The sequence below is a fragment of the Phyllostomus discolor genome, chromosome 2, assembly GCF_004126475.2.
Source record: "Phyllostomus discolor isolate MPI-MPIP mPhyDis1 chromosome 2, mPhyDis1.pri.v3, whole genome shotgun sequence".
Lineage (NCBI taxonomy): Eukaryota > Metazoa > Chordata > Mammalia > Chiroptera > Phyllostomidae > Phyllostomus > Phyllostomus discolor.
This window is the reverse complement of record NC_040904.2, coordinates 126,427,306-126,495,482: the sequence shown is the minus strand read 5'-3', so window position 1 is coordinate 126,495,482 and position 68,177 is coordinate 126,427,306. Positions and strand designations below refer to the sequence as shown.

At 47.7% G+C, this 68,177-nt stretch overlaps 1 protein-coding gene across 1 annotated transcript; it reads right to left on the bottom strand.

Annotated features, from left to right (window-relative positions):
• Positions 1 to 9,068: 9,068 nt before the first annotated feature.
• On the bottom strand, positions 9,069 to 37,905 carry CCND2 (cyclin D2). The gene is made up of 5 exons (XM_028533359.2): positions 37,427 to 37,905; positions 35,419 to 35,634; positions 32,709 to 32,868; positions 23,816 to 23,964; positions 9,069 to 14,463 (listed from the first exon to the last, which is right to left on the bottom strand). The coding sequence occupies exons 1-5, from the start codon at positions 37,619 to 37,621 to the stop codon at positions 14,314 to 14,316; spliced, it is 870 nt and encodes a 289-aa protein (XP_028389160.1). The 5' UTR covers positions 37,622 to 37,905; the 3' UTR covers positions 9,069 to 14,313.
• Positions 37,906 to 68,177: the final 30,272 nt, after the last annotated feature.

Sequence of the window (68,177 nt, the reverse complement as noted above, 5' to 3'; positions counted from 1 at the left end):
AATAGAAGTCCATGGCTTAGGCAGTCCTCTGGTTCTTCTCAGTTAGTACTCCCTCTCGACTGGGAGACCTCCCTGGGTTCCCAGCACCCTCAGCTGAGTCACCGGGATCTCTGCTAAAACCAGGTGGTGGTTCCCCCTTCTAAAGCTGCGGGGGTCCCCACTCCATCAAGGCCGCGTGGTTTCTCCTTCTCAATGCAGCATAGTTCTCCCCCTCAGGGCTGTGCGTGGCTCTCCTCCTCAGGGCTGCGCATAGTTCTCCTTCTCAATGGCCGCCAAATCTGGGTTTTTAAATCCCCGCAGCCAATCTTCCTCTGCAGCCTCATTTTCGACTCCTCCCACACTCGGCTTCACATGCCAGAACTCGTATCCTTCCAGCTTTACTGGGATGCCATCATGAGTCTGGGCAGGTGTGGCCCCATGTCCTGGAGCCAATCCTCTCTAAGCTCCCACGCAGGCGCTGTAATGCAGGGGACCTGCCCTCCCCCCCCCCCCCCAGTTACATCTAGGTGGGGAAGTTACTTCTGGGTGGGAAAGTTACTTCTGTTCCCCTGTCTTAGAGCTGATCACAGCTACTTAACCTATCTATGCAACCAGCCAAAGGCTATATATATGTTAAATGACCAACCCAGAGGTTAGCTGCAAGGCTGTTGCTATGCAAAACAGCTCTCAATGGCCCTGCTCCATTTGTCCCTTCCCCCAACCCACACCCTGGGGTGGGGGATGGAGACATCTTAAAATCTCCTGGACACCTTAAGTTCTGGACCCCATTTCAAATGCCTGTTTGGGGCCCCCCTCTTGGCTGCACCCTGTAACAAAAGCACATATTGTCCCGTGTATGTGGCCACTCATACCTACTAAGTAAGCCAATTTGTTATTACTACTTAATAGGGTACAAATCTGAATATTCAAAAAATCTTAGTTGATGGGTATGTGTGTATTTGGTATTTGTTCAGTTTACTTCTGATTGTGTTACCTTATGGTTCTGAGTTAAAGTTCTTTAATACTCACAAGCATAGAGACAAAAACATTTAAGTTTAAGACAAAAAATATACAGACAAAACTGACATCATACATTAGTACAGTCTTTGGGACCCACTCAGAATTGTGGTTTTGCAATTACCCAAGTTATTTCTAACACCACTACTTTGCTTTTTCCTTCTATTGCTTTTAAGTTGGAAATTGTAGTGGTTTATGCAAATTTAATAAAAGAGAGAGTCTTGGACTTTTCCTGGAAGGGATTTTCCTGCACCACCCACTGTCATAATTGATTACATGCTGTACCCTGATGGAAGCACAGAATTTCTCAGCCAACAGAAAATCACAAATACGTGGTAAACCATCTGCTTTATCCAGCAACTGAAAAATAATAATGTGACCAATGATCCAAGAGAAGAGGCTGCCAGGCCAACTGTGCCCAGTCTTCCATCAGCTTGATGTCTGAAGGTGGAGGGAGATTTGTTTTGGCAGCTGCCCTGCCAACATCTGACATCTGTCATCCATAGTTCCCCATTATTGCTGGTTCCAAAAAATCATATCTGCCAGTCAAATAGCTTTTCGGCTGATGGGCAGTCGAAGGATGCCTTCTAGGCCCGCGATGTGCTTCTGGGGATCTCCCCTTTACTTGAATGCATGCATCCACTAATCCCTTTTCATGCCTTGCCTTTTAGCCTGTCACTTAGCGGGAAAAAGATTTCTCCCCAAGCCCAAGTTCATTGATCTTTGGAAGAATGGCCGAAGCACTAAGGGGATAGTAGGAAAGTTGTAAATGCATATGGTTTAACCCTATTTGATCAACAATAGTCTCCTCCTTCAGGAGTCACAGGAAAACAATATCCCCCTCCAACTGAATATATAACATTTGCATATATAACTCCTTTAAAAATAATTAACATAGTACTTGATGTGTTTGCATGTATTATTGTTGAAGCCCCTTATGTATTAGGCACTTTACATAGACTACCTCATTTAATGAATGCTCTTAATAATCTAGTGAGATTTCATATTTTATAAAAGAACAAGCAGAGGCTCAGAGCTCTTATAGCCAGTAAGTAGTGGCTCTGGGATTCAAATCCAGACCTTCTTGCATAAATAAAATTCCCTTTCCACCACAGCATCCTGACCCTCCCTGTCACAATATTTATGACCATTTGTATGTCCTTTATAAATACATGACAAGGTCAACAATACTCCAGGTAGACAGTAAGCACCACGGGGTATTACTTGGGAAGGTCAAGGCTCTCTTGCTTTTGCCACAGGTTTGACTGAATGCTAAGAAAAAGAGAAAACCTGTATCATCCTGAAATCCTCATCCCTGGGCCCTAGTTCCTGAAAAGATTTAGGGTATACAGGAAGTAAGGTGATAGGAAGTGTCCTATCAAAGCAAATCTTCCATAGTCCCTTCACTTTGATTTTTTACAGAGACATAATGTAAAATATAAGTGATTGCTATTAAAACATCTAAGGCATGCAGACTCTCCAGGTAAGTATTAACCAAGATGTCCAGAGGCTCATTGAAGTGAGCCATGAATGGAAACCTGCAGAAGCTAAGAGTTCTCTCGCCACTTCAATGCCAGAAGGGCTGGGTGAGCCTCAACCAAGAAGGGCACAGGGCACAGCCCTTACAGGGACTCAGGGTATTGTATCTGCCATAGAATAATTTTTTTGAAATAGTAATCAGCGTTTTTCCCCTGCCCTTTTTTTTTGGGGGGGGGGCCTTTATCCTGTGTCCCCTTTCTTGGGAAGGGAAGGTGACAAAAGAGCCAGTGAAAAGAATCTCTCTTCCTGGAAGATAATGAAAAGAATCTTGACGTAAGCAAAGGCCTGAGGGAATGTGGTGAGAAGAGAGAGGCTTCCCTGCGCCCTGGACTAGAAAGATGCTTTGGCCTGAGTGGGGGAGGGGGTATTAAGAATAGATGCCAGCACAGATGTTGGTGGGCTCCTTGAGCAATAGGACCAAACTAGAAATTTAATTTTTTTAAATGACATACATTGGAGTTTGAGAGGAAATCAGGGCCCCTGCCCCTCTCCCACGTGGAGTTCCCCTGGAGGTGGCGAGATCCCAGAGAAAAAGTGGGCACACAGCCTACAAGACAGGACCTTAGACAACCCCTTGGCTCCAAGTCCCAGTGTGGTGTAGGAGCAGCACAATAGGTCTCTTATTGTAAAAAGTAAAAAACATCAAAACGCCACAGTTACAACGTTTGTGATTTTCTTTAAAATATTTTGGATCATGCAGCCTCTGTGGGTGATTTAGGTAAACTATATCCTGGATGCAACAAGCATTGCCTTATTCAGCTGGGGCTGCTAAAACAAAATACCATGGCCTGGGCTGCTTAAACAACAGACATCTCTCAGAGTTCTGGAGGCCGGAAGTCAGGGTCAGGCTGCCAACGTGGTCACATTCTGGGGAGAGCCCATTTCCAGGCTGCAGAAAGAGCAAGCTAGCTCTCTGGCTTCTTATAAGGGCACTAATCCCACTCATAATGGCCTTATCCTCATGACCTAATCACCCCGCAAGGCCCCATCTTCAAATGCCGTCTCATCCAGATTAGGTTTCAACATAGGAATTTGGGGGCACACAAACAGTTCATGACAAAGTCTAATCAAGACAGTACAATCTCAGGATGGTCCATCTGTGCCCTAAATCAGGAAAACCATAGTCCATAAGAACTTCTGTATCTCGCTTGACAATGCACATTTGACTAATTAATTAGTGTCCTGAATTTCAGAAATGAGATTTTATTGGTGAAAACAGCAGCCTGCTTACTATCACAATGTAAATTAGAAATGGGCCTCACTGAAATCAAGGCAGGTGTACTGGCTTGCTTAGACTTTGTGGAGACTCTCCTCACCCTGAATAAACAGGGCTAAGCAGCTGGGGAGACTGGCCTGCTGCCTTGGGGCCTTGCTGAGCCTGTCTTTTTAACAGCCTTTCCTGCAGTCACCCTATCAGGAGGCCTTCTGCTTGCTTGTTGCTTACTCCAAAGGAAAGAGAATCCTACCTTTAAAATGTTTGCCTGGAGAAGTGATGCTTTCTTGCAAGGTGATGGTCGAGTCAGGCCTGGGGGTGTCACAGCCCTAGGGGTCAGAAGGTGTGAGCTGTTTAGGACCTGCCTGTTGGTCTTCTAAAACTGGGATGTCCCTCAAAATTCAGTCTCAGCTTTGCTCTCATCATACAGGGTGGGGCAAAAGTAGGTTTATAGTTTGTATGGGAAATAATACTATAATTATTAAATAATAATAAAAGAGTGAACTCTGTGTTTCCATACTCACAGCTGTAAACCTACTTTTGCCCTACCCTGTAACTTGATAGCAAAGTTGTAAGGGAGTGGCCAACGCTCACCCACTTCAAATTTTTTAGTGACTGCATGCATTAATCAAAAGAATTAAGAATGCAAAATTTGTTGATCCTGAAGAGGCCCTGCAGCTTGAACTGGAGGCTCTCCCAGCTCCCCCACCCCACCCTGAGCGCTGTGAACAGGTGACCCCACCTAGAATGCAAACCTGGGGTGGAGGGAAAATCGATGGGGATGGCCTAAGAGTCAGAATTTCCCCGTCAGCAGGGGCTCTAGGGGAAGACAGTTACAGTCCTGTAGATGTGAGTTCTGGGCTGAGAAGTATAATGGTTACACATTTATAAGCCAAATGTCCTGGGAGAAACCTGAACAGAATTATTGTGAATAACCAAGAAGCAAGGCAAAAGTGTTAGGAAAGAAAACACTACTGCCAGGCTCTAAATTCCCCAACAAACTTCTCCTTCAATCGTAAGGCCCTTTTCTTTCTTCTTGTGCTTTGTCTACATTGACCAGTTCACCCACCTCAGCATCTCATTCCTCTAGCTCAGTTCTCAGTAGGCAAGGTAGAAATGAATCAAGCAGCCCTGTGTGGTGGCAGACATGTAATATCTGAAGCCAGCCACCTCTGGGTTCCAGTCCCAGCCCGACTCTGTACTGGAAACTGCGACCCTCCATGGACTCAGCTACAAAATGAGGCATCCGATTCGCTAGCGGGTTGTATACAGCTCTGTAACACTACAAAATGAAACTAGCTGCTAATTATCTAAAGTTTCCCTCACCTCGGCGCCTAAGTTTTGACTGTACTGCGTAGTTAAAGGATTGGGACCTATCTGTAAAATTAATTTTTAAAAAGACTGGATTAGGTGTCTCTCTGGCAGTCTGCTTTAGCCTTGAGGACAGAAAACACTTAGCAAGTGCTGACTATGTGCCCAGTACCAGGGAAGGGATGAAATGAACAAACCCAGGAGATACTGTTGTTATGTCACCCATTTCACAGATGAAGAAAATGAGTCACTGAGCGCCTAGGTAATGTGCATAGGGTTCCAGAGCATTCAGTCCACTGGAGCCCTTGTGTCCTTTACCGCCACGCTAAGTAGCAGTTGTCCGTGACTGACTTCTCGTCTGTTGTTTGCCATCAGTCACTGAGATTGCCCGAGTGCCTGGAAACGCAGGTGCCGAGGAGCCATTTGTTAAAAGAAGAGTTTGGTGCAGAGTGCCCAGCTTACTACCAGCCCTCTGCTGAAGGAAAAGCAGAGCCCAGCACCCCATGTGGGAAATCAGATGAGGGGAGCTGCTGTTCCTGATGGGTGGGATACCTGAAGCGCAGCATGGCACTTGTGCTCTTTCACCAGGTTCAAGAATCTCACAGCTTTGTGTCCTCTGTGGGCTCACTATGGTGCCATGAGAACTAAAAACAAACAAGTGACTGCAAAAGCAAACATTTAGTAGAAGGGAAAAACTGATCTTTAACCCAGTCTACCTGGAGACCTAAGTGTGGGCTGACTACTCACCCAGGTCTCAAAGGAATTTCAAAAATCTGGCCCAGCCCCAAGTAAAAACCCATAAAGAGATAAAGGAGATTACAAAGCCTAACAGGGAGTGCAGGTCTTTTTTGTTTGGGGTAGTAAAGGGGAGAGAGGGTCTCAGGCCTTTTTGTTCCACCTGAGGCTTGCAGGAGTCCTACTTCATAGCCAGAGAGGCTGCAGAGCAGCAAACTCATCAGAGCAGGGGTCCCCAACCTCCAGGCCGTGTGGTCCGTGCCCTGTAGGAACCTGGCAGCACAGCCAGAGGTGAGCTTCAATGTAATACACTTGCATCATCCCAAAGCCATCCCCCTGCCTCCAGTCTGTGGAAAAGTTGTCTTCCATGAAACCGTTCCCAGGGGCCAAAAAGGCTGGGGACCATGGCATTAGGGGACAGGCAGGTAACATCAGTGAGTGAAGCAGGTTTGGTGGGTGCTGGGGGCTGGCAGGGAGCAGAGTCCTCTGCTGCAGCCTCACTGCCTCTCAGGCCTGTTGTTGCCAGAAGTTAGATTTCCCGAGTAGTTAAAATCCCGACTTGTATACGAAAGCTCTCATCTTATATTAGCAAGAAAGTCCAAGGCAATTTAAATCACAGTGGGAGTCAAACTAAATACATCTGAAGGCTAGAGCTGATTTGTGGGCTGCCAGTACATCATCTCTGAATTAGACACTGAAAAAATAGGAAGCAGGCATGGGTCGCACCTAGTCAGACAGTGGTAACTGAGCTAGTCAAACGGTGGTAATGCTGACAGAGGCAGGTGACAGAACTGCTGGTCCTGCTGGTCTGCTGGAGAGAGGTGTTGGGTCCTGGGCACCCTACATCTGGCTGCACTGATTCATGTTGTTCCCTTCTGTGGCACTGGTGCCACCTAGTGGACTTTCCAGGAAGCACCCTACGTTTACACATCCACGTTGAGTCCTACATGAGCCAGAGGGTGATGGGGGAGGCTGGGACCAGGGTGACTAGTGAAAGCCAAAGCCAAAGCAAATCACAAATGAAATGCAAGTGTGTTTCGGATAAGCATCAACTCAAAGCTGCAGAAGAATACCCAGGCAGGGTCAGAGGGGAATCAGCAGGGCTCTGTAGTGTTTTCTTAGGCTGACCCGTCCTACTTGACTAGGCCTGTGGTCAGTAGTGATTCTGCTCCTCCACTAGGGGGAGGCTCCCAGAGAGACCCCTGAGCCCAGCGGCCAGACCCAAAGTGGGGAATACGGAAGTCATGATTGAAGTCGTCATCTCGAAGTGTCAGCCTTATTCTGTAAGCCTGGGGAGAAATTAGGCAGGTGAGAATCTCAAATCACATTAATGGCCGAGTTGACCGTTTCATGAGGGTAACATCTGTGTTTCTAGTGTTAAAATCCATTAATTACATTTTGTGTGCTCGTCAAGTTATTTGAATATTTGTCCTTCAATTTTAAGATCACTTCTCATCCCTTTATTTTTGGAAAAGGTCAAACTTTGTTTCTACTGTTTACAAACTATGCTGCATATTACCAGAAGTGTTTTCCTAAAACTCATTTGCATGAGGAAACCTGTTCCCACTCCTCAGAAAGCACCCCTCCCACTCAGGCGTCACTTCACTCCTCAGGCCCCAGCACTTGCTGTTACACCTCTACGCGGTCTCGTGGGCCAGTGGGTCTTGTCCCCCTGCAGCAAGTTTTGGAAGTCACGGCGCGTGGGTTTTGTGTTCTGTTTTCTTTCGAAGGCCCGACCCGGGCCCCGCACACACGCTCGGACTACGGTGGACGCTCCGCTTCCCTCTTCCTGACACCTGGTCCCGCGACGCCCAGTCACGCTATCGCTATCCTTGTTATTGTGTAAGAGCAGGGCAGCGACAATCTGGTGCGACATTCAGCTTTGAGGACTTGCTTCCTGAGAGTATGTTCGGACTATTACTAAGCCAAGTGAAACACTTTATTTTGGTGTCACCTCTGTGTACTGGACGCAAGTTCCAGATCTCCAGAAAATCATTAGAAATACAAACATACTCACTAGAGCAGGAACAATAGACCTTGGGTGTCTAGGTCTTCACTCCATCACTGACTTCTGCTTTCAGAAGGGGCACTTTTGACTCAAATTTCAGGTTTTCCAATTGTAACATGGCAGAGCGCAAAAAGGGGCCATCCGATGTGTCACTAGCTGGCTGTGGGGAGTGGGGCGCCTGCTCTGCCTGCTCTTCCTGCCCTCAAACACCCACAGCCCTGGGTGGGAGGCACCCCTGGTGTTGTGGGATGACACTGGGAAGGAGTGGAGTCGTGGTGGTATTTACAAACACAGACCCAATATCTTGCATACGGAATTGTGACAGAACTGTGACACGGGGGAGAATGACACCCTGGGAAGCTCCCTGGAGGCCCAGCAGACTCCACTAGGCAGAAACCCAAGAAAAAAGTTACCCCTGCTTGTTTGTCCACCAGAACAGATGATGGAGACAGAGGGGGATTTTTAGTCCTTGCAGGATTAAAAATCCTGTTAGGTAGTTGTTACTTGAGACAAACAGGGACTGTCTTAACCTTGGTGTTCCCAATGAGCAGAATTAATCTTACTGCCAACTACTCGTCGTAATTAAATTGGAAAACAGGACTACAGAGAAAAGTTGTTACAGTAACATCAAAATGGCTATTAAGCCACTGCCTTTTACACTCCTCATTGCTCCTGAAAAGGAAGCTGGTCTGAGATGAGGTCCGGGAGCTGCTGGGACCCCAGCCTGGCAATCCTCTCCCATGTTGACCCTCCCACCCCTTTTCCAGGCTCTGCCTCATCACCTTTCCACCAGTGCATTTTCGGCCCAGCCCTCATGGCAAGGACACACAGAAGGCCGAGAGTCAGATGGAGCCAGGAATGCTGCAGGGGCAGAGCTCTCAGAGACCCCCCAGAATGTGGAGATGGCACCGAGGCCCATGGGCGCCTCCCAAGCCAGGAGATGCTCACTCACAGCCAAGAGGGAATAGCTGGCAATAATTGGGGCCAGCATCTGAGTCCTTGTCACGATAGCAATGACTTACCCACCTTGTGAAAGTGGGCTGAGGCTTCTAGTTTGTAAGATGGTAGCATGGGTGACCCAAAAGGGGGAAAAATGCCATCAGTTACTTGCACTGCGATAAGATGATGCACATGTAGGTCACCTCCCAGGTTAGAATTTGTATTTTATACCATTTATCAATTGTTGACAACAGAGTTCTGACATGAGAAAGATGAGTTCCATTCTGGGGACTTCTGGTCTATAAATAAGTCAAAACGGCCAGAGAATTTAAGTCAAGGTGAGTTTATTGTCCAAATAGCATTACCTAATTGCATCCAAAACCACTTTCAAATCCATCTTTTAAGCTAGTCAGAATAACACGTTATCATTTCTTAAAATCACTTAACACTGAACAGATAGGTCTTCTTAAAAGGCAGCTGACTATATCATGTCGCCATCATAGCCAATAAAACATTTTTCCAAACTTCCTAAACACCTTTTGTTTATACTGCTCACACTACTTTAGCACTTGCTAGCATCCCGACCAAACAAACACCCACACCTCTTATAGAGTACATTGTGAGAGAATTACATTGACTCGATATGGCATCACACTCGTTTAAAGCAAAAAAAATTATAATAATAATAAAAGAAGTCCAAGACAAGAAACTGTAACTGAGAGAGAGAGAGAGAGAGAGAGAGAGAGAGAGAGAGAGATCTGAGGTACATGGCACAAGGGTAATGAATATAATGGAAAAAAATCCCATGGCCTGGAGATTTGCTGGGGACTTAAGAGCTGGCCAGCAATAATAACTGAAACCCATTAAAAAACAAACAAGCTTTTTTTTTAAGGACAGGCACCTGTCAAAATACATTGGATACTGTAATGGCTACTACAGTCAGTAAGGCACTTTTTTCCCCCAAAGTAGGCTGCAGGCAAAGGAATAAATGATGCAGCCACAGCATGCATGGGTACATTTGCCAATGGCTTCTTGAAACCTGAGCCAAGAATTGGGTCTGATAGCCCAGCCAAGTCTAAGGCAGAGACACACAAATGTAGGAGAAGAGTTCTGAGAAATGTAGCTGAATGGTGTTCGGCTTTAGAATCTAGAATCATGAAAAGCCACACGGCATGAGGAAGTCACAAACATCCTCTTGAGTCTTCCTGCCCTATTTTGAACAAATGGACAAGGGCATGAGCAGCTCTTGAAAACTGCTCCAAGCCCACACAGGTAGAAGCCCGCATTCATTCTATAGCTAGTTTGTCGGCTTAAGAGGACTTTACTGTCTCAGCATTAATTTCCCTTTTAAAGCTATTCTCAGGGTTGGACTGTCTCAAAGATAAACAAGGAGGAATCCTTTTGGCTTACTCAGACTTCCTCCCCATCCCTACCTCCCATTCCCACACTACCAATATCATCTTCTTGAACTAGAAAATCATTATTTACATGATATAAGGTGCAAGTCTATTTCTTCTCCCAGCCCTGCTCCCTTTGGCCCATGGAGAGAAAATTCCCCTGCCCTCTTTGAGAAAAGCCATCCCATCCTACCTAATGTTCTTAACCTGTCAGTCTGAGCTCCCAGGGCAGTGTGGAGGGGCCGTAAAGGGATCAGACTGCAGGGAAGCTACAGCTCCCTCTGGGGGAAGCCCATGCCACTAACGAGGGTGTACAGCATGATGCAGTCACAGTTGCTTCCTCTCCCAGCCTTGTCACTTAAGTCCCTGTGGCCTCTGAGCTATGTGAGCCCCGACCAGGATGGTAAGAGGCAGAACAGAACCTCTTGAACAAAGCATGCGGACTGAGGCAGACCTGGCTGTGAGACTCGGTAAGCTCTTCAGCAGGGTCCTGCAGCAGTTCCAGCACGAAGACTCCTCCAAGAGCAGCCCGTCTCTGAGGAGCCGTCCTCTCGGCACATGGGACACATTCTGCTGTGGGATCTGTCCCGTTTCTACCTACAGGCTTCTTGGCTGTTATGAACCCGCATGGAATTAAATTATGCTTAGCATATATTTTTGGCATACTAGGATTTCCCCCTAGGATTTGGCCAAAATAGGGGAAGGAACAAAATTTGGCAGGCTAGGGGAACAACTTAGCCCCCACTGATGGAAAAAAAACAAAAACACAGCAAAGAGGAAGTAGAGATTTTTTTTTTAAGATAGAAAAAGACCTGAACAGGTCTGGAACCCCTTTAGTGGGAGGTGAAAGAGAAAAATAAAAATCACGAGAACTGAGCTCCTCTGGGACAAAATCTCCTACCAAGGAAACCGAGATCCAAGGAGAGGGTGCCAACCACTTACACACCAGAGTTCGTTCTTTTGTTTAAAGCGGGGAACAGGCAGGAAAAGCCAGACAACCTAGCACCTTCTCCCCCTCCCCCAACCACCCCACGCCTTCTATCACACTAGGCTGAGGACAGGAAGTAGAAATGGCTAGAAGGCCCCAGTGACATCAGGGGCTTCAGGAAAAGTGGAAAGTTGCAGACTGCAGGACAGTCTGTTGGCCTGTTTCCTTCCTTGTCAGATTCTCTCATTTGCTACTTCTTCTGTTTGAGCTTAAGGACTGGTCACTATGGAGTAGGCTTGTACCTCAGTTTGTCTTCAGGCTCCAAGACACCCAAGAACTCTAGAGACCACGTCTTGGACCATTCTGTGGAACTCCTCAGGGACCAGAAGAGTGTCCTGTGCAAACCAGGCTCTTGATAAAAGACTGCCCCCACCACACTCACCTTTCCTCTCCAAAACTTCAGAATTCACCACTCACTACCCCACCAGCAACTCCCTAGAATTTAGGGTTATGCTAACCCACCAAGCCCTGAACCCTTCTAAACATCCCACAAGAGTCTCATTCACCTCTATAAAGAAGCAGCCTTACCACCTCTCTTCAACTACCATCCAGTAATCATTTGGCCTGTTTTGCCAATCATGCCAATTCAATGTGATTTCAACCTAGAAAACATTCAGTGCCACTTAGTACAGGACCTGGCCTTGCACAGCACTGACTGTCCCTGGTGGAGACAGATGGGAGAAGGAATTCCCCACAACATCGCATGCTACAGATTCAGACCTGGAAAAGCCTGTGATTACCATAACCTGGGGATGCCCGCATCATGGAAAGGGGAAGAGAGGGAATGGTCCTTGCAAGCTGAGAGGGCCCTGGCGAGGAAAGCCCTGCTTCAGAAAGAGCTGTAAGATGAGGGTCTCCAAGTGGCCTGTCTCCTGACACCTAAGTGCAAATTATGAATGACTTCCTCGTCCACTGCATGAACATCTGTGCTCAATGTCTGCGGTGGTGGGAGGGGAAATCCCTTAGTTCAGCTGCATTTTTTCCATCGTGATGAGGATACCAGAGTCGAAATGGAAGCCTGGTGACTTTCACTACTGAAAAGGTTCCAGGGTGTGAGACCCTGGGCCAGACCCACCTGCCTCTTGCCTGAGAGGGCGTGCAGCCTCCTCCTGCCTCCTTCTTCCCCCACACTCATGGGCTCCCGAGCAGAAACTGTATGTTTGTGAGGTATTATGAAAACAAAAATGTGAATCATTTTCTTTTGTAGCTATTGATTTTGTCCAGTAAACCTGAGGTAAAGAACACTCTGTCTTTGAAGAATGTGATCAGAGAAGAAAAAAACAAAACCAAAAACCCAAAAGGTAAAAAAAAAAAAAAAAAAAACCAACTGTGAATACGCTACCAGAAGATATACGTATGGAAGGGCTTTTCCAGTACGAAGAACTCATATCTCAACCATCTACTTCAGGACTTTGAATTTAAGCAGTAAAATAATATATTATAAAAATGTTTATAAAATAGCAGCACACTTTGTGAAAAACATTACAGCTAGGTACTGTTAATGTGAATAAGGATGAATGATTTTAGCTTCTTAGCAGCGCAAAAAAAAAGTAATAAAAAAACCGAACACAATAAAATGAAAAATAAGAGACCCTTAGATTTTTCGCCATCTTCAACCCTCATGCTATGAAACAAGGCAGAATCTGTGTATAAAATAATTGTTCAAATAGCCCTGTTCTGATTTTCCTTGTTTAGTTAAAAAAGGCAAATATTTTAACAAATAGCTTCATCACCTGTCAATTATAATTGTGCAAAAAAAAAAAAAGTTGTTGCTCCAACCTCTTTGATAACTGAATGCGTTTAAGAAGTGGAGAGGAAAAAAATTCAAGTACACTGAATACACCTTTGCAATGAAATTAACAAAAAACGGAAAAGGGAACAAAATGCCACACTGATGTTCAGCTTTCTGTCTTTGCACCAGCAACAACTTTTCTTTCCATGTCCAAAGGAGAAGTATCTAGGTGGGAATTAATATCCTTACATGCCATCAGAATAAGAGATCTTTGTTTTTAGGCTTTTCTGAGGAATGTTGTGATGGGAATGTCAGCAGAAAAGGTTGTCTCTTCAGTCCTAGCAGGGAGACCAGAAACATGTACCAGAGAATGTCAGATACCAGACGTGAATAGTACCAGGACTGGGGGTGAGGGAGCGGGGCACCAGAGAAGGGAGGAGTCTATTCAGCATGATTTGCATAAACCATCCCATCTATCTATCCCTCCGGAACAATTTTTCAAAGTGCTTTTCGAATGGAATGGTTTATAACAATGCTAAACTGTGGACCAGACATGCCAATTAGCACCAAAAATTAGTTTTCTCCTAATAAGGGATGCCAAGGTCACATTCTTCAATTCGTTAAGAGTCCATTCCAGATCCCACCCTTCGCCTCCATCTGCCTTGGTTTCATAGGAGTTTTGGGAATGGCCCAGAGCTACATTGACCCCTTTAGACAAAAAATGGTGGTGTGTGCAATGAACCATGTTTGGAAGAAGAAGCAGGATGTCAAAAAACATAAAACCCAGGATCCAATCACCTGTGTCCAACTGGAAAATACACATCTTTTTTAGGTAGCAGCTACTGTAGACAGCAAGAGTTCCTAACTAGAGATCCAGCAATGCTCCTGACTTAGCAATAGGTGGCCGAGACCACAGATGCTTCTCCATCCAAAATGGTTCAGTCACGCTGAGAGACTGCTTTGTCCTCCCTCCCCACCGTATCCCTCCTCATTTCTAATTCCTTCTCGAGTTCATGGCTTTGCAATCTAATCGTGCCATCAATGGCATACGCAGTTCCTTGAAGTTATCCTAAAAGGGGTGTATATGTGCTAGTTTACAACATGAAGAAAAAGTCTCCTCTAATTAGTTCCCATATTGCAGGCATACATTTTCTCTAGCTACTCTGCAGTTTTCTTGTAAGCATTTTACTATTACTTTTAACATAATCAAACAATAACTGTTCGCATACACAAGGGATTCCTTTCTGTTGTACTTCAAATAGGTACCAAATGCTTTTAATTATTCCATTTGTATAGGACCTTTTTCTCTCACTTCTAAAAAACCTTTCAACATGATCTAGGTGGGGGCAGAATTTTTTTTTTAAGTTTCATCCTAAAACATAAAGAACAAAACAACCAGAGAGAAGGAGAGAACAGATTGGAACACATCTCTCCCATGAGGCCCGACTGACATCCTCACAGGTCAATATCCCGCACGTCTGTAGGGGTGCTGGCTTGGTCCAGTTCATCCTCCGACTTGGATCCGTCCCCCTGCTCCTGACGAAACTGCTGCAGGTTGCTGAGCAGCACCACCTCAATCTGCTCCTGGCAGGCTTTGAGGCAATCCTGCAAGGAGAATGGTCCAGACCAAAGAGCTTGTTAGCAACACCAACAGGGCACAGAGCATTTGATGAACATACACACACACACACTCAAGCTTCCCATAATTCTATGCTAGTTTCCCAGTAGAAATGAATGTGAAGTAAAGGAGATGTGCTCTTGAGGTGCCAATAGAACCTCACTACTCCAAGCTCACGCTCCGGCGTCACCTGGGAGTTTGTGAGAAACGCAGAATTTTAGGTGATTCGTATGCACGGGACAACCTGAGAAGCACTGGCTTGGATGATGAGCCACGGATGGGCATGCAGTGCTCAGTGATCTAAGGGCCACAAGATGCTTTCTGCTTGGGGAAATGGGGAGAGGACAGAGGGAAGGGGCCGGCCAGCAGTAGTGCTCTAGTAGTAGACAAACAGCACCTGAGGGTAAGAAGAGAACGAACGGGCTGAGCTGTGCTGACCCTCACATACACTGTGCAACGGCTTAAAAACAAAAATTCTGTTTTTCTGCTTATTTACCATTCCCTTAACTCTCACGAAAATACAATGCAGAATGTTTACAAAATTCTGGACACTTGTACTGTCCAGTTTGGGTATAAGCAAGATATTGCTCTGATATTAGTCTATATTTGGTAGGGAAAATTCCGAGTGTGTCTGCCCCAGGCAGAGGCTTCTGTTAGCTGCCTGATGTGGAATGCAATGGCCAGTCATGGGTGTCATGAGGCAGAGACCAGGGCTCCAACCAGCAAGCACTGGGTCAGCTGAAGGACTTGCCAGTGGTTATGTCCGACCTCTGTCCCCTGCAGGGCTGCTTTTCTGCCCTCTTGCCAGCAGCATATACATATGGAAAGTATATTCAACGGACTCTGCCCAGCCCTTTCCCCAGGCTCATCTAGGCTTCCCATCTGTCCAAGTCCCAGGACAGGTTTCACTGACAGAGGTGACCCTTTGCCAAGCACAAAAGGATTATCTTTATATTCCAAAGATGTAAAATAAAGTTGGAGTTAATTCCTCAGGAACAAAGGTTTCATTTGCCCAAATTTTCCTTTCCTATCTCTTGCCCATTTTCCATTTCAAATTACAGGTTTTTGTGAAAGTTAAGATCAGGAACAACAGCAAACAAGTGCTAAGGGCAAAGATGAAATATCACCCAGAAAGTAAGAAGAATGAAAAGACAGAGGCTGGTGATTCGCTGTCCTCCCACCACACCTGTGGGCAGCGGCTAAGTCACCTAACTTCTCCAAGTTTCCACACTTGTAGAGCAAGGGGAATGAAATGCTCACATCGTAAAGGCTGACTGAAACATTATGTACGAAGTGCTACCTGGCAATTCAATAAATGATCATCTTGATAATGAGTAACAATGCATAATCAGTCCAGAAAGAATTCTTTAGATTTGAAAGAACTCTTCAGATTTCTTTAAAATGAGGTATGCATTAGCATTTGCTCAAGATTGGTGAAGGGGGGGCACTGGGACTGGCACTGCAGACTGAATGTCAAAGCAGACAGACATGACCCAGCCACAGAGGCCCCTGTGCCACCCTGCACAGGCTGAGGAACTGGCAACCGAGAGACCTACTGACCTCTGCCAACTTTCCTGTGGCTTCTGGTCACATCCCCCACCTTGCATAACCCTCTCACAAGTGATGAGGAAGCTGGTGGGCCTCTCGCCAGTGGCTCGGGCCTTTCCCCTGCTCCCCTCCAAGGCCACACAGCAGCGCTGGGCCTGCTAAGCCACTCACCCCCGCTGAGAGGTCTAGGTGGTGAAGGCTAAAGATGTCATGTTTCTAATGGCACTGGCATTTGAGTAGGAGACATTTGAAAACCTTAAAGCCTTCCAATTTTTTAAAAACAGTAATCTAAAAGTGAAAGTTAATGTAGGCGTTAACATATAAGGCAAAACAGGACATGATGAGTCAAAACTAGTCTCCACTGTCCCTTCGGAAGGACCTGCAGAGACGGAAGTGGGTCCGGCTGTTGGTTTTCCTTCTTAAGCTGGGATGGACAGCTTGTGCTCCATTTGAACGCCCTCTGAAGGAGCCGACGTGTTCTTAGGGGCCATGTGGTGGGCATGACATCCGTCTTCAAATGCCAGAATCCTCTCGGTGTGGGGAGACGCTCCCCCAGGAGAAGCGAGAGGCGCAGACTCGACAGCGGTGCCCTCCCTCACTCCCCTGCGTGCCTCGCTGAGCAACACCGGGCCGCAGAACTGAAGCTAACAGCACTGCTCTGCCCCACCCCTCTTTTTTTTTTCTTGCAGAGAAGAATGAATTGAATCCAGGCAGTTACTACATGATGCCCCTTCTACTGTAGAGGTACCTCAGGAGCCACTGAGATTTTGTTTAAGATTTTGTTTTCAGGAGGCAGAGGGAATGAATCAGAACCCTCCCAAACCAGAGACAGTAACTGTGGCTTCCATGGAAGACAAATCCCATCCGAAGCATCCAGCGTGAAACAGTTTTTGTTATCTAAAAGGATGGCAGGATTCTAGCTGACTGAGGGACCGTGTGCGTATGCACGCACATGTATGAATGCCATGTGTACGGACAGACAACAGCTCTGAACCATTAAATTAAAAAAGGAACGTCCGTTAGGTGTCAGCAATGAAATCTCTCTGGAGGGCTTCGCTCGGCATAGCCACTTGGTGAAGACTTCCTGCTGTGCAGTTGCTGTGGAAGACCTGCCTCCCCACAGGACACCTTGTGCCTCCCAGCCAATCCTGTCTGGTTTTCCTGCCTCAAAGGCTCCATCCTGGCCCTGTGGAGAAGTAATCTGGTCCACATACCCCTTACACCAATAACACGACCACGGTGTTGGCCAAACCAGTATCCCTAAGGTCAACGGTCTTCCAAATGGGGAAGACAGGGCTCCAGAGAGCTAAAAAACTTGACTTGGGGCCTTGTAGAGTCTTCCCTTTTGAGTCACCAGCGTTCCTACTTTTCCTGGTATCAGCCTTCTCTTCCAGCAGACTGAGACCTTAAAGGAAAATGCTGGAGAGAACCCTCTAGGGAGGGCTGGGATATTTAGCAGTCAGTCACTTCCACGGGACTTTCAGAGCCACGGGAGCTCAGTACAACACTTGCATCCAGTGTCACATCTATATAAGCTCCTGCCACGAACACGGGCACAGAAGTTTCTGAATACAATGAAAAAAGATTTCATACAAAACATACACTCTCTGCTTTCTTCGCTCCCTTTTTATTCTCAATCTAAATCCTTACTGACTTTGGCCAGCTCTTGATCCTTGACCCTCTTACTTGCAGGGAAAAATAATGACTAGCGTAGTTACCCCTGAAATGGGGGACCCTGAATGCCATTCCCTGGTCTCTCCTAGACTCATCCATGACTGAGCAGGGAGCTCAGCTCTCTGGGGTCTCTGCCTCTGTAGGTTCCAACTCTTCACAATGGCTTGGCCATTATCAGCTCAAGTTTCAGCTGTACAAATCTCTTGCTCTTGGGCAAAAGCCTGTCTTGTGTGAATGGTGTCCCACGTCCTGCTCTCAGATGGTGGAGAGAGATACCAGCATCAGCAGCCTCCCCTCCCTGCAGACAGTGCTCACTCCCTCCCTGAACTTGCAAGGAGCAGGCGGAAGGAGAAATGGTGGTGCTGTTCCAGTCTGCCAACTGCACTCAGCATCCCCTTCCTGCCTGAGGAGCTCCCCATTTCCCAACCGCAGCGCCTGGGACTGCGGTGGGGCAGGCAGTGACCTGGAGGACAGAGGAGCCCCGCCTCCCATCTGTCAGAGCTGCTTATGCTAGGAAGTCAAGGTGAGAGGAGGCAATAGGAGAGGGGCCCAGGTGAAGACCCTGAAGGGGAAAGGAGGCAAAGCTGACAAGAGTGGGATAAAGTATTTCCAAAAGACAGAATTATAAGACAACATACACAGATGATTACAGAATCTGAGACTTTGGGAGTCCAAGGGGCTTTTGGAGATGTGACAGCAAAATGCCCTTATTAAGCTACAAACTGAAGCCTGGCTTGCCCCCCAGTTACTAGTTAAAAGCTAAGGCTGGCCTTAGAGAGGCAAGTCTCCCAGTTTCAGCACTCTTTTCCCTATGTACCTCTTTTTCTTCTCAGCTCCAAGACATGTGGGCCTGAGAATCTCCAAGAAAGGAGGAGACCTAGTCCAAGTGACTGGAAAAAACTTACAGCATTCCCAATGAAGAGATGCTACATGCATGTAAAGTGTAGCGGCTCTGAGACCTCTGCTTTCCATCAGCCTCCGAAAGCACCAGCCATTGTGTTACGATGCCCCAAATTAAGCTGATTAAAAGGAGAGCCATAATGCTCGTCTGTCAGCCTGGACAGGTGGCACTCCACAGCGCTGGAGGTCGGGCAAGCCTCCAACCTCGATGATGATAGGCCCCTCCTTGCCCGAACCCCCGGCCCCGGAGCCCTGACAGCCGTGTTTGTGATCTCCAGCTCGTTACACGGGCCCCTGACTTCCTCTGCTTGCTGGCTCCAGCTCCGCGCCCTGCACCCTCCTCTGCCTCCATGAATGGGCCGACGGAACTCCTACCATTAGCCCTCAGTGTAACTGCATCACTCCATTGTCACCACACACGCACTGCACTCAACAGGGGGACAAAGAGCTGAATGAGCCCCAGACCCGCAGCCAACTCAGGCAGAGACAACTTAGGAAACTATCTCATTCTTCCTTTCTTCACAGGCTGTTTGGCTTATTTCCTTGCATACCAAATGAGGCCCACAGAAAAAATAAGGCAAGCGAGGAAAGTATCAGCCTCCAGTTCTACCCACTCCCCCCACAACCCCCACAGCTTCCCTTCCAGTAACTCTTCACAGGGTTCTTGACCATAGGCCCTGTACGGCCCACAGGCCTTGGACGGCCCACAGGCCCTGCACGGTCCACAGGGGACAGTCTCAGTAAGGCTGGCCTTTAGGATAAGCTGTGCTGTGAGCTGTTGGGGCTTCTAGGTAAGGGGGGCCAACACACAATGCTAGGGGCCCCAGGAACAATGCAGCCAAGAGACACTTCTTCCACTTCACTGCGAGCTGTTGCAACAGCTCGCTGACAACCAGGGTCGTAACTTGCCAGGTGACCCCGAGGAAGGGATCGCTCAGGACCTTCTCTGGGCAACATTCAGAATGGGACACAGAGAGCTCTGATGTAACCTAGGTGGAAGAGGACAGATATAATGCCCAGGTGACGAAAGTCTGTGTCTCTGTTAAATGTCTTCCAATGATTTCACGACGTCATCACAGCCTGTCAGTCTCAGTTCTGCTTTTTCATTAGTGAGTCAGTAAAATCACGTCATGTGAAAATTAAATGACCTGCTTTAAGATAAAGTCAGATAAATGTTTCCAAGGACCCTGACCTATAATTAACGTTAAGAAATAACATAGCTTTCGAAAATACCTGGAGAGACCAAAGGATGAGAAACACACTTGCACCCCCGTGCCCACCCTCTGTTCTGCTCCCTCCTTCCTCCCCTCCTTCCCTCCCGGTCTTCAACCATGCTCCCCAACGTCTCTGCCAGGGGCGCTGGAGAAAGAGCCGAGTGATCGCTGGGTCTCGTTCAAGACGTTCCACAGGCAAGTGGAGAGCGAGATAAACGCTGGCACAGGGCGTGAGTGGAGTGCCCGGGGGACGGAAGAGGAACCCTGACTCTGCCTGGGGAAGCACGGAAAGGTTCAAGGGGACCGGGAGAGCTGATCCCTCCTCCCACACTTACCCTTGGCAACGGAAGTCCAGTAGAGGTTCCCCCAAAAGCCAGACCGTGTCTCTGGCTGGTGCCTGTTTTTAGCAACACTTATGAGTGGAAGGAAAAAGTACTTAAAATATACCACCCTCTGAGACTTTTATTCCCTGTAAAACTGTCAGGCTTCTCACTCAGCTTTCTGTTTGGAATGAAGCGTTCCGGTTTATTTTGGCAACCAGAGGGAGCAACAAAGACCAACTTTCTCAGAGCTGCATGGGTCCCTCCTATCAAAGCTTTCTGCGGCGGGCCGGGGAGCCATAGAAGCTCATCTGGCTGTCTCAAACCAATCAAGGGGACCCCCTTTTCAACAGTTTGATCCCTGGCAATCCCTGCATAGTGAAGACTTTGAGCTTGAAGAGAGCACAAATGACAAGGTGCCTGAGGCAGGCAGAGAGCTGCGGGATTCCAGGGTACGATGCTGGCTCCCCCCGACTCCTATTCAGTGCCCAGAACCAGGGGGCAAAGTGCAGTCCCGAGTGCCCGACTTCCCAGTGGGAGAGCTCCGTGCAGACCTGTGGGCCTTTCACAGCGGGGCCCAAGGACACTGTGTGCATGTGTACTTGTACATCTGTGTTTTGTGTGACAAAATATGGGTAATGTAAGAATTTACCGCCTTAATCACTTTTCAGTGTGCACTGGCACCAAGGCCATTCAGTCTGCCGAGCCAGCACGGCCCCCCCCCCCACCCCGCGGTGCACTCTGTGGTCAGCCCAAACCGAACCCCCACACCCGTCACCAGCACCTCCCCGCACCACGGCCTGGTCACCTATAGTCTGCCTTCTGTCTGTATGAATATGACTACTCTGGAAAGCTCATATTAAGCGGAATTATAAAATAGTTGTCTGTGTCTGCCTTATTTCACTCAGCATGTTTTCAAGATTCATCCACGCTGTAGCTTGTGTCAGAACTCCGCTTCTTTTTAAGGCTGAGTGATGCTGTTGCACTTTCCTGCCACAGGCTGTCTCTCCACTCCAAGGGCATTTTCTGTCCGGCTTAGGCAGCTGGGAAGCCTGCGTTTCACATTCGGCCCGGTGAGCACCTTCCTGAGTTGATTTCCTACTGTATGCGTGGTTCCTAACACATTATTTGCCATCTACTCATTTGTGATGTGCATTTGGGAGGGTTTTACATACTTCACTCCTGATTCTCCATCCATACTGTTGTTGCTAAGTTCCTTGAAGGCAGGAACCTCATCTTTTACTTTCCATGCACCAGCCACCCTACATGCCCCAACTTCCACCGTGGGACCTCAGGCCCGTGCCCTGCTCACCACACAGCAGCCTGCAGCAAGCGGGCCTTGACAAACCCTTCCAGAAGTGAGTGGGGAGTAAGTGCGTGAATGAAACCCACCACTTCTTAACTCACAAAATGGTAACAGAGCTCAGGGAGGAAAACTCACCTCCCACCAAAAGCTAAGGCATTCTAACTTCTGGCCCCTACACACTCCTTCACTCTGAGCCGCCGCGCTTCAGCTTCAGAGAACACAGGCTGACGGGTGGGAGGGGACTCGGCCCCGGAAGTGAGACACACACTGACTGCCTGGCCCAAGGCTGCTCACGCCTTTCCACTAAGAACTTTCCCAGCAAGAGAGTGAGCAGAGGTAAGCTTGGAGCTTCCTGAGGGCTTGAATTGTTCTCTGGAAAAAATGGCATAAATTTTAGATTCTACTAGGTGCATGCTTGTTTTTTAATATTAAAGTGTTCGACCCCAGGCCCACCCTGAGAAGGAGGCATGCCCACGCACCCCTGGTTAACAGCTGGGATTTATGGAACTCTGAGGGGTGGTGTGCATTTCACCCAGTCTGCAGCCAACTTGAGTGGACTGGCTACCTCGTGCCGGAAAGGACATGAGAGCCTGGTCTGCAGTCCTGAAATGCGAGCGTAGCCTGAGAGCCTCGGTGGCACCCCGACAGTGACCTCTGTCCATTTGAAACCAGTAAGGGGTGGCAAAGAGAGGGATGGGAGAAGGCTGGACACCCACCAGGTGGGGCGGCAGGTGAGGTGTGGAAGTATCTGGACAAGGTGACAGTGCCTGGGGGTCAAACTCTTGTCCCTGACATTTTTGTCTCTGGGGGATCGAGGGAGGGCTTGTCCTAAGCGGGTTGGGAGTCCTCGTTGCAAGGCAGCTGTAATGGGACATGTTCAGAAGAGCGAGGAAGAGCACCATTTCTACGACCATTAAGTTCTGTCCAAGGTTTGTCTCCAGAGGATTCAAAAAGCCTTCTTCACCTGAAGCTGCACAGGAGGAGTCATTTCCATCTGTATTTGGGAAACCACGGTCTGAAGCCTGCGTTTTGGAGCCTGCATTTTAAAAGCCTATCAGAGAACCACCTCAGAGGAGGGCCCAGGTTTGCTCTAGCACACCCTCAACACCTCCCCGCGTCGCCTCCTGGAGGCGTCCAGAAATGCCAAAGTGGGTGGGTGAGAAAGCAGCAGCCTTAGGGTCTCTGAGGTTTAACCCTCTGCTCAGTGTCCCTGGTGGAGGCACGGGCCACGGGCCTGTCAACCACATTATCCCTAACTCGATATATTCCCACGGCATGACATTCAGAATCCCTCTGGAACACCCAGAGGGGCCATCACAAAGCTCCCCTGCATTCCTGAGCCTCGCCATGGTGACTCACAAGGGCCTCGGAGCTGATACTTCACTCTCAAGGTGCCTTTAAACCAAAGGGCTTTTTCAAACAAAAAGATCCCAGAGCTGCAGCAAGAGTGAGTGCAAAGTTCCCAGACCCCCATCAGAGCTTCCAGGTTCTAGTCCCAGCTCTGCCACTGCCCCCAGCACCCCGGCCCTGCCTCCTCCCAGGCTGGCTACCTCCGTGCTCTCACCTCCCGACCTCTCAGAACCACCCTGGCTTGGGCCTTCTGAGGACTGCAGTCTTCTGAGGCTGAAGAAGAGTTTCACTTGACCCTGATCTGTCTCAGAACCTTTCTTCTGGTAAGGAGTTTCCAACTCTGACAACCCGAGTACAGCTTCTGGGACTTCCACAGGGCACTCAGCATGGAAAAAGCTACATCTAATAATAGTTCCTTCCATTTGCACGGCACTGTATTCTTTTCGCAGTGCTTTCCAATCCATTACCACGTTGAAAAAAAGGGAAGTGAGAGGCAGGCGGGGTTGAGGGGTCAGTCAAGACTGACACCATGCTCATGTGGGGGGAGGGGGGACTCTTGCATGTCCACCCCCTCCAGGACAGCAGATCTCTGCCCCTTCTGCTCCCTGTGTCTTCCGGCCCTTGTGCGAGCAGACACAAGAGCTCCACACTGTGGAGCACAGGCAGCCCCACGCACGCGCGCGCGCGCGCACACACACACACACACACACACACACGGAAAGGAAGCGACAATGCAGATCTACTAGGAAGCCCATGCTTTGGGCGTTATGAAAGAGAGTGAGTAACCGGCCTGCCCTCCCCCTTGCATCGGTCTGCTAAGTTCTTTGCTCCATGAATGGCACACAGGTTATCAAAACCTTCAGAGGAGACCTCACCTGCTGGAGTTTGTACTTCCTTGGACGTGAATCTTAGATAACAGAAACCAGCAACAACAAAAATACCTCTGACACATCATCAAACAAACCGTCTCCTTCCCTGAGCCGAGAAAGGAGACATGGCCACCACCGAGAAGGTGGCCACCACCTACCACGTCGGTGTTGGTGATCTTGGCCAGCAGCTCCACCAGGGCATCGCCGGTGAGCGAGCTCACTTCCTCATCCTGCTGCAGCCCACAGATGGCAGCCCCCACGCTTCCAGTCGCAATCATCGACGGTGGGTACATGGCAAACTTGAAATCTGCGAAAACAAGAGGCGGAAGGTCAGGGCATGCACAGGAAGGGCTGGGATCCAGGAGCTCCCCAGCCTGAAGGTGCTCAGCAACAGAATGGGGTGGGTCAGCTGCACAAGTGACCCCAACACTACAGACCCTACCTCCCCTGAGACTTCCCTGCACAGGTCGCCCTTCCTTCATTCTCCAACCCTCGGCACCCGAGGAGAGTACACAGGAATATCACTCGGGATCAACCGCTGCACCCTCATCAGATGCCTAAGTTGGTTTAGATTTTATGGCGCGAGGATCCCATTTTCTTGCTGGGGGAAAAAAGTAATCTGCTAAAGAAGTGCAAAATAAGGGTAAATCTGTGGAGCCCCAACCCCCTCTACTCCCATTCTACAAAAGCGAACACAGAGGGTGCTCTTGTGCAGAAGGCTCAGCTGGGGAGCCTACACAGCTCTGTTTCCTCTGAGTACTCCTCAAAAGGAGCTGGTGACCAAGGTCGCCCCTGCTCTGTCCATTGAGGGGACACAGTCCACACAGCAGCCACAGAGGTGCACACAATTATCACACTAATGTTGTGGAGGAGAAACCCGACACTTCTGACCATCCAAAACGACCCGTCCGCCTGCCTCGTGTTGATGTGTTAAAGAGATTAGTCTGCTCACTCCTTCTAGTAACAGTCCCGGAGTGGAGTGAATCTTGCCCAATGGGCTACCTCTAGTGTGAGCTCCACTCCAGTGAATTTGCTCCAGGTGGAAGTGGGGTGGGGGTGTGTAGAGGGAAGACATGGGTTGCACTTCAACTTATAGCATAAACATTAGGTTGAACCTTCTCAAACAGTTCAAACTAGCATTTCCTCTTCTTCCCATACAATGCCAGATTGCAACACCGTCCACAGAAGCACTTTTTCCAGTGACCACACTGTCCAGCACAAGTCAGTGGTGTTCTTAGGGGCATGACAATTGCTGACGCGCACACACCTCCTTCCTGACCCTGCCGAGTCCCATGAACGTAGCAGGCTTGGCCGCCTGACAGTCTGTCTTTCTCCTTGGCCTTCTTTCCTTAGCCCACTCACCATTTCCACCTCTTGAGGGACATACACTATGGTGTTCTGCCCAAAGCCCTGCTGCCCACCAGCTCCTCCAGTGCGTCTCCATCCCCACGGATGCTGACAAAGCCAAGCCCCCCGCCTCCCGCTCTGCTGTAGGTCTCTTCCACATGGGGTCACAGGAGTGTTTCTCTGCCCAGTAACCTCATTAGCTTCCCCCTGTGACATTCATAATACAGAGGAGGAAGCCAGCCCATGGCCCTGGGCCCACAGAGGCCTGGGTGGGAGCATCTGGCTGGGAAGGGAAGGAGGGTATCCCTGGCCTTTCTTCCCCTCCCTCCCCTCCTTCACTCAGGCCTCAGACTGAGATGTACACCTCACGTGTACCTATCGTTCTCGTTCCTCTGCACGCAAAACTAACTCCTATTTATGGCAAATTAATTAACATCTGGAAGCCAGGAGGTATATATAGGTGGTCCTGGGGTGCAGCAGGCATTGGAGTTGCTCAGGACTACAGTGGCTTCTTGTTTTGCTAGGAAAACACGGAGGTAGCATCCTAGTGGTACTGTCCTCTATCCCCAGAATCGGGGAGCACTATGAACGTGAAGATGGCTGCCTGCTGACAGCTCAGGTTAGCACAGACTGGGCAGAGTCCTCCCTGGGCGTGAGGAGCTGCTAGATGCCAGGCCAGCCACTGCTCCACTGCCACTCTTTATGGCTGCAGACCAGTGTCCTCTGGAGCCTGGAGCAGCTGCCCAGCTGGCCTGCTTCATCAGACAGGAGGCGATGTGGGCACTAAGAAGCCAGGTGCAGACCGTGGGACCTTGAACCAGTCACTTGCTCACTCAGCCCCTGGAATCCCACCTGTCTAATTCAGGGTGAGGTTAAAATCAGCCTTTCTTCTAACCTCCAGTTTCAACTCATGAGCAGGTCTTGAAATTCATTAGTGAGGCATGCCAGCATTTTTGGTTGTTGTTTAATGGATCAGAATAGGATAGAAAGTATCAGGAAGTAGTGCATGTAGTAAGAGTAAATACCATTTTGAGACACTTTGTAACAGTCTGATATATTTGTGTCTCCTGAGTTGTGTTATAAAATGTCTTCGTCCCTTTATTGTTTAGGTCAAAAAGTTTAAAGACCTTAGGCTAGTTAACCTCCCAGGCACCTTCCAGCTCTCATTTGCTTTTTTAATTCAAGTATCTGGAATAAGAACAGCTCCCAAGGAGAAAAGCAGGGAAGGGGCAATGGACCACAGTATGGGTTCTACCAGCCAGCAGTCACCAGGCATCTTGTTTGGCATGGCCTCAGAGGCTGCCCCCAGGACCACCTCATAGACACGCCCCTCTGCTAGTAGGGGTACAGCAGAGAAAAACACAGGATTGTAACATCTGAAGGGTCGTGTCATTGCAATAGCTCTAGATAGCCAACCCCCACGCTCAACCATTCAAGGTTCTACCTAATCCGTTCAGCCATTCCTGGAAACCTTAAAACTTTGGCTATGTAACTGGACTGAGAAACTCATGATATCCACTTAAGGGGGGGGGGGGTGCAAAAAAACATGCATGGGTGCTAATACCACAAACTTTTTATAAATATATAAATGCATATATACACATGCATAGAGCTGAGCTAGGAGTAATCACAGAAAACGTATATGAAGTTGCTACCATTAGGTTGGGGAAATAAAATGTCAATTTTCTTTTAGTGTTGTTTTACTTTTTAACAAGTAAAAAATCTGTAAGTCTCTTGGTCAAAAATTCTAAGAAGCTGTATCTTAGCACAGAAAACATGCTCAGAGTGAGGCTCTGTCTTCACCCTCAGCTGCCTACCTGGAAAGGTAAGGTGTCTGTGACTCCCGAGATCCCTCCTCCTCCTGAAGTAGAGTAAGAAGCAATGGACTGGCCAGTGACCCATTCTGATTGAGTTATTACAACATGTTCCTCCCTGTTGCAGGCAACGTGGATGGTTCCCCCAGCATATTAAAACACAGTAATATGTCACGGCATGGTGCATTCCAAATGACTAGGTGTACACACGCGTAACTTCTCAAAGAAAGGAGGCGCTGCAGTGGATCAAAGCACTGGACACACTTAGGAGGATTCTCCAAGGAGATGGGTAGGATTTGGGCAGCAGAGCCAAGGAGCTCTAAGACCCAGAAGGGGGGATGCGTGGAGGCTAATATCCTAAAGCTGTGTGAAGACGGGCACATTAGCTGATCTCTCTGAGCCTCCAATTTCTCACCTGCAAATTAGGATAATAATTATACCCACCTCACAGGGTTGGTCCGGAGACTAACTAAAATAATCCACGTAAAAGCACAGAGCCTGGCTCATGGTAAGCAACCTGTCAGCCGATGCCACGCCATCATCGTCCTCACCACCATTGTCCTTACCCCTGGGACCCCCGGTGGGGTTGTGATGGGCAGCTCTGACTGCTGATGAGTCTGTTCAGCAGGAGCAAGGAGGAGGGCACCCATATCCTGGACTGCAGGCCGGTGCCGATGAGCGCAGGCCACGCCCACCCAGGCCGAGAAGACACAGGCTCTGCGCTGCCTGGAGAATCTATGGTGCCCACTGGTGGATGGAGCCCAGAAGTGACCTCATCAAGTCCCCAGCGACCCGTGCTGGTTTGTCAGCAGCAGGAACAGCTGAGGCCCCACAGGGGAACAGAAAGAGGTCGCAGGCATACAATAAATGAAAGACAAAAGGTGGCAACTCTCTCCCAGTACAGCCCATGCTCATTCAGGTACACTCCACCCAAAGCCAAGGAATGATGCCCACACATGAGAGGCCTCTGCCTCTGGCACAACCTCCCCCGTGCTAGTGAGGTGGGTGGGGGCAAGGGGCGCACCTGAGGGGAGCCCAGCTCCATGGCAACACAGGCAGCTGTGACGCCGTCTGCTTGCTCATCCACGTGGCAGGGATAGTGAAATGTTAATAACAATGTAAAACTCATCTACTGTGAGACATTTCCTTCATTGATACCAGTGAATCGATGAAATCTTGAGAGGTTAACTGACTTGTCTAATGCCTAATGCTGGGCCTGGGGTTAAGGCCAGGACTTTCGGACTCTGGACCCAGTGCTCTTTATAACTTACCAGAAGGCAAATGCTCCTCATGGTCACCTCCCACATCCCACTGGGGAACACAGGGTCCTCTTTCCTATCAGGGGTGGAAGAAAAGCCCAGAAGAGCGAGCCCTGGCTCCAGGGTGAAAGGGGTGGGCACTAGTCCCAGCCACAGACAGCACCAGCAAGCTGTGCGACCTGTACAAGTGGTCTCACCAGCCAAGGGCACACAGGACGTCCTCGGGTCCACTGGGACTCTCCATCGGGGCAAGGCAGTGAGACGTGCACATGTTTGTCGGCTTGGCATTTGGATTTCTTGCTAAGGTTTCACTGAAGCAAGAGTTATGAGCTAAACAGGTTTAAAACCATAGATTCCATGGCCTTGCAGGTAAATTTAGCACAGATGGTTTTGACCCTGGTGGCCAAGTCCTTGAAGTACAAGAACGATTGCTTTGCTTTTGTTCACCACTAGAGGGCGAGAGGCTGAAGGGCCTAAGAAAAGAGAATTGACCCATTCAGGCATTTATCTGTCTCTACCTGCTCCTCCAACCTGCAGTCGGGTGGAAGTTTGAAAGGCCAGAACCCAGGTTGCTCCCCAGCCAACCAATGACGCTGGCAGAACACACCTCGCCTGCCACCCCCAGAATAGCACACCCTGTCCTTGTGGGGCAGGGATGCCATGACTAACGAATGCCGATGTAACTCCCAAGGCCTCCAAAGTCCTCCGTGTGAGGAAGAGGGGAGGGAGAGGCTGGAGAATGGCAAGCAGCCTGCTCTCATTCATCTGACAGCCAAATGGGAAGTGAGATAGCCCACATTACACTGCCTGTCCACACAGGGGTCACTTACAGAACCAAGACTCTGGGTTCTTCCCAGTTCAACAGGCCACTTCCCCTCAGCCCCACGACCTTTCGGCCATGGAGGCTGCTACAGGCTCGCAGCTGGAAAGGCAGTTTCAATTCTTCCTTCCTGGCAACCAGGAAGGCAAGCCTCCCTTTCTGGATCAGAGGCCAAGTCACTGACCCTGTCTGGGCCTCCACTGTCGCGCTATAATTGTACCTGGTGGTGCAAAGTCACGACACTCCTTTGGGTAAATCCAGGAGGTCCGGGAGAGCACACAGTCACCACTGTCACGGGGTCTCAGGCCCTGAGGAGGGAGCCTGGGGAGGGGCTCTCCTGTGTTGGCACAAATAGCCTGGCGGCTCATCTTGAGGAGGTGTGGGGTGGCCTATGTAGGGAGGTTAAGCATCTACCTCCCCACCCCCCCCCCACCAACATCAAACTCAATGCCACTGGCTCTTCTAGACTTAACTGGAATCATCTCTGAGCATGATTTCATGCCTCAAGAAATCTCCCGCCCCGGCCGGGCGGCCTCAGCTGGTTGGAGCGTCGTCCCATAGGCCGAAAGGTTGCAGCCCGATCCTCATCCGGGCGCGTACGGGAGGCAGCAGATGGATGTTATTCTCTCACACCGACATTTCTCTCCCTGTCTCTCCCTTCTCCTCTCTCTAAAAACCAATACACATGTCCTTCAGTGAGGGTTTTCTTAAAAAGAGAGAGAGAAACCTCCCAATGCAGGAGTGCAAACCTTCCTTGCTCGCAGACCCGGGGGCTCCACCATGAGAGCTGCAAGCAGGAGGATGCTGAGGCTCAGTCCTGCTTGCCCAGAATCAAAACTGTGGGAAAGGGAATGTTGGAAGCTACTAGCTGCGAAGGCCTCGGCCTCACCCCACTGCCTCCACTGCACAGGGAACTGCCAGGCAGGTAGAGGCAATCTGTCCTCCAGAGGCCACTTCGGGCTGAGCAGGGAAGGGAAGGAGGGCACACCTCTCTGTCTTGCCACCATCTTGCCCTTCAGCCCCAAGAAGGAAGGCTGACTTTCCGCCACCCTTCCCGAGGCCTCTCAGTGCTCCCCAGCTCGGCTCTCTGTTCCCCTTTCACACACACACGCTCTCCGCAGACTGCACAGCCACTGCCAGCTCTTTCACAACCAGCTTCTGCCTTAAACAAGCCGCACAGCCTGAGTGAGGTTGCCCCCTCCTCCAGACCCCGGTGGGCCTCAGAAGAAGCAGGTGCTTCTTCAGCTCCGTGGCAGAAGGCCCAGGATCGGGGGAGAGATGTGACATATAAGCAGCAGGCCGGAGGAGCTCAGTGTCACCCACCTGTGGTTCTCAGTGACTCTGCCTGCTACTTACCAGCCGGTCCTAGGCACGCCCCATCCACCACACTCTGACCCAGAATGTGGAGTCTCATCGGACTAGAGGGGGCTGCCTCCAAGGAAAGCAGCCCTTGGCTTCTGTACTGTCCATCCGCCGTGTAAACCTCCGCACAGTGGGGATTCTGTAGGACCCACCCATTCATACCAACGGTGGGCAGACCAGGGAAAGGGACAGGAACATCCTTTCCAGACTCGGGACACTTCTGAGAAACTCCCTCCGCACTGACTGGTCCCAAACCTGGGGTTTGATGCTTGGCACGTGGTTTTCCATTTGGTGAGAGGTATTCTTTCTCCTGTCCATCCCCATCCCCCACCCAAAGCCAGCTCAAGGCTCCTGAAAGGCAATCTTCATGACTTCCTCTGCCTCCCCTCAGACTTCTGTCCTCAGTCCCTGAATCCCAGGCTCCCTACTCTGGCCCCAAAGTTGGCAGCCACCCCAAAGATCTGGGTAAGGCGGCCAGAAATGGGGGATGGGATCCCCAATTTTGGAGAACGGGCCTTTACAGAACCTGGGCAGCTGCCCACGCCTGGGTTATTCCGCCCACCAAACCTAAACCAATCAGAGATCAGAGAAGATAGAGGAAAATGGGTGGACAGAACCCAAAAGATCTGTCATTCAGGAGACAAGGTCAAAGCAGAGCTCTGGCTATCAACAGCTGGGCAATGGAGGAACTGAGAGTCAGGGTCAGCTGTCCCAGGGCCAGAGGGAAAAGGACTGGTTGATCCCTGCCCCCTGCCCAGTGAATTATGGCACGGGGGAGGAAAGGCACAGCCGGGCCTGTGGGTCGAAGTGACAGGTCAAGGAGACCTGACCTCCAGGGGCCAGGACACACAGGAGAAGGGAGGAAGCAGGAGGACGACCACTGTCTGAAAGCAGCAAGGGTCCCCGGGGCCTGAAGAATGGCCCCTGGGCTGCAGGGGGGCAGCTGGCTGTCTGCCAACGGGGCACAGGGTGCACACCCCCACGAGGCCTGGTCTGGACCTGGGAGGACCGAAGAAGGCCAGTGAAAGGAACCCTGAGCCCTGGAATCAAATGTGGGTGGCACGGAACCCTCCGTTCAGGCCAGTGAAGACAGAGCACAGAGTTCCCACTGGAACTGGAGGAGGGCAGCTGGGAAAAGAATCACATCCCTCTCAGCTGGGACAGTGAAAATCAGACAGGCTGGCATTCTCACCGTTAGTGCCCCAGCACACTGCCCCACACGTTCCTCCTCGGTTTACGAAGTACCTCCTGCATATCCGCCTCTGATTTGCATGTTCCTAACCACTCTAAAAAGGTATGGAATCGTGAGTCTACCAGCATGAAGAAATCGAGGTTCAGAGAGGTTAAGCAGCTTGTCCAAGGTTGCCCAATAAGTAGCAAAGCCTGACCTATTGTCTGTGAACACCCAGCATATACACCACTGCATTTGCACAAACATCGGTGCACACTCAGGAGCAACAGGTAACACTGTACTGAGGAAGTTAACCCCCCAGAGTCCCCACCCATACAATTCGTACTGCTCTTGGCAAACTTGAGCAGAACTCCCCTCCTGGCAAAACATCTATCAGATCTTTCCCTACTATTTCTGACTGTGAAAATATTAGTTCCTGACGTCCTTCCCCTGAATGATTCAAGTCCCAGGTTCTCCCCCATGGCCACTAACGAAAAGAAAATGTTAGACACTGGCCAGGGTTCATTTTGAGACAGTATCAAACCATGCTGCCTTTAGTTTATTAGGAAAATGCAGAGCAAATGGGCCAGTAAGCACTATGTATCAATTGTGGAATCAACGTGGTGGGTGGAAAGGTTTTCACATGAAAAAGCCACTGCTGTATTAAAGCTGCAACCGAAGTCAAAACAGCAGCACACGGGGGAGGTCATCAAAACTCAGCGCTCAGAAAGTGAGTCCTTGCTGAAAGCCGACCAGGTTCACTCCCCCACCCGGCAGAGGGAACAGCCAGGAGGCCACAAATGCCCAAGAGTCGAGAGAATTCCTTTGGCCTCCCTTACCACTTCTCAGGGCAGGCAATGTATTTATCTTGACAGTGTTCCTTTCACCTACCTGTATTTGCCCCCACCCCCAAATTTCCTCTTGGGCTTATCTCCAAGCCACTCTTTTCCTCAAAAGATTAAAGATTTAAACGCAACCCGAGAACAGTATATATAATCTTCAAAGAGCACTTTAGACACCATAAAGAATATTTTAACAGGCAGTTTTTTTTCCCTTACCACACCTGTCCTCATAAAGCATTTATGAGTTTAGTAGAGAATGAAAGTATGCCAGCTCACATGAAGAAAAGAACAGCCCAAGAATGAAACCTTGGACTCTAGGCTACTCAGGACCACCCCTCCAACTAGTCCCCAAGCCTGGTGGGCCTCCCCTTGACCACACCCCGCCAAAGGGCTTACAGGGGCTCTTCAAACCACCCCTTCCCCAGCCTGTGCCTACCGGTGGCACACAGAGCAATGAAGGTCTGTGCATGCTTGCGGATCAGGGGCAGCTTCTCACTGGGCTGGGGCAGCCTGCGCAGGATGGGCTCGATGAAGTCATGAGGAGTGACCGCCGCCAGGTTCCACTTCAACTTCCCCAGCACAACCAGCTCCCACTCCTGGTGGGGAAGAGAGGAGAGAGGAGCATAAAACTCACGGGCTGACCTGGTGTTGGGGCAACTGGCAAGCTGGGATCCAGAGTTTTAATGATGCTCGTTAGGACGCTGCTAGATTGTAAGGCTGCCCATTTGTCAAAGCGCCCCTAAAGCTTTGAAGTTGCTGATGGCTCTTCTCGTGCTTCAAATGTCAGGCTCCACTGGAAATAATGAAAGCCCAGGTAGCAGCTGCCAAGACTCTACTTTCTTCTGTTTCTTTCCCTCCAGCTGCCCTGCCCCCACCCAACTCTGACTCCCATGCGATGCTTTTGCCCCCGGGCCCAGAAAGTTGAACCTACAGTATGATGCTGCCAAGGTCACTGTGGCCCTTGGGGAGTAATTTATTGTATATGTCTCCATCACTGGATTAAGTCTTTTTAATCCTCATGGAAAAATCATGCACACAGATAAAGCTCAAAATAAGGCTCCTTGGCCCAAATCCTTGGCAACCAATTAGCTTGCTTGTAGTTGGTGCCAAAAAAGTGCCATTTTCCTCTGCTGCTAAAACTTTCCCCCCAACACGTACATGTGCAAGCGTTGGGGCTGCGATCCTCAGCCACGGAGGACCCTTTTACCTCCGTGTTCCAAAGGCCTTTGCTGCCGTGACTGAAGGACCGGGACGGCCATGAGCAACCCTACTGTGCACCTAAAGGTGCTTGTCCAGGGTTGCAGAATCTCTCAGTGCAAATGCTGAGGGGGAAAAACAAAACTTGCCTTCCTGGGGCCTTTCGTCAACAGTAAAATGCCTTGCTGTTCTCCCTTATGGAGATACTTCTGGGAAATTGTGTCCAAATAGAAACAAGCCAAAAAGAACACCTTGAAAATGTGTAACTTAAGGGAAAATAGGCCTATCGCCTGGTCATCTTTAGGAACACGACAGGCAGAGAACCCAGCTTGCTATGCACTCTGCCCCCCACGCCCTCAGCTCATGAACTCCCTCCCCTGTGCTGGGCCAGGGCCCAGAGCCCCAGGCTGCTCCCCAGCACCCACTGGCTGTGGGCCTGGGCTAGTTCGCTTCCTCGGGCTCAGCTCTCTCAGCTGTACAATGCAAGGACTCCTCCACACACTTCTGGGATAAAGAAATGGGACGAAAAGGCATATTTGTTTGGAGCAGTATAAATGCACCTGGTTGACCCTGGAAAAACTGGGGTGTCCTGAAGAACAACTCAGTCCACCATCACGTGGAAACAAATCAGCCACATGGAAGATTAGTGTTCCCAGTCTCCCGTGAGAAAAACAGACTGGTTGCCAATTTTAACAATTTTTTCTTTACCCACTTTAAAGTCTGCCTTGGCTTTGTGCAGTGTTGGGGTAAAACAAAATACCTGGTAGGCTACTAAACAACCCGTGTCTTCTGGGACGTCTTGAAATTTCAGCCCTCCCTGTCTCACTGGAGAGTGTGAGTAAAAACCACTCATCTTGTACCATTATTAAAGGAAGCAGATCTCCCAGAAGAAAGCACCTTTCTGGGCCTCTCCGACCAAACCAGAAGCAGCTGAAATCTGGCAGCGGTTCAAAGGTGAAGTCATTCAGGCCCCTCTACATTCTCGGCAATTCCTCCCCCACCCTTGCACATGTCTGCCACTAGATGGCAGCACAGCCCCAGAAAGAAAGGCATCTCACAAAGACCTCAGTGCTAGCAGCCAGTGCGCTCTGTGGACTTTGTGCAGGCCTTGCCAGTGAGGAGGGGGAAGGGGTTATGAGGGGGCCCTTTTTCTAAACAGTGTTGAGAAAGGTGTGCAGACCACTGAAGGAGGGCTGCTTTTCCAGTCCACTATCGCCACATGTATGTCTTAAGTGCGCAGCTGGAGGGAAAAAGAGTTAGATTGGGTGGGGAATAGGCTGGCTGGCAGAAAACCAGTCAAGACAGGAGCCCTGTGGTCGTAGGGGTCACAGCCCCAGTGGAGGGAGAAACCCATGCCTCGGATTCCTCTGATGAGGGCCGCATTTTGACTGCTCAAAAGTCCGCGAGTTGATATTCAGTAAACAGCTACTATGTGCAAGTATCTTGAGACTTTATGGGTACTTCGATGAGGCACGGCCTCTGAACTCCAGGCCCTCGGGGGACACACACAACACATCGCCATCGCGTGAACACACTGCCTCCCGTGGGAAGTTGAGCTGTTTTCTCGGATCGAAAAAACAATGGTTAAAAACTTGGAATTTTATTAAAGTATTACCATGGTGTTCCATGCCTCCCTCATATGTGTGCGTGCGTGTGTGCAAGCACACACGCACACACACACACCACTGCAGATGAATCTCAGCAGGACACGTCGCCCTAGGATCTTCTTCGTGCACGTTGCCTCAGGATTTCAGTGTCCCACACATGGGAACACACACACACACACACACACACACACAAATCTCTCATGAAGAGAAATATCTCCCACAAGTGAACATTCCGGTGATGGGTGATTATTCTTCCTCCTAAGAATTTGTTTGGAGAGCTGTGGGTAGAAGCATAAGAGGCAAGGAGAGAGCTGGAAGGAGGAGAAAGGGGACAGTGGTTACCAGGAGCTCCTGAGGCTTGATGGAGTTGTCGGTGTAAATGCACAACTTCTCTGCCGTCAGAGGGATGGTCTCCTTCAGCTTGGAGGCCAGGAACATGCAGACAGCACCCAGGAGCTGAAGGTGGGTCTTAGGAGTCGGGACCCCAGCCAAGAAGCGGTCCAGGTAATTCATGGCCAAAGGGAAGACCTCCTCCTCACACTTTTGCTCCTCACAGACCTGCGACGTGGGAAAGAGTGGTAGGGAGGGGGTTGAAAATAACATCAGGAAGAGAAAACATGAAAAAGCATAACGTGTGGGAATTACAAAAAATATTTAATTTTTTGTGGATGGGGGAGGGGAGTAGACTATGTGAAAAGAATAATAAAGATAAGGAAATTGGGGTGAATCTAAATAGCCTATCCGTGCTGGGGTATCCCCAGAAGCCTAAAAAAAAAAAAAGAGAGAGAGAGAGAGAACGGTGAATTAAAGATTCGAAACGGGGAGGCAGCGAAACGCGCAGCCCCGCGCCTCCGCTCCCTTTGGCTCCTCACTTCTCCGCTCACTCTAACTCACTCACTCTCTTTTTTGGATTTCGTCATCTTTTCAAAAAATCAATAAAAATATTCTGGAGGCTCCGGGGGTCTTCTTCTTGGTCCCGGCCGGACCCCCAGACCCTCCTCTATCATTCCCGACAATTGGAAAAATTGTCGCGGGGGGTCCCCGCGGCCCAGGCGCCGCTATCCGGGGGCTGGGTGGGGAGCGGCGGGGACGGGAGGGGGAGGGCGGGGAGGAGGAAGAGCGCCGCAGCCGCGGCGGCTGCAGTCGGAGCAGGGGGGGGACGGTTTCAAAAAATAATTAAAAATCGAGGAAATATCCTAGAAAAGCCCTTTTGGCGTGAAAACCCCCAAGAGGCCCCCGGCTTCCCGAAACGGAGGTTTTGGGCGCCAGAAAGGTCTGCTCCTCGACCCCTGGGGCTTTAGATCCCGAGGGGAAACTCGAAGGGGTGAGAGCCGCGGCGGGAGTGTCCGGCTGCGGCCCACAAGGGCAGAAACTAGGGGGCTCGGGGACGAGCTGGGGGGGAGACGAGGACCTGGGAGCCGCCGCAGAGGGGCAGGGGGACCCTGATCTCTCCTTTAGGGGTGCCCCGATATCCCCCAACACACACCTCCTCCTCCCCTTCCTACCCCACCCAAATCTCCGCACGGAGGAAACTGGCGAGCCAAACTGTAAGTAACCGCGGTGAAATGGGGGCCGGGGGAGAGGGCGCGAGGAGAGGTGGCGTGGCGGCGATAACGGGGTGCGAGGGCAGCGGCGATGCGTTCTCGCCTTTCCAACCAGAGTTTTGCAAAGCAACATGGCGAAAACACGGCAGGTCCAGAGCTGTGCATACGTGGGCACACGGCTTACTCCCGGCAAAGATTTGGAGCAAGGGTAAAGAATTGCTTCTTTTGGGTTCCCCGAAAACACACGTTTTCTTCAGTGAGACTTCCGGGGCTCCCAAATTCCCCATTCCTCTCCTTCGCCCCACTCCCTCCCCCTCCCCCCTTAAGTGCCAACGCGGAGTCGCGACCACATGCGGGGACCTGGGGCTAGGACGAACGTTGCTCTGGCCTTTAGGGGGGCTGCTTTTTTATTTTTTCTGGGTCCCGATTGCATGGTCCTACTCTCTTCTTCACAACGTGGAAAGCTGCCACGGCTCCGCAAAGGACAGGTCCGAATGGGGGTAGGAAGAAGCAGCCACATGCAAGCACGCGCGCGCGGGATGCTCCCCCACCCCCGCCCCAGGACAGCCTCGTTTCTCCCAGATTTTCCTCCTTCCTCCCCCTCCCCCTCCCCCAGTTAATCTTGGGTCCTCCAAGGAACAGAAATAAAGCCACGCGTCTCGCCAAAGGGCGCGGAGGTAACCTCGAACACAGGAAAAGGGAGGCGCTCGCGGTGGCTGTCCCTCTCCCAGCTTTAGGGTCCCTACGTCGCAGGCGGGGGCGAGAAAGCGGGTGGGAACAGACAGAGCGTCCGCCCGAGGACCTACCTCCAGCATCCAGGTGGCCACCATCCTGCGCATGTAGGGCTGGATGTCCTTCTGCACGCATTTGAAGTAGGAGCACTGGGGAAGGTAGCGCTCCTCGATGGTGAGCAAGTTCTGCAGAACGCGGTCGTCGTGGAGCAGGTTGCCGTCGGGCACGGCCCTGCGGACACGGTCCATCTCGCAGCACAGCAGCTCCATGGCCAGCGGGTGCCCACCCAGTCCCCTGCTTTCTTCGAACTGGAAAAGTTTTTTGGAGGGGGGAGGGGAAAGGGTTCCCCTTACCCTTCCTTTGGCTAATTGGGGCTTTCGGGGCAAAGTGAAGGGCAGAGAAGGGAAGCAGTGAGGAAAGAGATGGGCGGTGGGAGAGGAGAGCCGCGGGGTCCGCTGACTCTGCCTACCCTCCCCTCCAAATAGCCTAGCTCTCCCCAGCTCGCTCTCCTCTTCAGCTCTGCGAGGCAGTGACGCAAACTCTCCTCCCTCTAGCCGCGCTCCCCTCTCTGGTTCCTCCTCCCCTTCCCTCCTCTCACGTCCCTCCCCTCCTCCTTTCAGTCTCTCTCTCCCTCCCTCCCTCCCTCCCTCTTTCCCCTCTTGTTATTAAGGAGAACAGCAGCTGGCCCGACCTAACTTCAAACGCGGTCCCGCTCCCCACCCCCATCCCTCCCCTTGCTCTCCGAGGCCCTCTCCCTCCATCCAGCCCTGCATGCCAGGGGCCCCGGATAGGGGAACCCACAAAAAACGCCAATTCCTATTTATTCCCTTTAATTTCGCACACTGTGTGGATGCTTCATAGCAGAATACGACCCTCCAACATGGGCTTCTGCAAAACTCATCCTGTTACTCCCGCTCGTGTACTGAAGGTCCGGGGCTGACGGGCATTTTACTTGGAGATGGGGGCGGTCTCCACTTAGAAATAGAACCCTTAAGCGAGAAATAAGGAGTGCGATTTTAGAGAATTGCCACCTCGCATACCCAGAGATAAAAGCTGCGTCCTGAAATTTATGTTCCTGACCATTTCGAAGTCTCAAAGCCCAGTTAAAGGGACTAGAAAACGTCCTCCCAGCACCCACGCCCCCCCCCCCCCCAACGCACGGAGTGTGCGAGGAGGCAGGAGAGGAAGGGGAGGGTGATAGGAGGGAGGAGGCGGCTTCTCCGACGTGGTAGAATGTGTCCCTGGGCGGGCTGAAACCGTCCAGGTCTTGGGGGGCGCCACAGGGAGACCTGGCGGGGCGCGCGGAGCTGCCGCAGGCCGGGGGCAGGGCTGTCAGCAGTTCCTGCCGGCCGGCGGCCACGCAGGAAAAGCCCGCTTCCTTGCCCCTGCATCTGCTGACAAGCCGCCCGAGGTGTCTGGGCCCAGCGTGGCCACACTGATACAGCTTTCTAGGAAATAGCCCGGGAGGGGGAGGGGAGGGGTGGCGAGGGAGGGATTAGGTTTGGCTCCCCCTCTCTCTCCCTGCGCGAACGCCACCCGTTCCTTTTCTCTGAGGCCCCTGACTGCCACCCCAGGTCCTGCGTTTGCATCCTTGCCGACCCCTCGGGTTCACGCTTCGCTTGCCAACTAGGCTTTCTCCCCGGGAGCCCGACCCGTGCTGGGGACGCTGGCCGCCTGGTCGGCTGTGACACGTGCTCATACGCATCCTCGGGTCAAGGCTGCTTTCGCAAGGGATATGGTGGCGTTTCCTCACCTCCTTCCTCTAGCCACCCGACACCCTGCCTTTCGGTGGTGTCGTTTCCCTTCGGGAGGAAGGGGAGTGAGCCCAGCACCCCAGTGCGTTGGCCCAGCTGGCACGTGCAGCCAACATGACGTGGTTCGGGGCTTTGGACACAGCGAGGTTCGCGGAGCGCCTCCTTCACCAAGAACTGGGGCCCGAACCGGGGTGTGGACAGCAAGTGGGGGGGGGGGCGGGCTGTCGGGTGAGCTGCTCGCTGGGTTCCGAGAGGAGGGGGTGGTGGAATAGAGAAGGCGGGGAGTGAATAAACCAGAGGTGCTCCGATTAACTCAGACCCGGGGGCCAGCCCCTAAAAGAGGGTGGGGCGGAAGGGGCGGGGGGGTGGGGATATTGCTTTAAAAGGGTGAGTAAGAGTTTGGGGCGCCGTCTCCCCTCCCTCTATTTGCATAGCCAATGGCTCTGGGGCTCCTGCTACTGCGCGCTGATTGTTACCGGGCAGATTACTTTTTTTTCTTTTCTTTTTTTCTTTTTCTTTTTTTTTTCTTTTTTTCTTTCTTTTTTTCTTTTTCTTTTTCTTTCTTTTTTTTTTTTTTTAAGTAGGACGAGTTCCCCGCTACATCAAAAGGAAGCCAAGGCAGGGCGGAGGGAGAGCGGGACGGGCGGGCGAGGCTGGGGAGAGGCCGGGCGCCTCCGACCTTATCAATAGCCGAGGGAATTAGCGTCCAATCTACTGTACAGAAAAGAAAGGGGAGGGAAGAGGCTGGTGAGGAAAATGTCTAATTGCTGTGGAAGCCATTAGCTTTCCGGAATGAAAAAAGCTCCATGAAAAGCCCAAATCGCAAACTCAAAATGAAACACTCGGCGATGACAAACGCAAAGTGATGACACGCGGGTTGGGTCCCGTGTTCCTCGGAATAGAGTCGGTCCCTAACAATCACCTATTGACTTCACTCAGCTTGGACTTCCCGACTCAAGCTTTTGAGTCACTCTGGGTAAATACATTAACTTACATTTTAAGACCCCCATAAAGGAAATACTCAAACTTAACCTCAGCCACCTTTGAACGGATCAAAGAAAGCTGCTGGTGGGTGGAGGCGTGAGAGAGGCATTTTTAAAGTATAAATCTACCCCCAACAGGCGAGGACAGAAGTTTCCAGCCTCTTGATAATACCCAGCGTGGTCCCCTCTCCACCGCCCTGCAGGGACAGCATCCCCAGCCAAGGGTCTCGTGGAGGGGGGCGGGGAAGAGGCGGGTGGTCCTCCTCTGGGCCTCGCCGGCTCGGGAGAAAGCCTGGGTGGCGAACCCTCCACTCTCCGGCCCTCTCGCCCCTTCCCTCCGCCCCTACCCCTACCCCTACCCCTACCCCTACCCCTACCCCAGTCTGGCTTTGTGGAGAAAATTCCGTTGGGGAGCGGGGCGGGGGCAGAGGTGGCTGCGAAGGGGAGGGGCGCGGGTGGGCCCCCCTTCTCAATTCACCGAGACCCACGAGTTCCGATGCTCCCCGCGTGGCGGGCTCCCCTTTGCAAGTTCCCCCACTCACTTCCCCTTCCTACTACAGACTGCTCCCGAACACCAGCTTCGCAAGGGAGCACTCCCCCAGCCCCGCGCCAGTCTCCAGCGCGTGGGGTGGGGCGCGACAGGGTGCGGAGGTTGGCAGGAATGTCTCTGGGAGGCTTGGACTGGAAACCGAGTATTCCCTTTTGGTCGCAACTCCGACCATGTGTTGAAATATTAATTTTTCTGCGTAAAAAGCACTCTACCTTGCATGCGGGCGGGGGGGATGCACGTTGCCTCCTCGGCAGAAGTGCGCATTTTCTTTGAGTGTACACTTACGTTTAGAGAAAAACCAAGCGCCTGTGCTGTGGCTTTGAAGTAAAAACTGGGTACTGGAGGGGGGAGGGATAGGAGGAAAAAGAAAGAAAGAAAAAAAAAAGAATGTTGGTCCTTCCTTATCCCTTTTTCATCCCTCACGGGGAAAAAAAATATCCTGCCCTTTGTAGGATCAATGATAAACTTGAGTGAACGCAATTTTTATTGGATTTTTATTCCCTCCCTTAACGACTCCCCACTCCTTACTTTTTGCATTTTGTAGTTTCAGTTGGAAAGTGTACAAAACCCTGTAGGTGCAGGGTGCAGCCGGGTGTTGGGTGTTTATAGGCACATTTCTGCAGGAACTTGCAACGTTATGCGCATATACTCCCAACCTCACCTGGCAGATGCCGCCCAGCCAGGTGATTCCGCCATCGCCTCCACGCTTCAGAGTCACGGGAGTTCGAGCCCCGCCGCCTCCTTGTCTGGCCTCTCAGGCCAAGGTGGGGGAGGGGAGGGAGTTCAGGCTCAGGAATGGGGGCCCTTGCCTTCCCGTACCTCCCCCGAAGAGAACTGTGTATGTGTTTCTCCTCTGAGGGATGGATGCTCAGACAACCCAAACCGAAAACCCGACGGTTACAGACAAAGTACATGGCGATGTCTGTCAGTCCCGGCTTCGGGGTCCTCGAGCCCCCGGGAGGAGCAGGAGGGAGTACAGAACGAGGGCTGGGGGGGGGGCGGGGGGTGCACAATAGGGAGGAAGTACGAGCAAACTAGGAAAATGTGCCAGAGAAAAAGAGGGAAAGGCCGGCAGTCCGCTCAGGGGGAGGTGGGTGGGCAGGAACGAGCCGGCGGGAGTCTTGCCCAAGACTGGCCAACGCGGCTTTAGGTGGGCACAGGCTTCCGGCGGCCTTGTCGCCGCCGGCGCCCCCGCCCGCGCCCCCGCCCGCCACGTCCGCGGGGCGCTCGGGCCCCGGGGGGCACGGGCGCGCGCCGCGGCTCGGGCCGGGGCTGCGCGCCTGGGGCGGCAGATGCGACAGGCGTGGGTGGGGAGGGACTGCGCCTGCCGTCTGTTCGCCCACCGAGCATCTTTCCCCCCTCCCTTGCAAAAATAAAAAAATTAAAAAGTAAAAAGACCCGAACTTCCCCCTCTTCCTGTCTGATTCAGATGTACGACACGCCTCACGCGGCTGAAAATAGCTCTGGAAATGCATTAGCTTTATAAAAGTTAATTTCCCAGCACGATGAGGGGCGGGGGGCGCCCGGGCCGCGGCGCCGGCGGGGCCCTGCCTCCCGGGAGGAACAGGAACCGGCCTTCGCGGCCCCTCGCCCTCCCCCGGGCGCCCCGGGAGGGGGCCTCTGGGCGGCGGAATCGCGCCTCCGCTCCGGGAGCCACCACGCGGCTTTTTCGCGGAATTTTGACGTCACCCACACGTGGGGGAAGGGGCTGGGAGAGCCAGAGGAAGCGGCGGGGGAGGGGGCCGCCGGGCGGGCGGGCGGGCAGGCGGGGAGCGGCGCAGGGCGGCGGCCGCGGGTGCGGGCGGCGGGGGGCGCACCGGCCGCGGGCCCCGCAGCGCTGCGGCGGCGCCGCGCACTCGCGGGCGCGGCGGGCTTGCTGGCCCGGCCGCGCGCCGCAGCGGCCGCCGGGCCCCAGACCCCCGCGGCTGCCGTCTCCACCCCTACAGAGTTTGTTTGTTTGTTTATGTGATTTGCTTTGAAATCGCCAGCAGCTCTGGACTCCGAAAAAGGCGTATTTCTTGGGTTTGGGGTCCAGTTCCGCTCGGTAGCGACCGCAGCCCGAGTGTCGCGGCTGCTGGTCGCGACGCCCCGCCACTCGGCCCCGACCTCCTCCCGCGCGAGGGGCCGCGAATGCGCCTCAGCGAGCCCCGGGCCGTGCGCCCCGCACTGACTTTCACACCAGGAGCGCGTCACGCGAGACCGGTTCCTCCCCGCTCCCCGCCCCAGTCACTGTTTAAAGACCAGCTGAGTCGGTTGACGCTGTGATAGTGACGTGAAAGGTCTGTCTTCCGAGGATGGGTGTGAGCACCATCACGCCAGTTTTGCTGTGTTAGGAGCAAATTCGTGCACGAAATGCTGGTCCGGAGCGTCCCACGAGCAGACGGGCAAGGGTGCGGGGGGCTCCCCTCCCGCTCGCCGGAGAGCCGTGTGGCTGGTCCCCGTCCTCGCGAGGGACCTTCGAGACCGCGAGGGCTGAGAGCTGCGTCTGCAGAGGAGCCCACGCACCTTCGTTTCCCTTGAACTTGGGCAAAGTTTTTTAATCTTTCAATCTAAAGCGTAATATCTGAAATGCCATTTTTAAACCCACAGTAGCAATTCTAAGATTACGCTGAAATTTACAAGGGGCTTCAGTGGGAATGTTTGCGAGAAAAACAGTAACTGTGAACTGGCTTTTATGAGATAAAGAAATTGTGGCAAGAATCAGATGCAGAAAGCTAGAGGCTTCTTTGAAAATGGCTTTGAGTTGGAATTATTTGTTTCAAATGTTAAGAAGAAGCTTTCTGTTAGATTCAGATTTCAAGTGTGGAAACATCTCTTTTTTTACGATGACAGAGTTTGGTTATGAGCAATCCTTTCTTCCTTCATTTTAACACAGTCACTCTATTTTTAACCTATTATTTATTTGTTTTTCGTTTAATGGTTGCTGATCTAACCCAAGTGACTTTGTTGTGTCTCTTCTGAAAAAGAAAGTTAAAATTAATAAAAATGTCAATACTTGCTGCGGGTGCTCAGTGTGAAGGAAGTGAATTTGAGCACTTGCTTTATGGTGCCTGATTTGATGGACCTTTGGTTCATATGTGCAAAGATAGGGAAAAAATATAAATTGTTGAAGAAAAGAGCTGGAACCAAAAGAAGTATTTAAAAAACCAAAAAGGCAAGTGTCCTTTCAATTTTGCTCCTGCCCAATTTCAGACCTTTAAGTTGTGGGAGGTCAAGTTAGGACTTTGTAGATCTGAACTCTTAGTAAAATGTCAAGACTACCCGCATCAGAATTTTTTTTGAGCAATAGTCATTTTTTGTTTGTTTTTTTTAAACACTTTAATTTTGTCAAAGCTCAAACCCTCATTTCCCTTTAAAATGTCCACTTTCTTAGTACAAATGAATATTCTTTCAATTTCATGGTTTCATACAGCTCTATAGCAGTTACAACCAAATCGAAGCTACCCAAAATATTCCTAGTAAATATTCCTTATTCATATTGTGTTTTTCTATCTCTAAACACAAGGATTGCCAGCATCTGTGAGTATAGTGTGTAACATAATTCCACAACATGCTAAATTCATATTCTCCAAATATTTAAAAACTAATTAACAAAAACTGGAGAAATAGTTTTCTCGTTGAGGCTTTTTTCCCCCTTGTTTAGACAATTATCAGGGGCAGATTGAAACTTTTTCCAAAGTTATTTTCTTGGTGGTCTTTTGTTGAATTAAAATGAATGAGTTTTGAAATGTGAAACAGGTTGTTTTTAAAGTTTTATAATCTTTAAAATGTGCACCTCTGGAGAGAGATTTCTTCCTATTTCAGAATTAACCTGAAAGCAAGCAGTTTGTGTAAGTGTGCTAGACAATCCAAACTAAGTTGGATTTAGACTCTCAGGAAGAAGGCATTTCCTCTTTGCTCAGCCTAAAGTAAGGGCATCTGCTCTTACATGAACTTGAAGTAAAGTGTGTGCCTATGCATTATGTAAATAACTTTAAAAAGCACATATCCAGAGCTGAGGGGTTTTTGTGGAACATAAAATTAGAGCAAAAAATTCTAATTTATTTCTGCTATCAACGATCTCATATCACACTCTCATTGTGGTCCCATCAGTGGTCCCATTATTTGGTATAAACCAAATAATTCTTTCCTTGTGATGTATAGAGGTAAGTTCCTTCAAGTCCTATTTAATGATGATGATGTTGATGATGATGATAATTCCTCTTTCTCTTCTTTTTTCCAGTGAGTGTGTATGTGAGCCTTCACTTTATTTTTCTTAAAAAATTATCAGCAAATTGTTAAGAAATTTTGGATTCTAAAGTGAGGTTTTTGTCCTGGAAAATAACACCAAAAGCACTCAATTTTTGTGCTTTTGAAAATAAAAAGTCACCAAAATTTCACATAACCTATTGCTTAGGTGGAGAAAAAAACACTCAGGATTAAAAAAGAACAAAAGACTTTCAATGCCTAACTTCCAAATTCTTTCCTTCATCGTGCCCACATATGTTTCCGTTTTTGAGAGCAGCTAGTTCATCAAGCAAATGCAAACCCGGGACCCAGACTCTCTCCTGGTGTCAAGGAAAATGTCTGAAGCAAATGGTTTGGGTTAGTTTACATAAGGTTTCAGGTGAAATGTCTTACATCTGGCATCCCATGGACACCAGTTTTTGCAGGATCGTGAAACATTATTTTTAAAAAAATATTTTGAGAGAGCAGTCTTGATCAGAGGTTAGATGTGTGCAGGCCATTTTGTGTGAGGGTCTCCCTGAAATCATTTAAACTCAGGAAATTTAGTTGTTTCAAGGAGCAGCACGAGAGATCTCTTTGGTATGATTCCAATTAACTGGTAAATAGCAAGTTTTTCTACCCCCTACTTCTGAAGATATATTCTTCTAATGTTTCCCTTTTTAAATAAAAGGGTATATCTAATGTAAAATTTCCCTAACAGAATGCTGAACAAGGCTTAAATTTACTTGCCTTTGTACAAGAAAAGTTCATAAAATTACTCTTTATAGTGTAATTACCAGCAATTTTATGTCATCTAGCAAATGATTTAAGTCAGTCGGTAATGGCACTCTAGTGAAATTTGCTCCACTTGGGATGAAAACCATACTTACCTTAAGAAATCAAAGTCTGACTTTTCATTTAGACAAGTAAGACTTTACCTAGGCTACTTGTAAGTCCTGCTGAGTGGAAATCTTTTAGATTTAGGAAAGCCTTATTCTCTACCATAGATTAGATACAGTCATGTTTGGAAACAGGAGAATAGACTGTAGAACCTCATGACATTTTGGCCAGTCATAGAATATGCCTTCTGTGCCTGGGAGTCTGAGGTTGAAACTCTATACAGTATTCATCGAGGTTGTTCATGCTGAGCAATCACATATGTGTTCAACTGATAGCATCACAGGTCTGCACACAGACCCTTCGGAGCATGCCGGGGGTGTGCTTCAGATCTGTGAGGCAGAATCTAAATAGTTTTAATGGAGGAGCCAAATACAGTACACTGAGATTTCTGTGCTTCAGAAATGCTTTTGGCTTTTGTAATTTACTCATTAAAGTGTTTGATAAAAATGGAGTGTTCAACATGTGCCAAGCAGTGTGCGAGGCATGGGTGTGTAGAGGGCACATAGTTAGATACTCAGTGAGTGTTTTAAAAAGCAGGCAGGAAGGAAAAGAGTTGAAGACTACAGTCCCTGTCCCTAAGAAGCACATTGTTTAGTGATTAAATATGGGAAAGAATTAATATCCCATAACTTAAGAAAATGCTTAAAAAAACCCCAAAACCAGAGAACAAAGGGCATAGCATGAAATGGCATGTTCTATCCATGTTACACAGCCCACCTTACACCAGGGACATGAAAGTTTACCTGCTCTTTAAAACTAGTCTGATCAAGTAATTATTACTTGGTTTACATGGTATTTTTATTATGTTCTTAAATTATGTCCTTAATTTGTTTATAATCTATTGGAACTACCAGTTGGCTGAAATGTCTGTGTCACATGTTTGGGGTTTGTTATTAGTCCTTTTAAAGTAGCCAAAGATAGAGCAGCTTTCTTAGTTCACCATTCTGAGAGCATTCCTTTCTTTGAGTAGCTGTATTTCCCAGAGCATCTGTTTCTTGTCTGAACGAGCCCACCCTGAGTCTGACAGGGTATTGATTAGTGTTTCACTCCTTTGGTTAGGGAAGCTGATGTCCAAGTAGCTCATTTACTTGTCCTGGGTCACCCAGACATTGGCAGAGCAGACCATAGACCACTGATCATTAGTCTGGATGTCTCTTAAAACTGATGCAGAAAATACTGCCCTGGTCATTGGCACCACCTTGGTGAAGTAAATGGTCATAGTCTAGAAGTCAGAATACTTGCATTTCAGTTCCTACCCTACCACCAGCCAGCACTGCAACCAGGGAGGCGCTCAGATGTTTTTATTTCTGAAGTTCTTTGTCTATGAAATTTAGCTAGCTGTACTAAAAGACATTAACTTCCCTTTCAGCTCTAGATTTCTAACATTCCAAATGGCTTTATCAATATCATCATAAAAATAGAAATCATATCTTCCAGTATCTTTTATATATTTTATGTTTTACATAACAATTCTTAAATTGCGGATTTAGGTACATTCTCACTCCCTAGGTATCTGGGAGATATTAATTCATCACAGGTTGCAACCTTTTAAATTTAGTCTTTTCTGTAGGTAGACACAATGCTGTCAGATGGAGAATGTTGTTTCTCTTACCCTAAGTCAATAGAGTAGGATGGCAGTTTTCAAAATTATATGGAATGTACAAAGATGTGGAATATATCACTGTTCCGGGTTGCTTAAGTTAATCCCAGCACAGAAGTTAAACTAACCGAATGCCTGTTCCTACACCTCAAACACAGCCCCCATTACAGCACACATTGACATTCAGTTTTGAATGGCCCCTAATTTGCAGATCCTTCTTCAGGTGACTAAGTGACAGCTCAGAGCATTGTGGGACTCATTTAATGAGCTTGTCCAGAGCTACACGGAAGTCATGGAGCGTCAGGTGGATCTTTTGGTGAAAAAGAAGTTAAGCAAATTTCCTGGAGTTGCAACTTTAGATGAGATGTCCCTGCTTGCTTTCTGGCATGTTCTAGACACCAGGGGTGGACAGTACAGCTTTGTGCTGTGCCCACTTTTCCTCCCCACTTTCATTACTTTGAATGTGTGAGAAACTTCATGCATTGGGGTCCTGTATATGCCAATAAAATCCACTTAGATATAAATTATTTCCTTTACAAATTTGTGTTTATAGACCTGTTTCCTTCTTAAAGTGTGAGTACTGAAAAAGAGAAAATTGTAGTAATTAATAAGCAATTACATTTGGGATAGATTCTAGATAGTGTCCTATATAACGTTTTGAAAAGTATGGAGTATGGTGTTGTGGAGAGAACACTGGACTTAGGATCGGGGAAGTGGGTTCTAGTTCCTGATATGCCACGAGCTGGGGGCAAGATCTGTGTGAGAGTACAACATTTTAGGCTTGTAAAGGAATCCCATGGGTCTCCCAGTCCATAGCCCTGTCTATCACAGAGGAACCCCTTTAGAACATCCCTAAAGGTGATGTCTTTGCTCAAATATTTCTACTGATGAAGAACTTGTGTCTTATGAGGTAACCTCATTGTCTATCAATTCTAAGCTTGTGTGTTGCTGTCTTAGATTGAACAGGATGCTTTATCTGCTTCTAAATTTAGCAATACTGGTGTCTACTTACCATTGGTGGGCCTTGAGCTAGTTCTTTTGCCTTAGAGGATCTTCCCAAGAACTAGTGTGCCATTAGGATCCTGGAGACAGGAAAGTTAAATAACTTACTAAAGGTCACTCGGCTAGTTAAGGGCCTCAAACTTCTTGCTTCTTGGCAATTTCCACCTAGAAACGTTGTCTCTGGCTGCTGAAACAAGGCAGAAGTAGCCATCTCCCTCACTGATGCTGACAGTTGGTCAAATATTTCAGGATGCCATCCCCTCATCCATTCTCCCCCAGGCTAGACTACCCTTTCTCATCAGCCATTCAGTCGGACACTAGCCCTTCACTAGCAGGCCACCCTTCTCTGGATCCTGAAGAGTTCACTGATACCCACCTTAAAGTGTGGCCCTTCTTAATGTGAGGCTAATGGGAAAACAACTTGGAGCAACTTAAGACACCTTCAGACAATCAAGGTGGTTACAGCAAGACACACGAGGCCCATGGACCTTCCCTCACCCCACATTCCTAGAATAAGCATCCCCCAGTACCATGGAGGACTTAACCGTCTAGACAGGAAATATAAAATGTTTATCCCATCTTTTGGAGGCTGCTTTTATTAATAAAACCCCAAATTGCACCCCAGTTTCTCATCTATGCATTGAGTGAGTTAAACTGTGGATGACCCTTCCTTATCTGTGTTCTGTGGCCCTGAGGAACAAAACTAGTGTCTCCGATAAAACATTAGAAGAAGGCATATTTCAGCTCATGTCATGAGCTTTCTCTGCAAACTATCCCAGCATGTCAAGAGGTACCTTCAGTGATCAAATAAAGCACCAGGAAACTCACTAGGGATGTTGAGAGGAGACTGATGAGTCAGTGTTTTTCTTTGACCTTTGGTTTCCTCATCTATCTACCTAGCAGAGTGGTTGTAAGGAGTAAAGGTTTATAGTGTGCTTAGCACAGTGTCCTAGCATACAGTAGGCCCTTAAAGACAGATAAGTGGGGCTTATTGTTTTCATTAAACTCTATTTGTTGTGTTCTCTCAGCTCTAGGACTTCATGAAATTATTAATGTATTTCAAATACTCAATGGAAGTGTCAGCATTTCTGTACCAGATCTCAGCTCTGGTATGTCTCCACAACCATGGGTCTATCACTCAGCGGCTGCTGCCAACGTGGTTTAATCTCATACCAGTCCACTCTAACCTGCAGATTACCTTGTCCCAGAGAGACATGTAATAGGAGGTAATCTGAGTAGAAGGGACAGGGGAGAACCCGTTCACACAATTCCAGAAGTAGAAGAAACCTTACACATTGAATCCTTGTTTACCAAAGTGGGGCAGTTGGCACATGGAGGCCTATTTTGTATTTTAATAGTTTGAGGTTTATTTTAAAGAGTATTAGAAAAAAGTGCAACATATCAAACTTATAATTTCACAAATATTATAATGGTCTTTAAGTTTCAAAAAGGCATCAATTTTAAAAAAATTAAGTTGAAGTACTAGATAGACATAGTTTCTAAAAATCAGGAAGGAAATATGTAAATATTAAAGTTTGTAAAATAAACTCCAATTCTTCCCTAGAAAGCTAGGAGACAGCACTTACACCCAAATCACACGCCTGGCAGTGGTAGTGTGAGAATGAAAGTAGTGCCCTTCAGTCCTGAAACTAAAGAAACTAAGTCTTGGCAGGGATTCTTTTCATTTACGCTGTATCATTACAATTTTTCTATTCTTCCTGTTTCTCATGTCAATATTATATTCTATTTCACAAATGCATTCTATTTTCTGAATAGCCTTAGATACTTAGTAGTAGTAGTAGTATTAGACCACTTTATTGAGGTATGGTTAACATACAAACAGATGTACATATTTATTCTGTATAATGTCTTAAAATTTTTCTTTTTTAAACGTATATTTTATTGATTATGTTATTACAGTTGTCCCATTTTTTCTCCCCTTTCTCCCCTCCACCCTGCACCCTCCTCCCACCAGCATTCCCCCCCACCTTAGTTCATGCCCATCAGTTGTACATATAAGTTCTTTGGCTTCTCCATTTCCTGTACTGTTCTTAGTCGCCCCCTGTCTACTTCGTACTTACCATTTATGCTTCTTATTCTCCTCACTTTTTTCCCTTCTCCCTGCACCCCCTCCCCCCTGATATCCCTCCATGTGATCTCCATTTCTGTGATTCTGTTCCTGTTCTAGTTGTTTGCTTGGTTTATTTTTGTTTTTTGGTTTTTTTTAGGTCCAGTTGTTGATAGTTGTTTGTTGTCATTTTACTGTTCATAGTTTTGATCATCTTCTTTTTCTTTTCTTAGATAAGTCCCTTTAACATTTCATATAATGAGGGTTTAGTGATGATGAACTCCTTTAACTTGACCTTATCTGAGAAGCACTTTATCTGCCCTTCCATTCTAAATGAAAGCTTTGCTGGATAGAGCAATCTTGGATGTAGGTCCTTGCCTTTCATGACTTGGAATACTTCTTTCCAGCCCCTTCTTGCCTAAAAGGTCTCTTTTTAGAAATCAGCTGACAGTCTTATGGGCACTCTTTTGTAGGTAACTGTCTCCTTTTGCTGCTTTTAAGATTCTGCCCTTATCTTTGATCTTGGGACTATGTAATGTAATTATGATGTGCCTTGGTGCATGCTTCCTCGGGTCCAGCTTCTTTGGGACTCTGAGCTTCCTGGACTTCCTTTTCCAGATTGGGGAAGTTTTCCTTCATTATGTTTTCAAATAAGTTTTCAATTTCTTGCTCTTCTTCTTTTCCTTCTGGCACCCCTATGATTCAAATATTGGAATGTTTAAGGTTGTCCCAGAGGTTCCTAAGCTTCTCCTCATCTTTTTGAATTCTTATTTCTCCATTCTTTTCTGGTTGAATGTTTACTTCATCCTTCTGCTCCAAATCATTGGTTTGAGTCCCGGTTTTCTTCTCTTCACTGTTGGTTCCCTGTATATTTTTCTTTATTTCACTTTACAGAGCCTTCACTTTTTCCGCTATTTTGTGACCATACTCAACCATTTCTATGAACATCCTGATTACCAGTGTTTTGAACTGTGCATCTGATTGGTTAGCTATCTCTTCATTGCTTAGTTGTATTTTTGGAGCTTTGATCTGTTCTTTTATTTGGGCCATATTTCTTTGGGCACGCCTGTTATGTTGCAATGGATGGAGCCTTAGGTATTCACCTTGGTGGGGAAACCCAGTTCTTTGTGATGCTGTATGTGCGGGAGGGATCTGAGTGGGAACAATGCCACTTGTTTGGCTCTCAGATGGTTTTCAGTCATTTTTCCCAGTAACCACAAGCAAATTCTGGTGGGCTCTTCTGGTGCTGATTCCCAGGTGGGTGGTTTGTGTACATTCTAGGACCCTATGGGTCTCTCCGAGGAACTCCTGTGAGGCTGGGAGTTTCTCCCACTGCCACAACGCCCAAGGATTTTTACAGTTAGAGGTTTTGAGGCTTTATTTTCCTGCACTGGAACCTGGGTGTGTGGTCTGTCTTGCTCCCCAGTTGTTCCTCCTAGTTTATCCGCACACAAATGTGGGACTACCTGGTCCACCAGCCACTGCCTCACCCTGTCCAGCAGCCTCCACCTTGCTAGGAGTCCTCTCCACCCCGGCTGCCCGTCTCCACCTTTTCTACCAGTCTGAATGAATGTTTCTTTTTTTAGTTCCTTGGTTGTTAGGCTTCCATACAGTTCAGTTTTTTTTGGCAGTTCTGGTTGGTTTTTTAAATTTGTCATTGTTTTTCTCTTGGTTGCGTGAGGAGGCAAAGTGTATCTACCTATAACTCCATCTTGGCTGGGCCTTAGATACTTCTTACTGTGCATTTGTGTTTTAATGATTTTCCCACTTGGGATTTTTGAACTGGTTGCCTTTTTTAGCAGGCTACTACTGCCTGTGACTTGCCCCTCCAAGTAATTTTCCCTTGGTTCCATCACCTTTTCAAACTTTGATGCCCTTTTAAAGGCAGAGAAATAATCCTTATTTGATTCTCGCAGTTTTCTGAAAAGCTCCCTTCTCAGTGCTTGTCATTATTTGATGTGACTCAGAGCTTGCTTTCTGAAAATAGCCTATCTCCAGCAGGGTTATCCAAATCCGTGGCAGTTGTTCAATATCTCAACTACCTGAGATGGTGATACCCACTGCAGTTAACAAGAGGCTGTCTGAAAAAATTCAAATGAAACTCTGGGAAATGTGCTATCCATAGGGCTTTGAAAAGTTCTGGTATGTTCTAGGGAAGTACAGAGGGCCACATGCATATGCAAGTGTCTAGGAAAGACCTGAGAAAGCTCTAAGTACTCACCACCAGCTGACCTTGAGTCTCTGTGCAGGCAGAAGGTGATAGTTAAGGCAGAGTTGTAAACTGCCTGTCAGATTGCTGAGGGCACGCGCGCACACACACACACACACACATACACATACAGTCCCTTGGCAAAGGCTAGGAGATTTATTGGTTGAAGCATTTAAGGAAATCTCTGTTTAATCATTAGCTGACTATAAAACAAACTTCACAGAGACTTCAGTGTTTGCGCCTGATCAAGGATACAGACTTTATGGAATCAGTTCAGTAAAGTCACTAAGTAAACAGACTGCAGCATCAACAACAACGACAAGAACAACAAACCCAGAAATGCATGGAGGACATGATTTGCAGAGTTAGTACCTTATATAATTTAAGATGTCTAGTTTTCAGTGAAACATTGTAAGACACGCAGAGAAATAGGAAAGAATGTTCTGTCCATAGGAAGAAAGCAATCAATAGAAACTGTCCCTGAGGCAGCCCAGATATTGCCCTTCCTAAACAAAAACTTCCAATTAGTTATTTGAAATATAAAGATGTTCAAAACACTAAAGGAAACCATCTCTAAAGAATTACAGTATAAGAAATAGAAAATATCAACCAAGAGACAAATTATTAAAAAGAACCAAATATAAATTCTGGAGTAGAAAAGTATAATATAAGTAAAAGGAAAAATTCACTAGAAGGTTAGAAGATTTGGACTAACGAGAAAGAATCTGCTAACTTGAAGATAAATCAATTAAGATTATTCAGTTTGAGGAACAAAAACAAAAGAGAATGAAGAAAGATGAGCGGTTTCAGAGACCCATGGGCACCGTCAAGCATACCAACATACACATGTAATGGGGTTCACAGAAGGAGACGAGAGCAAAAGGCAGAAAGAATATTTGAAGAAATAATGGCTGAAAACTTCCCAAATTTATCTTAGAACATTAATCTACACATTCAAAAAGCTCAACAAACTCTAAGTAGAATAAACTCAAGGACATCACTAATATACGTATCATAGTCAAACTTTCAAAAGAGAGAATTTTAAAAACAGCAAGGAAAAAAGCAACTCATCATATACAAGTGGACCTCAATTAATTTGGTAGCCGACTTATCAGAAACCGTGGAGGCCAGAAGGCAGTGGAATGACATCTTCATAGTGATGAAAGAAAAAGACTGTCAACCAAGAATTCTCCTTGGATAATCTGCTAGATTATCCTTCAAAGATGAAGGCGTGCCCTGGCAGGGTGGCTCAGTAGTTTAGAGGATTATCTGGTACACCAAAAATTTGCCGGTTCAATTCCCAGTCAGGGCACATACCTGGCTTGTGGGTTCAATCCCTGGTTGGAGTGCATATGGGAGGCAACTGATTGATGTTTCTCTTTCACATTGGTGTTTCTTTCTCTCTCTCTCCTTTCCTCTCTCTAAAAGTCAATAAAAACATATCTTCAATTGAGGATTTTTAAAAAATGAAGGCGCAATTAGGACATTTTCAAATAAACAAAAAGTGAGAGTGTGTTGCTAGCAGAACTTCTCTATAAGGAATACTAAAAGAAATTCTTGTGGTTTACGTGAAGGACTAGAGAGCAACTCAAATCCACACAAATAAATAAAAGACACTGATAAATGTAACTACATAGGTAAATATAAAAGACATTGTAGATGTAGGGGTTTTTTTTAAAGATTTTATTTATTTTTAGAGAGGGAAGGGAGGGAGAGAGAGAGAGAGAGAGAGAGAGAGAGAGAGAGAGAGAGAGAGAAACATCAATGTGCGGTTGCTGGGGGTCATGGCCTGCAACCCAGGCATGTACCCTGACTGGGAATTGAACCTGCAACATTTTGGTTTGCAGCCCACGCTCAATCCACTGAACTATGCCAGCCAGAGCTGATGTAGGGGTTTTTACCCTTTTTTTTGGTAACAACCTTCTTCTATCTAATTTAAAAGCCAATTACATAAATCAATAATTACAAAACTGTTTTGATAGGCTTATAATGTATAAAATGTAATTTGAATGACAATAATAGCATAAAAGAAAGGAGAACAGTGCTGTATTGGAGTAAATTTTTTTGCATATTATTAAAATTAAGTTGATATTCAAACTACATTGTTTTAAGATGTTATTTGTAATCCTCATGACACTCACCAAGAAAATAATTTTTTAAAAAAAGGATTGAAACAAGAAAATTTAAATGACACACTAGCCCTGCCAGTAGCTCAGTTGGTTAGAGGATTATCCCATATACCAAAAAGGTTGCAGGTTTGATCCCCAGTCCGGGCACATACCTAGTTTGTGGGTTCGATCCCCAGTTGGGGTGTGTTGGGGTAGTGTTTGTCTCTCACATCAGTGTTTCTCTGTCTCTCTCTCAAAGCAGTAAACATATCCTTTGGTGAGGATTAAAAATAATAATAATTAAAAATGACACATTGTATGATACTATTTAACACAAAAGCAGACATTAATGGAGAAAATGAAAAAGACATGATATGTATAAAAAGCAAATAGCAAAATGGCAGACATAAATCCTACCTTTTCAGTAATTACATTAAATAGGTATGGGGTAAACACTCCAATCAAAGGGAAGTGATTGGCAGAATAGATTTTTACAAATCACGATTCAACTTTATCTGTCTACAAGAGACAAACTTTCAATTCAAAGATACAAATAAGTTTAAAGTAGAAAGATGAATTAGTATATACCATGCAGACACTAACCCAAAGAGAGCTGAAGTAGCTGTACTAATACCAGACAAAATAGACTTTAAGACAAAAAATGTTACTAGGGTGAAAAAGAACAACTTACAATGATAAAAAAATCAATTTATCTGGAAGACCTAACAGTTATAATCAGATACGCATACAAAAAAAAGAGCCTCCAAAACACGTGAAAATGACCCTGTTTTGTATCGACAGAAAGCTGCCTGTGTCACTTTGCTCCATGGTCTCACTTCTATGTGACTTCTATATGACTTTTGCCCTATAAAATTTTTCGTAGAATTCAATTATTCTCTTGTAAAGAAAGCCACTGTGGTGTTAAGAGCAGAAACTACTTTCACAGAATTTCAGAATTGGAAGGAAACTGAGATTGCTTCTTTTTTCATATTTCTAATTGTGTAGATGAGTAAGCCGGCACCCACGCTTGTCAGATAATTCAGTGGATTCATGGCAGACCAGCACCCAAAAATCTTGGTTTCCAAATGCCTTGTGCAGTGCTTATTCCAACATTTTTCTTCTATTGTAGTTTCCTGTACTTTGGGTCCTAAGGACGGTTGCTGGCTTTGAGTGAGAGAGAAACTAAGTAACTCTTCTTTCTTCCTCCTTCTTTCAGTGGTTTCTGGCATTCTTTATCTCGAGTGTGTCATAGAAGAAAAAACTAAAAGGAAAAAAGCTACACTGGGCATTAAAAGTCATGGACACTCATCTTTTTTGGTGACTAATCAACTTCTGGATAAGTTACCTCAAAAAAATCATAAAAATTACTGTCTATTGGGTGCCTACTGATTGCCAGGCACTGCACTAGGCACTTTACCTACAAGCCTCTATGTATAATATGTCAATGTGTCTTCTATCAAATGTGTCCTTTCTTATCTATAAAATAAACTGGTTGTACTACATGTTGTCCATTGCCCCATCCAGCTCTAGAGTTGGGTGACTGTAAGGAGTGATTTTTATTAGAATATTCTTTTAAAATATATTTTATTGGTTATACTATTACAGTTGTCCCATTAACCCTCTTCATTCCCCTCCACCCTGCACACCCTCTCCCACCCACATTTCCCCTTTTTAGTTCATGTCCATGTGTCATAGTTCTTTAGCTTCTACATTTCCAATACTATTCTTGCCCTCCCCCTGTCTATTTCCTACCTACCATCTATGCTACTTATTCTCTGTACCTTTTCCCCCCTCTCTCCTCCTCCCACTCCCCTGTTGCTAACCCTCCATGTGATCTCCATTTCTGTGGTTCTGTTCCTGTTCTAGGTGTTTGCTTAGTTTCTTTCTATTTTTGTTTTAGGTGTGGTTGGTAATAATTGTGAGTTTGCTGTCATTTTACTATACATGTTTTTTATCTTCTTTTTCTTAGCTAAGTCCTTTTAACATTTCATATAATAAGGGCTTGGTGATTATGAACTCCTTTAACTTGACCTTATCTGAGAAGCACTTTATCTGCCCTTCCATTCTAAATAAAAGCTTTGCTAGACAGAGCAATCTTGGATGTAGGTCCTTGCCTTTCATGAATTTGAATACTTCTTTCCAGCCCCTTCTTGCCTGCAAGGTCCCTTTTGAGAAATCAGCTGACAGTCTGATGGGAACTCCTTTGTAGGTGACTGTCTCCTTATCACTTGCTGCTTCTAGAATCCTCTCCTTCATTTTTACCTTGGCTAATGTAGTTATGGTGTGCCTTGGTGTGTTCCTTCTTGGGTCCAACTTCTTTGGGACTCTCTGGGCTTCCCGGACTTCCTGGAAGTCTATTTCCTTTGCCAGATTGGGGAAGTTCTCCTTTATTATTTGTTCAAATAAGTTTTCCACTTGTTGTTCTTCCTCTCCTCCTTCTGGTATCCCTATAATTCAGATGTTGGATTGTTTAAAGGTGTCCTGGAGGTTCCTAAGCCTCTCCTCATTTTTTTGAATTCTTATTTCTTCATTCTTTTCTTGTTGTATGTCTTTTCTTCCTTCTGGTCCACTCCATTGATGTGAGACCCAGCTTTCTTCCCATCACTATTGGTTCCCTGTGCATTTTCCTTCATTTCACTTATTGTAGCCTTCATTTTTTCATCTAATTTGTGACTAAAATCAACCAATTCTGTGAGCATCCTGATTACCAGTGCTTTGAACTGTGCATCTGATAGGTTGGCTATCTCTCGGTAGCTTAAAAGTGCTGGTTCTGCGGATTTCATTTGTTCTTCTGTTTGAGCCGTCTTTTCTTTTCTTTGGTCTGGTTGCACCTGTTATGTATGAGGGGCGGAGCCTTAGGTGTTCACCAGGGCGGGGGACCCCAGTTGCTGGGTTGTGAGGCTGTATGTGGGGGTGGGGTCTGAGAGGGAACAGTGGTGCTTGCTCTGCTCTCCGTCAGATGTCAGTCCCTTCTTCTGCTTCCCCTGAGCAAACTGGGCCCCTCTGGTGCCAGTTCCCATGTGGGTGGGCTTGTGCACCCCGTGGGACTTTCCAATGACCTCTCCTGTGAGGCTGGGAGTCTCTCCCTGTGCCTCAACCCCCTCAGGTGTTTTCACTCTGTGCCCCAAGGCTCTATTTCCCAGCACTGGGATCCTGTGTTTCTCGCAGTGCTTTGCTTCACAATCGCCACCTCACTGCGTCTGTCTGTTGCCCCCCTTTGGCCAGGGCCTGCCAGCTGCCACTTGCATGACCAGGGTCCACCCGCTGTGGTCTAGTGTGCCCCGGATGCCTTACAAGCTCGGTCCCAATGCTCTCTGTTCTCCAAGCCACGGCCCGTGCCCTGCTGCCTGACTCTGCCCTTCCTATCAATCTGGATGAGCGTGCCTATTTTAACTCCTTGGTTGTCTGACCTCCATACAGTTCAATTTTCTGTCAGTTCTGGTTATTACTCTGTTTCTAAATTGTTGTTGTTCCTATCTTGGTTGTGCAAGGAGGCACAGTGTGTCTACCTATGCCTCCATCTTGGCCAGAAGTCAGAATATATTTATAGTTCCCAAGGATTCATGTTTCCCCCACTCTTTCCTATTTCCCTGTTGGCAGTGATGAGGTTGCTGTAGAATTACTCTAGATTTGTCACTATAGCGAGGCCATGTGTGGTGGCTTCCTACTTTACATCCTCCCAAAGGCCTTTCCATTTTCATAAGATTTGGCTGACTCTTACTGTTCCTTTTCAGGGTTTCCAAGATTGTATTCTCTGCCCTCTTCTCTCGTTAGAGTCTTTCCATGGACCTCTAATTCACTCTGATGGCTTCTTATTTCACCTTTGGGCTCAGAGAAGTCAAATAATTGGGAAAAATCAGTCGGCTTATATGCAAGTGGCAGACTTAGCAGCTGTCTGAACCCACTGCATTTGTTACTTGTGTTATAATGTGATTCCTGTGTCTGGAGGTTCACTTGCTCTAATTTTCCCATACTTGCTTAAGACGTATCACAAGCCCTGCCTTCTCATCACCTCAGCCTGGCCAAGTTCTCTTCTCTTTCAATTTATCCAGCAAGTATCATCTGCAATACAAAGGCTTGCCCTTGGGACAGATGCCTTGGAGGATTCTGTGGCTTAGTGATTATGAATGTGGGGTCAGGAGTCAGAGGGCCAAAGTATGAATCTGGCTGCAATACTTATCAGCTGTGCAACCTTGGGAAAATTACTAACCTCTCTGGGTCTCAGTTTCCTCAACTTCAAATTAGAGATGCTAGTAGCTCTTACCTCATAGGGTTGCTGTGAAGATACATGTATAAAGCCAAGTAGCACAGTGCCCCACACATGAAAGAAGCATTTGATAAATTGATTCCATCACCAGATCTAGCGGTGAGCCCCTTCTGGCCTAATCTGGTCAATATAATTCCATTCGTCATGCCAGAGCTATTGAGTTAGAAATAGGTATGTGAACTTGACTAATCCAGAGTTACTTTCAGGACCGTAGTTTGATGATGTGGTCTCAGACATGAAGCCTGGAGGTGCTCAAGTCACTTTTTTTTTTTTAGTAGCAGGAAGCCAGCCTGAGCACAAAGCCTGAGAACATGCAGTAAGGTGGAGCTGAGAAATCAAAGAGAACTAGAACAAGAGGGCTGATGCAGTATCTTCCTGAAGTCCCTCCAACCTCTGGAATTTTCCACAGCTTGAGTCAATTAAAAACTTTAGTATTTAAGCTGCTTTTTTTCATTTGCAACTGAAAAATATCATACCTATCGTATTATTATTACCTTCCCATGTATATTCAACCTTTTGTCATTAAATCGTAATGTCCTTCAGAACAAAAACTGACTTAATGGTCTCTATGCTGCTGTGCAACCTGATCTAGTTCTGTCGCACAGCAGACTCTCATTCATCTGAACTTCAGGCCACTATACTTGCTCCCCCTGCCATGCATGGACTTTGAGCCTCTTGGAGCCAGCAAGAGAAGTTGGCCGGAGGGCCATGTGGGGCAGCCCTCTGCTGCTGCTTCTTACTGTGGTATAATAATGGAGAATAAAATACTCCCTAGATTAGCTAAGCCTTACCGAGCACTAAGCACTTTTCATTTTAGACACAAAATCATCTTTTTTCCTCTAAGTTATCTGTGGCTGCTGTTATTATGCTGTGTGTTACAGACAAGAGACTCATGCTCAGCGAGGTTATTTCAGTTGCACAGGTCACACGGCTTCTACATATCGTTAATTAAACCCTGAACTCCAATGACTGTACCCCTGTTCTTCCTTAAGTTCTCATTCCACTTCACAGAAAATAAAACTAGAATGCCTAAACAGTGCATTATGGGTGTGGCTTACACATAAAAGGTGGTGTAGAACTCTAATCATCAGGCCTGTGCTAAAAAATAAGATTTGGACTAACATCATAAATTGGTAAATAAGTGTATGTTAACTTCAAAGAAATGTTTAAGGTATATATGAATTTTTAAAATGATTTCTCACCTTCCCAACATTTTCAGGTAATTCATCACCTTCCTAATCACATCAGAAAGATCTTTACATTTTTTAAAAATGAGTTTAACAACTTGAACAGGATCATGCCAAATATACTGTTCTGTCACTTGATTTTTTTTTTCCCAGTTAACAATAATTTCCTGGAGTTTTTCTATGCCAGTACCTATAGGTCTATTTCATTCATTATAAGTGCAGAATGTTTTTCAGTAGTAAGAAGGTATCATAATTTAACCACTTCTTATATTTAATAGGCATTTGGATGCCCTCTCTCACCAGTTTTTTGCTTTTATAAATGTGGTCCATGAAGCACACGTCAATGTATTTTGCTTCTTTATGCATTCTGGGGTCCATAAGAGGAAGAAAATATTGAGGTCCTGATTCTATGAATTAAGTGGACTAAGATGAAAAATGAATGCCTTCAACACCCTTACAGTGTATAGGGGAACAGACACACACACACACATACACACACAGCTTTCGCTTTTAATATAAGAGAGGGGAGATAGGGTCGCCTCAATGTTATGGGAGTGCAGGAAGTTGGCAACAAGGATTCAGCTGAGTGAATGATTGAAAAGGCTGCATGGAGGAGGTGCTACTTGAGTCCCAGGTACCTCTGATGCTTTGTGTGCTCATCATTCTATCATTGCCTGGCAACATGCCTATCAGTTGGTTGGACTCTGTTAGACCATTTGGGTGGGTGAATAGTGGCAGAGATAGAAAGGAAGGATGCTCTGGGCAATGGAGACAAAGCTGAGGAGAAAAACTGGAAAGTGCACAGTATGCTCAGAGGTCCAGGAACTGGCTGGTGTTGGCTGGAGTATCGGGAGCATTGGTCACCTCAGGGGAACAGGAGGGAGGAAGAGGGTGGCGGGAGAGATGTCGGGGGCATGGACTGAAAAAGTACCCAGGAAGATTCAGATTTGACTGGAAAAGAATTTTTCTTCAGGGTGTGATCAAGGTTGGGCAGAAAACTTAAGGTCAGAGCAGACAGCTCTCTGATTGTGGTGATATGAGCCAGATAGATGGATCCACACTCTTTGTAGGTGACCTAGTAGCCCCAGGTTTTACCTGTCACTATGGCAGTCTGTATGCTTCACTTTTGGGGACTGTTTCCACTTTGAATTCAAGTGAAATAGCCATGTAGAAGAAACACTATGGCATTTTAGGGGGAAAAACCCCCAGCCTACATCCATCAAAATTCTTTTCATGCTCCGTGAAATTCAACATGCAGTTTATCTTGTTTGTTCCATAAAACATTAGATGCAATGTTAATGGCCTAACCCCCAAAAGATAACTTGACAGATATCAAACATTCAGCAGCATTCCAAATAACCTTTTGCTGGAGCCTGCCTTCTACGGGGCCATGTGGATGTCAGCCGCACACAACTTGAGTCACGCTGACATAGCTGGCATGCCTGGATTGCGATGGAATCTCGGGGGTACCAATCACAGGCCAGAGAAGCCATTGGCCTGAAGAAACAATGTGAGAGTGTTCATGTCTCTGCAGCAGGAGGGGTGTTAATGGTGATGGGAGTGACAATTGCAGTCAGAGGAGGCCGCTGCCCCCAGAGCAGGATGGACCCAGGTCGGGGGATGCTGGGCCACGGGGCAGAAGCATTCCAGGGGCTCAAGCTGTGGTCACACCCTTCTTCTCCTGACCCCCAACAGAGAAATGAATCAGATACCAGATTTTCCCTAAAACACCTTCCTGAACAGAATGCCCTGCTGTTCTAGGGGGTTTGAGAAATCCAGAATGGATAATAGTGGCTGAAATTTATTAAGCACTTAGACCTGCCAGGCACCATGTCAGACATCTTACATGTAACCCATTTAATGTTCACATTAATGTTCACAGTTCTGTGGTGAGGTGATTTTTATAATCCTCGTTTTATGAAAAAGGAAATTGAGGCTAAGAAGGAGTAAGAAATTTACCTGAATCCCGTAGCCAGCAACTGGCACAATTGGGATTTGACCCACTGTCTTTCAAAAAAGCTAAAGCCTGGGTCCCTTACTACTGCACTCAAAGACACGCGGCTGATCGTGCAAAGTCTGCTGCCCACAGCAGCCACCCTCCCAGGTGGGGGAACTCTGTGAGTTGATCAAGTACAGAAAAATTCTAAAAGGGATTCTTTTTACTCTCCTGGTTTTCTGGGGGTCAGGTAGGCATGTTTAAACACACTGTTGACCTCAGTGATTGTGCTGTGCAAGAGCCTTGGCTAGGCACAGTGGGGGACGACGAGGATGCCCTGGAGGTGGAGCTCTCTGGAGGGCCTGCAGACCACTGGCAGGGTTGCAGCCGCCAGCACAGAGAAGCTGGGTGCAGGTCTGAGATTGCCAATGAATTTGCTCCTTACTATTCTAGCCAGGACATGCGTTTATCTATCTATCTACTTATTTATTTGTTTCAAGGGTTTTTTTGTGTGTGTGTGTGTAAACCATCTGACTTAATGTGTCGAGTCTTGTGGTAAACCGTTTAACACTATGAACGTGTAGCATCTCTTTAGTTCTCCAACAATTGAATGAGGGAGGTGGCATTTTTATGTCCATTTTATGAAGATGCCAAAACTGAAGATCAGAGAGGTTGATTGTGTCTGCTCATCCAGCGCCCTGCCCTCTTAGGCACAGAAACAAAACAACATGGTACAAGTAGTACCCCACTCTGCACCAGGCCCTGTTCCAAATTCTCCTTTACAGTGACCCATCCAATCCTCACAACAACACTGTGATGGGGACTACCATCATCCCTGTTTAACAGATGGGGAAACTGAGGCACAAAAAGGTGGCATAATTTGCTCAAGCTTGCCCAGTTGGTAAGTGGCACAGCTGGGGTTTTCTTTTGCTGCTTATATGTTGCAATAAAATAGGAAGACATTTCTCAGTTTTCATCTTGTTTTTCACTTGGAATCTTCTGGGCCGGTCTGGAGTGGGTGAGGCCAGGGTACTGGGAAGACAGTCTTTGAGCTGAACTGGAAAGGACTGCCAGTGACCACGTCCCTGTAACTCTGGAGAAGGAGGTGGGGGCAGGGTGATGAGACAGCAGCCACAAGCCTGAGGTCTCGCCAGGGGAGGCCTCAAAGTGCACTTGTGGACTGGCGCCCCTCTGCTGGGCAGCACACAGCAACGAGCCCAGCAGAACTGGGTCCTGGGGAGGGGAGAAAACTGGGAGAAGGGCTGGCATGAGCTCAGCCTTCAGATCTGAGGAGAGCTGTTCTGTGGAATAGGGGGTGTAGGTAGCAGCGGTCCCAAGAGCCAGGTAAGAAAAAGTAGGTTTCTATTTGGGCAGCAACAGGGGGGCTTCAAGAAGGAAGGAAGGACACATTCCCAACAGTGTACAAAGCTCAGCCCGGGGAGAGATGGCCACAGACCTGTGCCTCTAGAGACAGGAGATGGGCCATCCTGAAGCTGACCTGTTTGTTATCTCTGCCCCTAACCTTATGAAACCCTATCCATCTTTGAAGCCTTGGCTCCAATGCCACCTCCTCCTGAAGCCCTTCCTGACCTACTTCCCCTCCCCAACTCCACACGCACCCATAGAACTCACAGTCCCATTTAGGGGACAGAAAGCCTAGGTTGTCTGAGGTCGCCAGCCCACATTCTTTCAAGGCAGGAGCCCCCAGTAGGCTGAGGCTCAGTCCAGTCACTCAGTTTGTAGAAGCCTCAGGCACTCAGGAAGCCAGCCCAGCCAGTCCCAGGTTGCCTTCCCGCCAGTCACCCTTTTCTGCTGTTCATTTGGTCTTGCGTGTTCATTTGCTCTCTGGTGTGATGCCTCCTGGTGCTGGCAGCTTCTTGCATGAATACATTTCTCAGATGCTCAGATAACACTTATTGAGCACTTACCATATACCAGGCACTATTGTAACTGCTGTTCCGGGATTATCTCATATTACTCTCCCAACAGTCCTGAGTCAATGTTAATATTATCACCATATTACATAGAAGGCAAGAGGCCGAAGTTCTCAGCAGTGAAGGAGAAAGCTGGAACTTGAACATGATGTTGAAACCCCAGGCATCAAATTCTGGGGTTTGTCTCTGACTTATCCTCAACATAAAGAAGTCAAGGACCATCTGCCTCCTGTGTATCTCCTAGAGCTCCTAGCAAGTGCCTGTACACAGTAGTTGTTCAGTAAGTGCTGGCTTATTGACTGTCCAAAGACATCTATGGTCTGCTTTTTCAGTGACCAGTGAGTTAGGGTACTTTTGAGAAGACAAACTAGTGTTGAATCCTTGCTAAACAAAATCATGTACTTTTTGGAAGAAGTGAGATTTGTAGGCAGTGGGTTTTTTGTTGTTTCATTTATCCCAAGTCCTCAGGGTAGCTGTGATGTAATAAGAAATACATATTTGGTTTTTGTCCTCAATTTTTGACCCAGAGCTCCTAAATCCCTTGGAATTTCCTAGGTGATAGAAGTGATAAGAGGGTCTTTTGTTCTAATGAGGCCACTTTCGGTGGGCCTCTGTGGAGCTTCAGGATAAGGGCTGGTCACCAAAAAAGGCCAGGCATGAGTGGGGGGTGTGAACTTTGAGGTTCCCACTTCCCCCCACCCCCCACCCCATCCTCTGGGAGAGGAGAGGGGCTGGAGATGGAGTTAATTCATCACCAATGGCCAATGAGTTAATCAGTCATTCCCGGGAGTGTGCTGCATGCTAACTCCACAAGGACAGAAGCTCCTAGGCTCCGGATCCTTCCAGATCTCACCCATTTCATTTGTTCTACTTCATTTGTTTACTTGCATCCTTAATAATATCTTTCAAAATTAACTGGTAACAGTCAGGAAACTGTTGCTGCTGAGTTCTGTGAGCCCCTCTCGCAAACCATCAAATCTGAGGCGGATGTGTGGGAACCACTGAATTCATAGTCCGGTCAGTCAGGACTACGGTTGGCAACGTGAGCTTGTGACTGTGTCCTAAATGGGTGCAGCCTTGGGGCCTGAGCCCTTAATCCATGGGTTCTGTGCTAACTGCAGGTAGTTAGTGTCAGAATTTAATGGAACTGCAGGACACCCAGTTGGTGTCCAGAGGACTGGAGAATTGGTTGGTGTGGAGAAACAGCCCCCACAACTGGTGTCAGAAGTGTTGTGAGAAGATCCAGTTCATAGAAGCAAAGGGAAGCACAAGAAGTAGTTGGGAATGAGGGGTTCAGAGAGACAACCATTTCAGTAAAACCTTGATTAATTGACCCAGCCAATAAAAAAAACCACTTCATTATCTGCTCTTCCTTCTTCCATCCTCCACGTGTAGGAGAATATAAGATAAAACTGATTCTTACAAGGATTAATGTTGACAGTGTACCTTGCAGAAGATGCCACTGCATCGGTACGGGCTCGATTCAGTCTCTAAGCCCCTGTCTCCATCCCCGGCTTGGGGATGGTAAGACTTGGTGCCAGAAGAAGCCTCTAGCCCAGATCACGGAGCAGGTTGCCTCTGTTTCTCTGCTTGCTAAGATAGGAAAATAGACTCCTGTTTCTGAGAGATTTCTTTGTAACAGAACTGAAATGTAAAGGGTTTGTTTTGTTTTGTTTTTTCAAGTTATCATTCAGCTCATAAATATGGACTTTGGAAAAGCTTCTGCAAACTCTGTGTTTTGGTCAATTGACCTTTTACTGTGACAAGCAAATCAGAAGCCACAAAAAAAATTGGGGAAGAAGGTATTGACCTCACCAAAAGATTAGTTGCTAGAGCCAGACGCTCTCCCACAGTGCTTCTTCAAACTGAGAGCATGTCTGGTGTGTTTTAAATGGTTTCATTCACTTCAAAGTGAGCTTTGTATGTTCCATTCAGAAAATACTTGAAGTACATTTGATTTTGAAATCCTTAAAATCACGTGTTAAGATTAAAAGAGGCATTTGAGTGGCACCCGCTGGCTTTAGAAGCGAGGAGACAGAAGCTGCAGAGGTGACGCGCCGTGGCCACACCCCGAGGCTTCATCCGCCGCGAGCTGCCCAGTGGCCCACTGTCTCCTTCCCTGCGCTCCCTCCGCATGGTCCCTGTCCCTCGCTAGGGCCCCCTACCAGGTCCTCAGCAGCCATCACAGAGAATTAATTATCGGCCTCCTTTTGGATATTTTTGGTATTATTTTTTCCTTTTATTATGGAAAATTTTCAAACATAAAGGTAGAGAATATAATCTAAATAACTCCCATGTGCTCCTCACTCAGCTTCTACAATTATTAACATATGGCCATCTTCTTTTATCCACACCTATCCCTAGCACACCCCCACCCCCCACAGATGATTTTAAAGCAAATCTAAACATAATGTAATTTCATCTACAAATACTCCATGTGTAACTATGCAAGAACCTTTATATATATATATATATATATGATTATCACAACTAACAAGAGCTGATAATTCCTTGAGATCATTAAATTTCCCCAATTGTTTCTGTCTGTCTGTCTCTCTTTTGCAATTGATTTGTTAGAATCAGGATCCAAACAAAGCTAGAGATCAGGTCTCTGGTGTCAGGGATAATTAGCTGATTATTCATGGTTCTTGCTTAATTAGAATGCTTGCTGAACACAGGGAAATACATTGTATAATAAGAATTCTTTATAGTAATCACAGATCACATTTGTATATGCCTTTACATTTCCTATGCTTCTTTTTTAAAGATTTTATTTATTCATTTACTTACTTACTTACTTACTTAAAGAAAGAAAGCAAGGGAGGGAGGGAGGGAGAGAAACCTGGATTGGCTGCCTCTCACTCACCCTTAACCCTGGACCTGGCCGTCAACCCAGGCATGTGCCCTGACTAGGAACTGAACCAGGAACCTTTTGGTCTATGAAACTATGCCCAAACCGCTGAGCCGCACCAGTCAGGACTCCTATGTTCTTCTGACCCACTACATTCATGTCAGAGAGGGCGCCCAGGTATCACATGCCTCAGACAGAGGAAGTTGAGGCCTGGAGGTGTTACAAGATCCAATTAGGTTTCTTCTTATCACTGCAACAAAATGTCATAAACCCCCATCTCATTACAGTCATAGCTTTTAGTTTGAGGGGGGCTCAATAGGTCCCCCGTCTTCTAAACACTTTTATACAGTAACTCACAGAACCTTCAGAGAAACCCTGTGAAGGAGCGGCCTTTATTTTCATTTCACTGATGAGGAAACCCAGGTACGAGAGCATTGAAGCATTTTCTCAAGGTCACCAGCACCAGCATTGAAATCCAGGTCTTTCTGATTCCAGAGCTCAGGCTCATAACCTCTGGAATATACAAGGCACTGATAATTTTTGAGGTTGCAAATTTACCTCCGTCAGCTTACCTATTTTCCCCTTCTGATATGAAGGCTTTAGATATGAAATGGGATTACATTTAAACAATTTCTACTCCTCAGACATTTCATAAACGTGGACATGGTCTTCTTCTATCCACACATGTCCTAAAGTTGACGTGATTTTCCTTCCTCTTCTATACAGCTCCCAACGAAATCATTAAGAGCTGCCAATAAACCCTCCACACCGGACCTGTCTGCCCCCACCGCACACAGCCAGGGGCTAGCATCATGCAGTACCCGCCTTGGCCTGGCCCTGCCCGCTCTGTCTTGTGCTTTCAGGAGCAATCAAAGCCCTTTTAGAAAACATTTCCTGGTCTTCTGTGGCCTTGGATGGGCAGAGTTTTCCACTAGGCTTTTTTACCCCTCCAGCCACACTGGCCCTTAAGAAGATATTACTCAGGGCTCCACACCTACTTCAAACATTTTTAGGGGCCCTGGTTGGTCCTCCTGCGTGATTGCCAGGAACCCCACAGAGAGGAGGAGCCCAGCTCTGGGGCTTGCCGTGGTCACAGTGTTTACCGAGAGCTCGGAGGCCCACTGTCAGTGTGGCGGTGCTGTTTCTCACACTTCTCCGAACAGCATATTCTTGTTAGGCAGCTGTTGCTCCAGGGGCCCTCTTTCTGCCCCTGCCTCCCCGCCCCCCTCCCATGGTTCCCTTTCCCATGTTTGTATCCCTGGTGAAGTTC

Bases quoted from the DNA above. Each gene is read 5' to 3' on its own strand.
- CCND2 (XM_028533359.2), bottom strand. From the start codon at position 37,621: ATGGAGCTGCTGTGCTGCGAGATGGACCGTGTCCGCAGGGCCGTGCCC. The intron at 32,869-35,418 runs GTAACCACTGTC...CTTCCCCACCAG, and splicing joins TCAAGCCTCAGGAGCTCCTG to GAGTGGGAGCTGGTTGTGCT. The intron at 23,965-32,708 runs GTAGGCACAGGC...TTGTTTTCGCAG, and splicing joins CATTGCTCTGTGTGCCACCG to ATTTCAAGTTTGCCATGTAC.